The following is a 72,089-nucleotide window of genomic DNA, read 5'->3' as shown; positions in this document are numbered from 1 at the left end:
CACTTATCTAATCACCTCAGGTAGAGAACCCATGAGAGACCAAAGTTCGGGTATCACCAGTGAGTTTTATGGGGGTTACTTACAAGAACAGAAATGACTCAAAGACAATTGTATCACCAAGACCCACCAAACCTGGGGCACACGCACAGCCTACAGGCAGCTCCGTAGTTTATCTAAATCTCTTCTAGGCAGCGGGGCTGGTCTCTGGGTCTCCCAGGCAGCCCGTCAGGAGTCAATCTTCTTTGCAACTGTTCTTCCGAGAGTCTTGTGTGGTGCTCAGCTCTTCTTCCTCTGACGGGGACTCCGGGCTTTGTTTACTCTGGGGGAGAGGCCTGGTGAATCTGATCAGTTTCAGGGACTTCCTGAAGCTATTTTTTAATTGTTTACCTCCCTGCTCAAGGAGCTCCCATGCAGGATGGAATGTTTTAATCTCGGAGGAGGTTTATACAACAGTGAGCGGCCCCCAGAGCAAGGCACCAACGGTGTCCATCCTGCCATGTTCGATCCACAACTGTATCGATGGGTGTTGCAGTGTTTGCAGCAAGAACAGACCAAGGCGTTTTTCACACCAGAAGACTGAGGCTGACAGCAGTGACCGGATACTACATAGTGGCAGATCCTGGACTAGAGAGTTCCTCGTTCCCAGGTTGGAGTCCTTTCCATCTGTTCATCCAACTATGGAAACAGACCTAACACACTGAGGGACTGTGCTGGACTCTGGAAATGCAAACAAGAGAGTCAAGGACGAAGGAGGAACAAGTGGAGCGTTTGCTTTGGGCACAAAGTCTCCTTGGAGGGGACCAAAAAACCCTAGTCATCACAGTAGATATTACTTTGTTATTTTTAAAATGTATTATCACTGTGCGTTTGTATGATGCATTGGCATGGGGCATGTGTGTGACAGCACACCTGTGAAGGTCAGGGGACATTCTCTCCTTCTGCCTTTCTGTTGGTTCTAGAGGTCAAACTTCGTTGGTCACCAGGCCTGAGTGGCAAGTTCCTTTACCAGCTGCTGAGCCATCTTGCTGGCCCAAGGTAAAGGATGTCTTCAAGCAAAATATTATAAAGATAAATAAATGAATAACAAACACACCTACAACTTGGTTTTGATTTTTGTTGCTGAGACAGGGTCTTGCTATGTAGCCCAGGCTAGCCTCAAACTCCTAATCCTGTCATGAAAGCTTGTGAGAAAACTCCAGGTAAACAAGACCAGAGTCTTGTGACCTCTGTTCCTCCAGAACGTGGATTTGTTCCTGGAATGTGCTTCCCCGCCCCGCCCAGGTAGATTAGTATGTAGGAGTGGGTTTGCTTCAGATTAGCCATCGTCTTACTTTTGTTCAAAAACGTCTCTAAGCACAGGTTGCCCTGTGACTGTATACAGCCTAAACTCAGGTGACCTTTGCTCATGACCTTGATTAACCCTCAGAGTATAAACTGTCTGATGCTCTGAGTAAAGTTGGCTATTACGTGAGACTTTAGTCCGACTCATGTTTAGGCTCTGCTCTCCCTGGTTCATGCTGCCAGCTGGATGGTAGCACTAATCCTCCTAACTCAGTCTCCTAGATGCTGGGGTTACAGGCATGTGGCACACAACCAGCTTGTAGCCTGTTTTGTTGTTATTGTTCTGGTTTTTTTTATAAAGTTATATTGGTTATTTTCAATGTTAAAAATATTTTTTAAAAAAGTTTATTAAATGTTTATGGGAGTTTTGTCTGTCTGTATGTTTGTGCACAGCCTGTGGAAGCCAGAACATGGCATCAGAACCCCTGGAACTAGAGTTACAGATGATTGTGAGCCACCCTGTGAGTGTTGGGAATCAAACAAACCCTGGTCCTCTGGAAGAGCAACCAGTTCTCTGAAAATTTGCGCCGCCGCCGCCTCTTCAGCCCTGTTTTTGTTTTTTGAGATGGGGGTCTTGGCTTGCTAGTTTTTTGTCAGCTTGATACAAACTAGAGGTATTAGGGAGGATTGAGAGAATACGCCCCTCAGACTGGCCCAAAGGCAAGTCTGTTGTGCATTTTCTTGTTAGTGATTGACGTGGGCAGGCCCAGCCCACTGTGGCTAGTGCCACACCTGGGTATACAAGAGCAGGCTGAGCAAGCCATGGAGAGCAAGCCAGTAAGCAGCACCCCTCATGGCCTCTTGACAGTTCCTGCCTCCAGGTGCCCTGCTTGAGCTTCTGTCCTGGCTTCCCTTCAGGCTGGACCGGAAGCTCTAAGAGGAAACAATCCTTCCCTCTCGGAGCTACTTTTGGTGTTTATCACAGTAACAGAAAGCAGGCTAGGGTCGGGTCTCATGTAACCCAGGCTGCCCTTAAATTTTCTATGCAGCTGGAGATAGCTTTGAACTTCTGATCCTCCACTTCCCAAGTAACTTGCAGGCATGCCTTACAAGGCCTAACTTGAAAATAAAGTTGTGTGTGTGCGTTCATGTGTGTATGCATTTGTATGCAGGCACTTGTGAGTGTGTGTTTATGTGTATACATGTGGAGGCTAGAGCAACACCATTGGGTGTCTTCTTCAATTAGTTTCCACATTATTATTATTTTTTAAAGATTTATTTATTTATTATACATATTGTGTTCTTTCTGCATGTACTCCTGCATGCCGGAAGAGGGCACCAAATCTCATTACAGATGGTTGTGAGCCACCAGATGGGTGCTGGGAATTGAACTCAGGACCTCTGGAAGAGCAGCCAGTGCTCTTAACCTCTGAGCCATCTCTCCAAACACCTCCACATTATTTTTTGAGACAGTCTCTTACTGTGCCTGGAACTCACTGATTCTGCTGGACTGGCTGGCCAGGAAGCCCCCAAGGATTCTCCCTTCCCCAACTTCTCCAGCACTGAGATGACAGGTGCCAGGGACAGAACACAGATCCTCAGCCTGTGTCCAAGCACTGTATCAACTGAGCCATCTCGCCAGCTCACTAAATAGAATTTAATTAAGACTAATCCATGGGAGGGCTCAGGAGATGGCCCAGCAGTTAAGAGCACTGGTTTCTCTTCCAGAGGACCAGGATTCAGTTCCCGGCACCCATGTGGTGGCTCACAATCATCTATAACTTCAGTTCCAGGGGCTCTGACACCCTGCCTCTCTGGGGACTGCATGTATGTGCTGCACAGACATACATGTAGGCAAGGTACTTATACACATAAATAAAAATTTAAGTTAAAAAAAAAAACAACTAAATCCTGAGAGGTGACTCATCAGTTAAGAGCACTTGCTGCTCTTGCAGAGGACCCCAATTTGGTTCCTAGCACCCACATGGTTACAGGCAATTGTCTGTAACTCCATTTCCAAGGGATCCAATGTCCTCTTCGGGCCTCTGTGGCACTGGGCACACATGTATCACACACATATGCAAGCAAAACAGTCACACACATCAAACGAAAATAAACAAATCTTAGAACAAAAGGTGATTAAATTCCAGACTGGGTTTGGTGGCCCAGGCCTGTAGTCCCAGCTGCCTGAGAGCTGAAGTTCAAAGACTGAAAGTTCAAGGCCCGTCTGGGCTGAGAGTTAGTTCAACGTTGCCCCGGGCAACTTAAGGAGACCTTGTCTCAAATAGAAAGTAAAAAAGAGGGCTAGAAGCCCCATGTGGTGATGCATAGCTTAAATCCCAGCACCGGGGAGGCAGAGGCAGGTAGATCTGTCTGAATTTGAGGACAGCCTGGTCTACATAGCAAGTTCAAGGACAGCCAGGGCTACACAGTGAGAACCTGTCTCAAAACAGCAAAAGCTGGCTGGAGAACAGCATAGTGGGAAAGAGCTTGCGTAGATCCAGCAAGGCCCTGGGTCCAATCCACATTACCATTCTCTGCTGTAAGAGTTTGAATCTGGGGAGCCAGCACTGCAGGGGATAGAAGAGAGCTGTGCAGAAGCCCAGTCATGTGACACACCAGTTCACCAGGCAGGGGCAGCTGTCCGGAGGCTGCTGATGTTGGAGTCAGGAGCCGAGAGAGGAGGTTGTGAGTGTTGATGACAGAGGCCACAGGGCATGGAGGGGCAGTGACGAGCCCACCAGGTCAAGAACAGCCTCTAAGGGTTTAGACTGTCAGGGTGATGTAGCTAACTCCTAGCAGGCTGACCCTGAAACTGAGGGAACCAGATCCTAACCAGGTGGCAGATCCCTCCTTAAAATTATGTTTACAGGTACAACGACTGTGTTTGAGAAGTCCAGACCTTTAACCTATGCCTGGGATCCTGTCCCAAGCCGCAAATACCATGGCTGAGCTGCTAGAAGTCAGGGGAAATCCAGGGGGAATGGTAGCTGAGGAGATATTCTCCTTGCTTCCCGAGAAAAAGATAAAGATGTTTCACGGACAGCACTTAGAAGGGGGCCTGATGTAAAACAAAGAGGAAAGGATGGCTGCTTAGAATTAAATTCCTTTTTATAATTTTTGCGAGGGCCATGATATGAAGGATCCTCCTACAAGCTAGGACACTGTCCTCTTCCACAAGTGTGTATTGGCTGTTGGTTGTTGAACTTCCTAGAGAAGGTTGTGTGCAATGTGTTGAGCCGGCATGGTGTTTGGGTGGTAGATCAGTGTCCTGGGAGGAGACAGCATCTCAGAGGACTGCCCCAGAGGTAGGCTGGAGACAAGGGGTTGGGAGGGTCTTGCTGTCTTGGAGATGAGGTCTTTCCATGTTGTCCAGGCTGACCTCCTTACCTCAGCCTCCTGAGCAGCTGGGACCACAGGCATGAGCTGCCATGCCCAACTGGAGACAGCTCTCAGCAGGATTGCTGAGAGGAGCGATGGAAGCATTTTGAGTGGCATGGAAGCCTAGAGATGGAGCCACTCTGCAAACCTTGTATGGGAATTAGCTGAAGAGGAGGGCGGGGGTAGGAAAGAAAGACAGAAAGGGCCAGAGTTGCTCTTGGGTACAGCTGTGCCTCTGTTTCACTACCTGGAGACATCATAGGCCTTTTATATTTCATATTGTTTTTCACCTGATGATTTAGACTAAGGCTTCCACTTCCGGGAGTCTCTGACTATAATAACACAGTAACTGCCGTTATGTACAACTTCCACCTACCTTAAATCTTTGTCTTGGGGTGTGCGAGTGAGTGCGCTTGTGTCTGAGTGTTCCTTGATTTTCACAACAACTCTACTAGTAGCTATAGATTTGGTATCCTTTTAAAAAATAAAACAAACAAAAAATAGAAGCCTAGAGAAGTAAAGTGACCTGTGCAAACAGTAACTCTCTGTCAATAAGGTCTGCGATTCAGGAAAGCAGTGACAACCTGCCTGCCTTTTAGGGACCATCCTTCTCTTTAGAGAAGGATTTTCTCCGTGACTGAGGCTGAGGCTGGCCCCAAGGTCCCGGAAGATGCCCACCCACATAGCAGGAGGCTGTACTCCTTCCTGGTTTCACTGCCAAGTTTCCCTCATCCACCCACTCTCTGGTTTCTGCACAGTGACTTTCTCCAAAGCCTGTGTCACTCTTGACAGTGACATTGCAAGAAAAGCTTGTGGTTGAATCACAGTGACCACTTCCTGTCCCACTCAGGGTCCCCTGTTCTTCAACACTCTTACTTTGTCACTTAGGAGTGAGTACCACAATGATCGTGGCCTCCGGCTGGCTCTGAAGAACTGGACAGCCCTTCTGTAATGTCCTGCGTATGCTGAGAAACGTACTTTCAGCTCAGTGCCGTTCCACAGCCATGTCTACAGGGGGCCTGGTGGGACAGCCTCAGCCGTGAAGTAAAGGAGGTCATCACTGGCTGTGGGTTCCCCGTGGGGTGCCTACTCACCCACCTCCCTTGTCTCTAACGCACGTGTCAGGACACAGTGGGAAGAAACATGCCAAAGGAGTGTGTGCATTTTGGGGAAACCCCAGTTCTCTCCTATTTGCTCAGAAAGGGCTTCCCAGAGGCTGAGAGCCACCCCGACAGTGGTGCCTGAGAGGCAAGGGAGCCATGAGCTCCTTGAGGGTCAGATGGGAAGAAGGCTTCCCCTGGGTAGATAGGCCCAGAGAGAACCTAAGACCATCGGGCTGCGCTGAAGCCTCTACAAGTCTTTTGTTGTTTCAAAACAGGGTCTTCTGTAGCCCAGGCTAACCTTAAACGCACTCTGAAAGTGTAGATGACGTTAAACTCCTCCTGATTCTCCTGCCTGCACCTCCTAAGTGCTGGGGTTACAGGTCTGCGGCACCGCATCCAGCTTAGAACTCCTAAAATTCTAAAAGTTAAGGTATTTCTTGCCTCAGAACCACCCTCACAGACAAAGTGAAACTATCTAAGTCCTAAAAAAATGGCTGGGAATGGTCACACACATGCACCCCACATACACAGCCTACACATGCACTCCCCCACCACACACATGCATGCACCACCACACACATGCATGCACCACACACACATACATGCACCATACACACACATACATGCACTCCCCACTACACAGGCACCCACACACACTACACATGCACCACACACACACACACACTACACATGCACCACACACACACACACACACTACACAAGCACACTCCACCACACACATGTACCATATACACACATACTACACAAGCACCCACACACACCACATACACACACATGCATTATACACACATGCACCCCCCACAATGCACTACACACACACCACACTCACAGACACAATCTCTCTCTCTTACACATATACTCACATACTCTCAGACACACACATACAAATTCATGCACACACACACACACACACACACACACACACACACACGAACAATTTTCCCAAAAAGAATCAGAAAAAAGATGATTTTGTTTTGGGGGCATCAGTTGACAGTCTCAAAAATGACCCTGAGTTATTAGGGAAGGACACTGCCTTATCCTCCGTGGTCCAGGCTGTTCTGGAGCTCTCTATGAAACCGAGGTCCAGGGATTGCGGGACTTGAGCCACTGCTCCTTGCTCCTAGCCTTCCCAGCATCTCCAGAGTGGTCAGCACTGGTGCTGAGAGCCTTAGCATCCATGATGAAAAGGAGTGCTCCACTTCAAGGCCTGGTGCTGGGAGTCAGGAGACAGTTCAGCGGTTAAAAGTGATTGCCACACTGGCCCAGCGGCTTGAGTCCCATCCCTGGAGCTCCAGTTCTGTTCTCCATACATCTGCTGCATCATGTGTGCACCCTCACACACACACACACACACACACACACACACACACACACACATGCACACACACTCACAATCCCTCTGTCACCTGGGTCAACATGAGCCTGCTGACCCTGGATCATTACTCAAACTCTCTCCTCCTAAGTTTCCTTAGTATCTGTCTTAGTTAGGGTTTTCTCCGTGTAGCTTTGCGCCTTTCCTGGAACTCACTCTGTAGACCAGGCTGGCCTCAAACTCACAGAGATCCACCTGCCTCCCGAGTGCTGGGATTAAAGGCGTGCACCACCACCGCCCGGCTTTAGTTAGGGTTTCTATTGCTGTGAAGAGACACCATGACTACAGCAACTCTTATAAAGAAAACGTTTAATCGGGGCGGCTTACAGTTCAGAGGTTCAGTCCATTAACATCATGTCTGGGAGCATGGAAGTGTGCAGGCAGACATGGCACTGGCTACATCTTGATCAGAAGGCAAAAGAAAGTGGTCTCACTGGGCGTGGCTTGAGCATATATAAACCCTCAAAGCCCACCTCCACAGTGACACACTTCCTTCAACAAGACCACATCTTCTAATACTGCCACTCCCTGTGAGCTTATGGGGGCTGATTACATTCAAACCACCACAGTATCTAACTAGAAATTAAAAGTCCAATGGTTAGCTGGAGAGATGGCTCAGAGGTTAAGAGCACCATCAGCTCTTCCAGAGGTCCTGAGTTCAATTCCCAGCACCCACATGGTGGCTTGCAACCATCTATAATGAGATCAGGTGCCCTCTTCTGGCATACAGAAATACATGCAGACAGAGCACTGTATACATAACAAATAAATAAATCTTAAAAGTCTGACAGCTGTTCTATATCCTGGTTGGAGTTTATCTGTGTGTGTGTCTAAGTGCATAGGAATACAGGAAGGAAAAAAGCCCATTTTACTGTATGGTAAGTTTTCTTTAAAGATTATTTTTTAAGCTGGGGAGGTAGTGGCATATGCCTTTAATCCCAGCTCTTGGAAGGCAGATGCAGTGGATCTCTGTGAGTTTGATTTCAAAAGAGATTCTTCTTTAAGCTGGGTATGGTGGTATACACCTATAATTCCACAGCATTCAGGAGGCAGAAAACCAACCTGGTCTGTATATGGTTTCCAAGTCAGACAGGGTTACACTGGGAGACCCTGTCTCAGAAACACACACATACATGCACACATACACACACACACACACACACACACACACACACACACACACACACTCACACATACACACACACACACACACACACACACACACACACACACACACACACCGAAAAATTGTCTTCTGTTTATGTGGCATCAAAGATGTGGCCTGAATCACAGTAGACATTCAACAAGATGAATATCCCACTGAATGGACGTTGGAAGGCGAGAGTTGGACTCATGTAGGCAGCCTACAGCCTTTCCTTTCTGCCACCTTTTCCTTCAGTTATTCCAGATAGGAGAACATAGTTTGGGGCTTCAGGAAATACTGACAGTTTGTCCAATTCTCTGACCACTCGGGCGAGTTCTGACCTAAAGAAAGCCTACTCTTTCTTTTGTTTTCTTTCTTTCCTTTTTTTTGTTTTTGTTTTTGTTTTGTTTTTTGTTTTTTCTGAGACAGGATCTCACTATGTGGCCCTGGCTGTCTTAGAACTCACTTTGTAGACCAAGCTCAAGCTCAGACTCACAGACATCCACCTGCCTCTGCTTCCTGGTGTACTGGAATTAAAGGTGCGCATCACCACGTCAGGCCAGTACTTTAATTTGATCCTTGCAACAACGTGACAAGCTAGGCATTGTACCTCTTTCTGCTTTATGAATTAGCTAAATCCTTTCTGCTTTATGAATTAGGAAAGTGAGTCCTGGGGGTGTGGGGGCAGGGCTTAAGCCCCTTTCTTTTCATTTTTTTTCAGTGATTAATAGAAGATTTATTTATGCAAGAAATAAATAAGAGTCTTTGTAGTAGGACAGGCCCATAGGGTTGAGGAAATTGGCTCAGAGCAGTTGCCAAGGCATGCACATAGCGTACTTCCTTATGAGCCAACCTGGAGTCTGCCTGAGGACCTAGCTACAGTCAATGTTGGAGCTCCTGATCATGCCCAGCCAATGAGGGATGACCATACAGACTGGGTGCTGGGAGGAGGGTATATAAGAGCTTCCTTGTTGTGGAATAAATGAGTTCGTTATTTGCCTTCAACAGACTCCCAGTGTCTGTGTCGTTGACGCGGTACCTTCTCACCCCCTCCCTCAAGGGAGCCAAGCAACAATACTTCCTTGCTGAACTTAATAGGAGAGGTTAAATGTTCAGTCTATTTTCCTTCCTGAGTAAGTCTTCCCTTTCTGTCCCTGTCTGTTTTGAAAACACAATATCAGAAGATGAGAGGCACAAATGCCAACACAGCTCTTAAAAGTGAGTTCTCGGAAGTGGCTCTGAAATTAGGATAAGTATTTTCTGATCTTGCCTAAGTCCAATGAATCAAGGCAGGATCTTCCATGTGTGTTTGGCATTTGGGGTCGTTGTACTGAAGCAGATGCTCCTGTTTAAGCCTGGCCCTTATGCTCAAGCGCTCGACCTGTGCCTTTCGGTCCCTGGAGCTACCACATCATACTCTGTTGGGTCAAGGGTTCTAGAGAGAGTGGCCAGGGGCTCAGGCTTATACTTGGAACCTGACATCTTGGCTCCCGGCACACATTTGTACCTTTAAGCCCCTTCTTAAATCCTTCAGTTACTTGTTGCTAGAGCCAAGAATCCAATTTAAAGTGCAGAGGATACATGTACACCCATGCATGTATATACATAATATATATTTATATATTGTGAATTAATATATATTATTCCTAAGTATCCACATAATAATCCATGTGTATGTATTGTATAGGCATGTGTACATATGTAATACATGCATGCCCATGTGTTCTGACAGATTTGCACACATAGGCAAAGGTGAGTGACAACAGAAGCAGTCTCTCCCAGGTCCCAAGGTTAAGGGACTTACTACCCGTGGTTTCTGTGGCCTGGGATGAATCTATTCCACCTTGGATGGTTCTATGTCAAACACTGTACAGAGTAGTACGGTGCCAACTCTAGGCTGGCATGTCTCTCTTTTTGGTTACTTCACAATGGAAACAATGTTTATCCCAGGGTCCTAGGTTAGTATACGCTGGATAATGGGGGAGGGTCACCTAGGTACTGGTATTTGCAGAAGAGAAAGCTTTGTTTCCAATGACCTGCCTTCTAGGCGTCAGGGTGAAGGAGCTCATATGAAAGCAGCCAGGAAACCAGCCAGAGCCTGTAAGTTTGGCCCCCAGGCCTAGTCCTTGTTGAGAGTACCAGCTCCCCACAGCTCCCCTCTCCCTAATCAAGTTTCAAGAGACCAGTTTATTCTGATTTATCAACAAGAATGGGAACAAGGAGACAGGAATAGATGTGCTGATTTCCAAGACCAATCCTCAAGTTCCAGGGGCAGCACGACTTCTGTCCTGATAGGAAGGCAAGTCAGGGATACTGAATACACAAGAAGGCTGCCGATTCACACCTGTAATCCTACACTGGGGAGCTGAGGCAGGAGGATTGCTGTGCGTTCTAGGCCAGCCTGGATTACATATTTAGTTCAAAGACATTCAGGGTTATAAAGCAAGACTGCCTCAACCTCTCTCTCCCCTACCCCATAAAAAGTTGCGTAGAACAAATCCCAGAGACACCGGGGAATTCTTCAGAAGGAGGCAAGTGGTTGAAGACAGCTGGGAATGATGGTTCTGGCCCTTAGGAACCGTGCGATTGTAGGTGAGTTAGTTACTTGGTGTCTGGTGTCCATTTCCACATTGTAAAGTGAGCCTGGTAACACCTCCCTACCTCCCGACAGGACTCTTCTGTGAATATTGCCAAGCAAGATGGCAAATAGAAACATCTAGGTGCAAAGCGGGTATCACTTGTGTTTGCTTCCTTTTAATTATTTTTACAGATGATTTGCATGTATCATGTTAATTATTAAACTAGAAAACGTTTGGTAAGCCAAAGGAAAAACACTGGACTCCCTCCAACCCCATCAGCTAGAGATAATTATCAGAGGCATTTTATTATATGTCTTTTTGGATTTTTTTAATGTATTGTTCTTCTTAAAAATGGGGGTCTCAGGACTGAAGAGATGGCTTAGTGGTTATGAGTGCATATTGCTCTTGCAGAGGACCTGAGGTAGGCTCCCAGCACTCACATCAAATATCTCACAACCACCTGTAACTCCAGGACCAGGGGATCTAACGCCCTCTTCTGGCTTCTGCAGGCACCTGCACGCACATGTACATAGACACATAAAATACATAGTTAAATAATTAAAAATAAACTAAAATCTCTAAAAGTGTGATCTCTCTCTCGTGCCGCTTCATGCTGCCTGCTCTTTCCTCCAGCGTAGGCATTAGCATCGGCTCGCTTCTCTCAATCTCCTTCCATAGCCTCAGTTTTTAAAGCAGTGTGGGGTGCAGTGACCCACCCAGTCACACACCGTGGATTTAACTCACCTGCGCTGTCGAGCAGGTCCCCTTGTAAACAATGCTACAATGAGTATCTTGGCAGCCGCTACGCTATGATAAACGTCCAGAAGAATTGGTGCTCCCTACTGACAAACAGCCTTCCAGAAACTTCAGGTAAGTTTATATTTCCATCCATCCCAGCATCATCCATCACCCTGACTCCAGGCCGATCCTGGATTTTGTTGTTGTTGTTGATTTTTCCAATAGCAGTACCCTGATTACTTTCTCTTTTCTGCTACACAGATGTTCCTGTCCAAATATAATTGGTCCTCCATTGCTGAAGTTTCTACATTCCAGGGTTTAACTAACCCCAGGTTTTATGGCAAATGCCTGTTATCCCAGCACACAGGAGGCAGAGGCAGGAGGTCCAGCCTGGTCTACATAGTGAGTTTCTGGTTACCCGGAGCTACATAGTGAGGTCCTGTCTCAAAGAAAGCTAGGCATATTGGTTAATGTCTGTATTCCTAGAACTTAGGAGGGAGAGGCAGAACAATCAGGAGTTCAAGGCCACCATCCTCTGCTTACATGGGGAGTTGGAGGCCAGTATGGGCTGAGACCTTGTCTCAAAAAAACAAATATATATATTTAAATATATATATTTAAAATTTGTGTCTGAAGCAGGGTGTGGTGGCACATACCTTTAAGCCCAGCACTCAGGAGACAGAGACAGGTGAATATCTATGAGTTCAAGGTCATCCTGGTCTACAGAGTGAATTCCAGGACAGCAGGACTGCATAGAGACCCTGTCTCAAACAACAACTGTTTCTGAGATGGGCATGGTGACATACTCCTGTAAGTCCAGCCCTTAGAAGGTGAGGCAGGAGAACCACCTTTAGTTAGAGGCCAGCCTAGTCTGCATAGCAAGTTCCAGGCCAACAAAAGCTACACAGCAAGACCCTGACTCCACAACCAAAACGTAAACAAACAAAGAACCACGTGTGTCTGTCCTGAACAGTCCCTAAACAACACAGAAGAGCTGTATTGTATCTCCATTGTCATAACTATCTAGAGATGATTTAAAGTATGTAAGAGGAGGAGCATAGTTCTAAAGCAAACACTATTCCATTTTACGTAAGAGACTCAAGCTTTCTAGTTTTGGAGTGTTCAAAAGAGAAGACTGAAACCAATCCCTTCAAAATCCAGCCTTAATAGGCCTCTTTACGGGGCTGCAGAGACGGCTCAGTGGTTAGTGGTGCTGGCAGCTCTTCCAGAGGTCCTGAGTTCAATTCCCAGTAACCACATGGTGGCTCACAACCATTTGTAATGAAATCTGGTGCCCTCTTCTGGCATGCAGACATACACGCAGGTAGAACACTGTATACATAATAAATAAATTTTTAAAAAATTAGAAAAAAAATAGGCCTCTTTGCCCAGGCTAGTTCTGCACACAGCTCTGGAGGAGTGGTATCCTGCCAGTTTCCCAGCTCACTCACCAGGTCTTATCTCCCAGGAGACCCCCACTGTACTTCTCCACTGTACCAGATCTTATCAGCCTTGTTTGTGAACCTTGCTCAAAGGTGACTTCTTGCCAGAGGTTCCCATTGGCTTTCTGATTACACTTGGCTTCTGCTGCTGAGGCAAGGCCCTCTGACCTGTCACTAAAGGCAGGAGGGGAAGGCGGGCATTTTACCAAAGCTGAAAGTAGCAAACTTGTGCCTGGGACAAAGAGCAGAAAAATAAGGGTTCAGATCAGAAGGGCGCCGTTGGGGGAAGGGGTGTAGAGAGAGCAGAGGTCCTAGTCACACACACATGCCTTGGTTCCTTGGTGCACACCACCCCAACATCCAACACTTTGTCTCCTTTTCTCTTATAAAGAACTTGTGATGACCTTGGACCCATCCTGATAAGCCAAGATAGTCTCCCTACTTCAAAATCTTTAACTGTCACACCAGCAAAGTCCCTCTGACATAAAATGTCAGATATTCATAGATTCTAGAGCTTGGGAAATAGGTGTGTTTGGATATTATTTTATTATTATTGTTGTTGTTATTTTATGTGCATTGGTGTTTTGTCTGTGTGAGGATGTCAGATCCCCTGGAACTGGAGTTACAGACAGTTATGAGCTGCTATGTGGGTGCTGGGAATTGAACCTGGGTCCTCTGGAAGAGCAGTCAGTGCTCTTAACCACTGAGCCACCGCTCCAGCCCTGTGTTTGGGTATTATTATTCTACCCTCCTAGCTTGGCAAACTACTTTTCCTCTCTGACTTGAGTTTCTTTACCTGCAAACTAAGAGTCATCAGCAGAAAGTTCTCCACAGTCCGTCCCAGGTGTGGCTGTTGGGGACATTTCCAGTGAAGTATGGGTGAGCCAAGTATAGGGACCACACTCGATTTCTCATGGTCTCTATTTCCTCTGCTTGAAAGTCACTTTCCCGTCTGAATGCTACCATGTTTTTATTAATTAAACAAGCATGCACAGAGAACTTCCCATGTGCCTGGCCCCATTCTGAGGCCTTTACCCAAACAAAATCATTTAGTATTCAGGGTAGCCCAGAGGTGAAGTATTATGGCCACGACTGTGTGGGGACCCAGGACGGGTCAGGAATACATGAGGTGACAAAGCAGCAAGGCCTGCAGCGATTTCAGCTGTCTGGCTCCATGTCTACACAGATGTGTGCGTGATGCAAGCTCGTGCATGCATATTTTTGTGGGTGGGTGTGCACCTGTTTGGGGGAGTGTGTGTGTGTGTGTGTGTGTGTGTGTGTGTGTGTGTGTGTGTACCAGAGGTCAGCTCTGGATGTTGTCTGCTATACACCTTGTTTTGTGAGACAGGGTCTCTTATTGGTTTAGAGCTGGTTAGTAGACGGGGTTGGCTGACCAGTGAACCCAGGGGTCTTCCTTTTTCTTTCTCTAACTCTGAGATTATAAATGCACACCACAATGTCCATCTTTGTGCGTGCGTGCATGCTTGTGTTGTGTTCTGGGGGACCAAACTCAGGTCCTCATGTTTGCATGGCAAGTACTTTGTTGATTCTCTCCCCAGTTCCAGAGTCTAGACTTTCAAGAGCTGAGTAGCTAGGTTGTCCTTAAAGCCCACAGTCCTGTGGCCATGGCCTAGCTCTTGTTTTTGTTGAACTGAGGTCTCTTGCAGTGCAGGGTGACATCCTATTCAACACACAGCAGAGGATGGCCTTGAACTTATGATCCTCCTGCCTCTACCTCCCAAATACTGAGGTTGCAGGCAGGTGCCACCGTAGCCCATTGTTTGGCCATGCTGGGAACAGGACCCTGGTTAAGCTAGCACTTAAACAAATTGATCCATGGCCTCAGCTACTGTATCTCTTCTGGACTGTAAGGGATGAGAGAGCAAAAGTCTTGTTGAACCTGTGAACTCCAGCTGTGATAACAGCCTAGCACACGAGTAAAAACATGAAGCAATTGATAATGAATATCAGCATTGCTGCTTATCTACTGGAGAGTCTCGTTGATCAAAGCCGTGGTTGCAAGACAAAACAACGAACATTTAGGCCAGGCATAGTGGTGTGTGCCTATCATCCCAGCATTTCAGAGGATGAGGCCGGAAGATTCGCTGAGTTCCAGGACAGTCAGAGCTACATCGCAAGACCCTGTCTCAAAAATTCAAGGGGAAGAGACACTTACCAGATATTTCCAAAAAGAGCACAGGTTTCACACTAGCACTTGGAGGTGCTCACTATTATCCCACCTTTTACAGACCAGCAAACTGCAGGAAGGCCTGCCCGTTGGGAGGGACTCCGTGTGGGTTGGGATCTGCCTGGGTCCCTAGCCTGCATCCACTCAGGTCAGCTGCTAATCACTGGGGCCTGTGCTTTCAAGTTAGGACTTAGTTTGACTCTGGAAGGATGGAGGGAGAAGGAATGAACCAAAGAAACATTTTAAGGAGTTGAACATATCTTCTTTAGTCCTGGCAACAACCTGGTTACATTTCACAGATTAGAAGAAATTCCTGAAGACCATGATGGGTAGAGCCAAGATTTAAAACTAGGTCTGTCTAACTTGATGTTTATTGACTTTCAAGTCTTGCCAGGCTGCTGGGCCTCAGATATCTCAGTTAAAGAATGAAGGAGTTAGGTGATCTCTGGGCTCCAGCTCAGCTTATGGTTTCAAGTGAGTGTTAATTGTCTGCCACTTACTGTGAATTTACATCCTCATAATAAATACCCTCTGAAGTGCTACTACTATTCCACTTTACAAATGGGGAAACTGAGGTTCAACCACATTTGTAGTATCCAAATCCACACAGCTACTTTTTGGCTTTTTGTTAGATTCTTTTTATTTTTATTTTTTTAAAAAGATTTATTAAAGGCAGGTGGATCTCTGTGAGTTTTAGGCCAGCCTGGGCTACAAATGAGTTCCAGGAAAAGGCGCAAAGCTACACAGAGAAACCCTGTCTTGAAAAACCAAAAAAAAAAAAAAAAAAAAAAAAAAAAAAAAAAAAAAATTATTTATTTATTATGTATACAGTGTTCTGCCTGCATGTGTCCCTGAAGGCCAGAAGAGGGCACCAGATCTCAATACAGGTGGTTGTAAGCCACCATGTGGGTGCTGGGAATTGAACCCAAGACTTCTGGAAGAATAGTCAGTGCTTTTAACCTCTGAGCCATCTCTCCAGCCCTTTTTATTAGGTTCTTAAACCAAATTCTTGCTCATGATCCCACGCAGCTTCCGTGGTATCCAGCAGCTTTGGAGGGAGCCCCTTCTGTACACCTGCGGAACTGGAGCAAGGCAAGGGTGGTTGCAGGATGAGCTGTCAGTGCGTGGGCCTCGCCTTTTGGATTTCAAAGGTTCACTCCAGTGAGGTTCTGTTAGAGTCAAAAGGTGACACTGAGTGGATGATTAGCTGAGGCTCAGAGCTGGCCCTGGCACCACTGACCTTGACCATTTTCTCTCATCTTGTTGTCAAGGCAACCTTAGGACTCTGGTTCTGAAGTGATTCTTCCACTTGCCATCTTGAGACAGCCATTCCCAGAGACCCACTGGTGAATGACTGAAGACAGTGAAATAAAGACAGTGACTAGGACCTTCAGGCTCTCAGCCAGAAGGAGGTGTTCTGTAAGCATTTGTCCACTCATTGCCACCCTGCAGGGACTTACAAAACACCTGGAACAGAGGGGCAGCTCGCCAAGTAGTGAATCCATGCATGCAAAAATGGCAAGTAATGGAACGGAGGCTGCCACATTTCCTAGGCAGAGTAATAGGCTAAGGCTTGTAGTGGTAGGTCCCTGAGATTGAGCTGCCGCCACCCTGACAACCTGGGACCTGCTGACAGAGGGAGAGAGCTGGGCTCATTCTGAAGGTGACCTCCACATGTGGGCTGTGACACACGTGGGCCCGAATACACACACACCACACACAAACACAGAGAGGGGGGGAGGGAGAGAGGGGAGAGAGAGAGGGGGGAGGGAGGGAGAGAGAGAGAGAGAGAGAGAGAGAGAGAGAGAGAGAGAGAGAGAGAGAGAGAGAGATCAGTATAACTTTTTGAGACAGGAGTCTCACTATGTAGCAAGGAACTCACTATGTAGAGGAGGCTAGCCTTGAACTCAGAGATCTGCTCATCTTATCTCTAGAGTACTTGTGATTAAAGGATCAGTAGTGGTGACCCCCAATGAAAGGAGGTGGGTGACATGGCTCAGCTGGTAAAGGTATTCTTGCTGCCAAACCTGAACTCAATCCTGAAATGACTTGGTGGAAAGAGAACAGTCTCTCTTTCATCCTCTACACGAGCTGTCTGTCTTCTGACCTCCACATGCGTGCCACGGCACATGCATGCTTACACGCCTTAATAAAATGAAATCAAAGTGTGCATGTGTGTGTGTGTGTGTGTGTGTGTGTGTGTGTGTGTGTGTGTGTTACACAAATTCATGCTGTATATAGAAAGTAACAGCGCAGATCACCCTTGAGAGGCTGACCTATGCCGCGCTGCCTCTGGTCTCCACACCTGTGAGCTATAGCTGCCCGTGGAAGAGTCCCTGCCTGCTCCAGGCTTTGGGAATGGGGCACCAAGTCTGTCACTCACCCATTCTCTCTCTCTCTTAAGTTATAAACTGGAAATAACACAAAACTTACCATGCTATTTTAAATGTACATTCAATGTTTACATGTTTACATTTCTATTGCTGTGCAACCAATACCCAGGACTTTCTCATTCTACAAGCTGTCTCTCTCACCTTGCATCCATATTTTCCACGGCCATCTTGGATTTTAGTCACAAGTACACAGTCACAGTCTCTGGGTTTAAAGTCTTCAATGAGTTTTTAGTATTCATTCGTTTGTTTATTTATTTGTGGGGAGGGGGAAGGCCCACGGGATGTGCATGTGGAGGTCAGCTGACTCTGGCTAGAATAGGCCCTTTTCTTCTACCAACTGTCCACATGGGTCCACGTGAGTCCTGGGGGTTGAACTCGGGTCATCAGGCTTGGTGGCAAGCGCTTTTTATTCACTGAGCCATCTTTCCAGCCACAAAGCCTTTATTGAGTCTTAGTACGGCACAAAATGGGATGAGTGTTCAGTAAATGGTCATTGATTTTTGTGTCCCCACCCCCACCCCCTTCTTGGTTTAAGGGCACGTTAGCTTTGAAATGCCTCACAGTTATGAGTGTAAGAGTGCCCTCTAGTGGAAATAATGAAAATCGATGCTTGAGAACAACCTATTTGCCTTTCTAGCAGGCGATGACAAATGTCCTTTTGTGTTCTTATTGTGTGGTTTTCTTACTGGACTCCACCAAGTCTCAAATTGTGATCATTTGAAAGTCAAGTCAAGTGTAGTGGCTCTGTAATCTTAGAACTTAGGATGTGTAGGCAAGAGGATTGCCATGAGCAACGTAGTAAGTTCCAGACTGGGCTGGGCTACCTAGGGAGAGCCTGTTTCAGAAAACATAAAAGTTGGGTTCACGCCTTTAATCCCAGCACAAGGCAGAGGCAAGTAGATCTCTGAGGTTGTACATAGTGAGTTCCAGACCAGCCGGAACTAAATAGTGAGCCCAGTGTCAAAAAAAAAAAAAAAAAAAAAAAAGAAAGAAAGAAAGAAAACCAACCCAAAACAAAAAAGGTAAATGTTCACATCCACTTTACAGATAATGGTATATGCAACAGTGTTTTTCAAATTGACTGGGAAGAGCCAGTTTTTTTTAAGGGTTGCAAAGCAATTTATTTATATAATCAAAATGAATTACTGCGTAAATCACATCAAAACACAAAAACATGCAAAATAAAAACCCAAAATTTAAGATAAGATTCAACAGATAATAGTACATTCCAACAAAAACAAATATAACCCTGGGAAAATAATCTCAAAATTGGTATGTATCTATTGAATGTGTGTATTTTTAATTGATACAGAGAATTGCATTTCATGGTGTTCTGCTTTCATAACTAAATGAAAAATCATGAGTAAAATAGCACTTCCCTGCTTTTCGTGAGCATTATACATATCAACAGTCAGTGGTTTTCAAGGGTAAAAACTCCTATGATTGCTTAAATGATCTGGTCCAGGAGGAGTGGACTCCAGTGATACATTGCAAGGCGTGATGTGTGTCAGAACTGTTTCCGTTCTGTTTGAGTAAGAGTTTAGCAGAGGCTACAGAGCTAGCTCAGCAGTTAAGAGCACTTGTTCCAGGTTTAATTTCTAGTGCCTATACGGTGGCTCACAACCTTCTGTAACCCAGTTCCAGGGGCTCCAACACCCTCCTCTGACCTCAGCAGGTACCAAGCATGTAAGTGTTACATACATGCATACATGCAAGCAAAGTACCCATACACATAAAACAAAATTTCAATTAAAAAAGTTTAAAAAAGAGCAAGTTGAGTGGAAAGCCAGTCATGGGGCACAGGCCTCTAATCCCAGCAGTCAGGAGGCTGAGGCAAAAGGATCTATGTCAGTTCGAGGCCAGCCTGGCTTACTCATAGAGTTCCAGGACAGCCAGGACTACATAGAGATACCTTGTCTGGCCACTGTGCTCCCTGCCATGATGATAATGGCCTAAGACCCTGAAACGGTAAACCAGCCCCAATGAAACACTTTTTTGTAAGAGTTGCCTTGGTCACGGTATCTCATCACAGCAATAGAAACACTAACTTGTTAGTGGGAATCTAGTAGAGTCATTGTATCCAGGACAAACATTAGAATGAAACAGTTGTTTCCTTATCTAGGGTAACACTAGAATGTGGTAGTTGTTTGCTGGAGGTACTTAGACCTTGGAGAAATCATAGTAGAGAACAGTGATTGTTTTCTGTGATTTATAGAGTTGTTTTTCTGAAGGGGTTCTCCATCCATTGCATTACTTTGGTCACAAGACTATGCTGGCACACTTGCATTATTGGGTACTGCAAACAGCACGTAATAAGGACTAATGGTTGCAGGGGTATAATGATTTCCTTCGGGGAACATGTAGAATATATCAAAGGGTCTTTGGTATGAGGAACATATTTTACCCAAAAAATAACTTGTGGAATAATCAATAAATATGATTCTAAATGGTTCATTCAAGCTTCAGTCCATCAGACGCTGGACCTCCCTGCTGCTAGAGCCTACGTTACATTCTGGAGCCTAAATTACATTCTTTGATCATCCACACGACAGAGAACAACACCAGTAACTAAGGCAGCTGGTGAGATGCTCAGAGAGTAAATAAATGTGCTTACTGGGCAAACCTGGTGACCGGCGTTCAGTCTCGGGACCCACCCTGAGGAGAGAACCAGTTCCATAAACTCGTCTTGTGACCTCCATGTGTGCACATACAAGCACACACACACAATAAATACATATATTTGAAAAGATTTGTTCGTTTTTATTTGATGTTTATGGGTGGTTTGGCTGTACAAATGTCTGTGGACCACATTGGTGCAGTGAGTTCAGAAGAGGGTATGAGGTCCCTTGGAGCTAGAGTTACAGATGGTTGTAAGCCTCCATGTGGGTGCTGGGAAGAGAACCGCAGTCCTCTACAAGAACAAGTGCTCTTAATGGCTAAGCCATCTCTCCACGCTCTTCCAACAATTTTTAGATCCTATGTCCTTTCTTTTGAAGTGTTTCTTCAGGGTTTGAACTTGCTTCTTTCCTCTCCTATGTAATAGTTAGGACAATACTAGCCAGTACAACTCTACAAAAAGCATTTAGCTCTCGGAATCAATTCCTGCCTGCTTCCTGCAGTGGTCATTGTGGACTAAACCTCTACAACTGTAAGCAAGCCCCCATTTAAATGCTTTCTTTTACAAGAGTTCCTTTGGTCATGGTGTCTCCTCACAGCAATACAACAGTGACTAAGACAGAAACCAAGAGCATCTGCATTCATTAGTGCTCTCTCTTCCCGATGCTTTCATATTTGCGGATTTTTTTATTCAAAATCCTTATCTTCAGGTCTTCACATTGCACTACTACGGGGATGGCATTCAGAAACTATGCAGAGCACTCCACCCAGCTGTATGTGGAGGCACTGTTTTGGCTGCCTAGTTGTATGTGGTAGCTGTACAAGTGAGGGTCCTGTGTAGGATCAGGATCAGAGCATACAGAGCGAGCGTAAAATGAAAGAGGACTTCCGATTGGCTTACACAGAGTAGTCCAACAATAGCTGTTCCACACTAGAGAGACTGAGGACCTGGTAATTGCTCAGCCTGTGAGGCTGGGTGTCTCAGCAGTCCCAATCTGGTGCCAAAGGCCTTGAGGAGTCCTAGAGAGTTACCTGGTCTTCAGGCCACATTGGAAGCCCAAAAACACTGGTTTTAATATTAGAGTAGGACTCATCATCATCATCATCATCATCGTCATCATCAGCAGCAGCAGCAGGAGAGATGAACTCACCAGTGACAGTGAAACCAAAAGCAAAAAAGCAGAGGTGATCCTGCTTCCATGCCCCTTTAACTGGCCACTACTAGAAGGTGGCATCCACATTTATTGGGTGGGTCTTCCCATACAAATGACAGTGACTGATCCTCTGCAGGCATGCCATTAGGCTAACCTGATGTAGATAATCATTCACTGAGGCTCTCTGCCCAGGTGATTCAGGTTGTGTCAAGTTGACAATTTAGCCATCACAGTGGCATTGTCCTGGAATCTAGTCATACAGGGGACATTGTCCTGGCTGTATGCTTGTATATGATGGCATTGTGTTACTTATTTAGGACAGAGGTTGGGCAGGAAGACACAGTCTTCCTCTCCAGATACCAGAATCACTAGCTTTCCTCTCCAGAAGCCATTATGGTGACTGTAAAACCATCTCAGATGACATAATATGACCAGGACTCCCAATGACTGTTTATTTTTCTTTCAATAAAACAATCCCAAAGATAACTGTGACCTCAGGCATGATCTGCAGACAGTAGGGATTTAATTTCGTAACTTCTAGTTCTTTAGCTCAGTGTGTCTCTATAGCTGATGTTCACTTCAACATCTGGTCCAGAGATAATGCTGCCTCTCTAGTTTCCTTCTCAGGGATGCACAAAATCAGAGGTGAGGGAAGGCCAGGTCAGCAGAGTGTACATTTCAAAGTGTCTAAGTGTGTCTTTTTTTTTTTTTTTTTTTTTTTTTTTTTTTTTTTTGCACAGCCATGATGGTCACATTTCTTGGTTAAAGATAAACTAGACAGCAAGAGATTATATGATACATTTTAGGTTACCCAACAGTCTGCCTGTATAGAAGGTGACATCTGGGTTAGGAGACAAGACAAAGGTGTGTAAACATTCACAATCAATGGAAGATTAAAGAGATACAGCATAGTGGCACTCTGTCTGTAATCCCAGTGCCCTAGAGGCAAGAGGATCAAGAGTTTCAGGCCACCTGGGCTGCATAGCAAATTTCAGGCTAACTTGGTTGTAGCTGGAGTTTTCTCTCTCTGGGTCCCGCCAATCCCCGGGAGTCCCTTAGCCCACTTATAAAATAAACACACCGACTCTTATATTATTTAAACTGCTTGGCCATTAGCTCAGGCCTATCCTTGTCTAGCTCTTACTCTTATATTCAGCCCATTTCTATTAATCTATACTTTGTCACGTGGCTCATGGCTTACTGGTACCTTACATCTTCCTTCAGGCAGTCTCTCCCTTCCCTTCCTGTTCCCTCAATTCTCCTCTCTGTTAGTCCTGCCTATACTTCCTGCCTGGCTACTGGCCAATCAGTGTTTTATTTATTAACACATTTGTCATACAGAACATCCCACAGCACTTGGTTGCATATGTAAAAAAAAAAAAAAATCCCACCCAAACACAGGTCCTTAGAACAGCAGGGTGCAGATGGCTCCTTGCGTGTAGACTCCATCTGTAAGTGCTGTACCAATACAGCTCAATTCTCTGCTTCTCTCTTTCTCTGAGGCTGAAGGGGCGGCTGCACAGCCAAGTAGAGTTGAAATTCTGCGGGGAAGTCAAGCTTTCTGAAGGCAATTTTCAAGTTGCCCTGTGCTTTGCTATGACAATTTTAAGACACATTGTACTGATCTCCCCTGAGTTTCCCAGTAGTATTGACCCCAGAGGACCTACTGCTGGTGTTCTCTTTTCTCTGTCTCATCTCCCCTACCCCATTACTCTGCTGTCTGAGAGCACATTCTGTATGAACTACCTGTACCCTTACTTTTCAGCTACTGTGACTGAAGTGCTATAAATGTTCACGTACAATTTTGTTAAACTTTTTGCACCAAAAACCCTACAACCTTCTTATTCCATATACTTTGTAGACCTTGTGTTGTTTTCTTCTGTTAGCATTAAAAAAAAAAAGTAATTCATGGGCTGGAGAGATGGCTCAGAGGTTAAGAGTGCTGGCTGTTCTTCCAGAGGTCATGAGTTCAATTCCCAGCAACCACACCATGGCTCACAACCATCTGTAATGAGATCTGGTGCCCTCTTCTGGCCTGCAGGCATACATGCAGACAGAACACCATATACATAATAAATAAATAAATAAATTTAAAAACAAAACAAAAATCATTCATCTTTGTAGCGTGCCTCAGTATTCTTTTTTATTGCTTAATGGTGTTTTTTTGTGATGTCCATGTCACATCACTTGACATTAGGTGTTCTGTGTATTGTCAGAGCTGACAGACATGAGCAGGCACTGTGGCAAGGACTGCTGCTCTGCATTTTTCATTTATAAGTTTTGGTTACTTTGTGAAAACTAATTGCTAAAGGAAACAATAGGAACAAAATTAAATTCTCCATCTCTTGGATTGTATTGTCATGGAGACAGACAATAACTACATATAAACAAGGCAATAGATACATTTCTAAAATCACGATTTGGTATTTTAGGGTTAAAAAATCTTTTCTTTCTACTTTTACAATTACACAAGCTAACTGTATAAAATTCATAAAATGTGTAAAGGCCTAAGAAAGAAAGCAAAAATGGTATTGCCGTGGAAGCCATTACAAAAGTTCTCTTGGTTTTATTATTATTTTTAGATAGGGTCTCATTCGAATTTGCTATGTGGTAGAAGATGAACTTGAACTTTTGATCACACTTCCACCTCCTGAGAGTTCTGGGGTTGCAGATGTGTGCCACTAGGCTAGTTCACGCAGTGCTGGGGAAGGTGCTGAGGACCTCTAAAGTGGCAATCCACGGAAGTCTTGGATCAGGACTTATTTATTAAAGGATGAATGGATATAACACAGGGATACAGGATGAAGTGGTGCTGCTACCTCTTCATCCACGGGGGTGGGGGTGGGGGTGGGGATGGGGATGGGGAAAGGTCCAGACTAGGTCACCAAGCAGTGGGGGGGGGGGGGTGTCAGGAAGCCTTCCACCAACCAAGAGAGTGCGCAAGCCGCCTCCTCAGTTCTTATCTGGCCGCGTACCCAGAGAAGGCCATGCCCATAGGGCTAGTCGCCCCAATACCATTGGCTAAATGGGTAGAATTCCCACAATGCTTCCCCTTTTTTGTCTAATTAAGAAGGTTCTAATCTTAATATAAAACTATATATAATAAGAATAATTATCAAGTATTGTCCAGAAGAAAGAAAAGGTAATAAACAAAAATGGAACTATAACTGACAAGAACAACATCAAGCAAGAAATACATTCTAGATGTCCAGACCATAAGTAGTTGGCAAATTACAGAGATTACTCCAGTAGTTGTCCTATCCTGACGAGTCTAAGTCTTGTACCTAATGTGCATTTAGCTAAGATTCAAGAGGACTGTAACTGTAATTATCCAGTCTTCAACTCCATCAAAGACCTGAGAAGGAAAGTTATATTACCCGAGTGAGCAGAAAGTGCAAGCAAGAGACTTCTGAAAATGCAAGGAATGACAGAAACAGCTGGCTGCCTGCACAGTCAATGTTTTCCTGCAACGTTGGGGCATCCAACTTTGGCTATAGGCCTAGAATATCTGACAGACCATTTTCAGAAGCAAGAAAATCTGAAGGACTGTCCTATCCCATCTTGGCAAGGTTCAGCAGTAGCTTTTCCTTATGTCCTGCTTGTCTGGAATGGACAGCGTGCTTACTGTCAGCAGCCAAGGCAAGGGCAGTTTTTTGCCCAATAGGCCAGTTTTGCCAAGAAGAAAACAAACTCCATATGGAGTGTCTTCAGTGCCAACATCCTCTTGGGAGTAGATTGGTGCTACCAGAATTCTAAGTTATTAAAACATTTAAATGCCATATTCTCTAGGCTATGAAGTGTTTGGAGATTACCTATCTTTGTGGAAGATATCTCTGTACACCTAGAAAACCTAACTAACATAACTATAAGTATGACAAACATGGATGACTATTAACCTGTAGTTCTTAATAACCTATATAGCTTAAAGACTAAAGCTTCACATCATGAAAATAAACAATCTGTAAACAGATGTACAGTATAGGGACAATGACCTCAAAATTGTGACAATATATAAAAATATCTTAACCAGAGATAGAAATGTATAGTGCAATATGCCAAAAATAACCTTAATTTGCATCAATATACAAAATATTCTAAACAGAAGTAGAAACATATCTACAGTATGACAAAAATATTTTTACATTTGTATCAATATACAAAAAATATTTTAAACAGATGTAGAAACATATATACAATACAACAAAAATAATTTTGAATTTGTACAGCAGACTTCCTAAATCACCAGCCCTCATCCCGAGGAATTGAAGGCTTAGAACTCAGTTCACGAAATACCTAAAACTTCACATTAATCCCCAAGGGAAACTTTTAAATAGAACCGTTTCCTTTTTTAAAACATATTTTTTCTTTCTTTTTCTCAAACTTTGGGTCGAATTTGGCCAGTGTTTCAGATGAAGGATTCCCAGTGGAGCACAAGACGAGACTGGCAGTTCAGTCTAGAAATTAGAAGGGTGAGAACTGCCTTAGGCAGCAGGAACAGACCAGGACCAAACTAGGCAGTCCCAAAGTTTCTTTTCCAGCAGGAATTTTAAGAGTGGCCCAGAACTATACGTCCTACATTGATAAGATGGTGAACATTAGTTGGATGTGGTGGCGCACTCCTTTAATCCCAGCACTGGGGAGGCAGAGGCAGGTGGATCTCTGAGTTCAAGGCTAGTCTGCTCTACAGAGTAAGTTCCAGGAAAACCTAGGACTGAAAGATCCTATACATTTAAGGATACCTACCACATTTCAAGAAATTGCTTTGTGGCATTGTACAAGCCTTTCTAGACTTGGAGATGTTATGGCTCACGGGATATTACATTATTATTATTATTATTATTATTATTATTATTATTATTATTATTATTATTATTATTTTCGAGACAGGGTTTCTGTGTAATAGCCCCAGATGTCCTGAAACGCACTCTGTAGACCAGGCTGGCCTGGAACTCAGAGATCCGCCTGCCTCTGCCTCCCGAGCGCTGGGATTAAAGGCATTTTTGTGCCACCACGCCTGGCACATCATTAAATTTTAAGCCTGGCCGGGCGGTGGTGGCGCACGCCTTTAATCCCAGCACTCGGGAGGCAGAGCCAGGCGGATCTCTGTGAGTTCGAGGCCAGCCTGGGCTGGGCTACCAGGTGAGTTCCAGGAAAGGCACAAAGCTACACAGAGAAACCCTGTCTCGAAAAACCAAAAAAAAAAAAAAATTAAGCCTGATGTGGTGGTGCGGGCACATCTATTATCTCAGCACTTACAAGGGGAAGGATAAAGATAACGAGTTCAAGGCCATCCTCCACTACAAGGTGAATTCAAGGCCAGCCCTAGAGCTGGCCCCGAAAAACAAGACAAAAACAATCTCCCTGATCAAACACAAAACCTTCCAATTTTCTAGCATCCTCCAGTCCTCTCGGAGCCGCCCGGAGGCTCAGAACCAGCAGGAGGCGCTCTAAGGTAACGAAGAGAATAATGGAGCCGCGGAGATTCCGAGCACCGAATTCCAGCGGCATCAATGAGACCTACATTCAAGTCAGGCGCTAGCCCGATAGGCCACCCTTATTAAGCCGCCGGGCGCCCGCGTGACCCCTGGCGCGCTCGGCGATTGGCTCCGCTCGGCTCACTCTAGCCTTTGGCGCCGAGCAGGCCCCGCCCCCCGTGAGCGCGACCATAGTCCGCGCGTACGGAGGTGGTGCAGGCCAGCCTTCCCGGCAAGGCTCCTCCGAGCCGGGCCCCCAACTAGTTCTCAGCCAGCCGTACGACCGACGCCACGTTATCACATGAAGCCCGCCAGGGAGGGCCGCGGGAGAGGGGTCTTCCCGACGCGGCAGAGCGGGGCTGGCCCCGACTCCCCCTGCGATCTGTGGCGATTCCGGAGTGGTTCCGCCCGACCGCGGGCTCCGCCTCCGCGGCAGCCGCCATTTTGTTTGGCCTCAGGAGAGCGAGCGGGAGCGAGCGGAGCCCAGTGGGAGGGGGCTCGCCTGCGGCTCTCCGGTCTCCGCGGCCGCGCTGTGGCTGTTCTGAGGTGAAGCCTTCTCCCTGCCGGGGGTCGCGGAGCCATGTACATCAAGCAGGTAGGGGCTGGCGTCCTTCGTCCTCTCGGGCCGCGAGAGGCGGGGTGTCGCGGCGCGACCCGCGGGTGGGTCCGCGCCGGCCGGGCAGGGGGGAGGGTGGGGGGAGCGGGTCCCGGGCGGGCCGAGGGTGCCGCCGCAGCCGGAGCCTCCCCTCAGGGCCGGGGCTGCGGAGCGCCGGGAGCGGCGGCCGGCGTGCAGAGGCCCGGCCTTCTCGGGCGCCGCGGGCTGCGAGCTGGTGAGGGGCCGTGGCGGGCCGCGTCCTTCTGCAGGGACGGCGGGGCTCAGGCCGCCGCGTGGGAAGGCGGCCTCGGGGCCCGGGGGCGCCGAAGGCTGTCACCACCTCGCCTTTGCCGGCCTTCCCCGAGAAGGGCGGGCCCTCGTTGCAGAACACGTCGCGCCCGATCACTCAGTTGTTTACTTCTGTCAAAATGGTCTTCCCGCGCAGGAGTGCGCCGCAGGGATGAGCCCTGCGCACACGTCAGGCCATGTTCTTCTGCTGGACGTGTCAGACTCTGAGCACCCCCTCCCCCCCCCCCTTTTTTTTTTTTCCAACATTGACCCCTCGGGCTGGTCTGACTGAAAGACGCCCCCTCTGAGCTTGGAGTCAGGCAGGCTGGGACCCCCTCGCCCGCTTGCTACACCTTTAGATAGCGCTGCAGAGTTCGGTGTTGCAGGTTACTCTGTACACCTCTTAATTTTGAGGGCTTCTCCTCCCCCGTCAACACTGCACCAGCCGTGGTTGCAGATAATCGGAAGGGCTTTAGCAGATCACTAACGTGCATGCTCCAAAGCGAAATGGAATGTTTCTGTCTTGCGTTAAATAAGAAGCGAGAAATGGAAAGAATGTTGCCATGGAAGTTCTTCTGTGCGTGCTCTGAAGGCTGTCTCTTTTTACTAGGTGATTATCCAGGGTTTCCGAAGTTACCGAGATCAAACAATTGTAGATCCCTTCAGTTCAAAACATAATGTTATTGGTAAGTGTTCTTGGTTTTAATGTCAGATTTAGAATTGATAGACAAGTGTACTCTGTCTCCAGGCCTAAGACGGAAATGTTTAGGTCACTCAGTCAGAGGTAAATCATTTTGGGGGCTGGTGGTGTAGACTCAGTAGTAGAAGTTCTTGCCCAGCATGTGTGGGGATGTTGATTGAGAGCCTTTTATGTGTGAGAGGGTGTTTTTAAAGCTTTGAGTTGTGATGACTGGGAGTTAGACGTTTGACCTGCTTTGTTCTGTTCAAGTGCTCACTATTGCTTTCTTGGAAAGGTGGCTTGGGCTCAGGTTGTCCTCAGTCATTCCCTTGCCAATTTCTTTGTGAATATGAGTTTTCATGGTAGACCCAAGTAGACATCATTCCTGTCTTATAAGGCTTTGGAAAGATTAAGAGAAGGTATGTGGTTGTTGTCATTAACAGTGCTTAGCTATTAAGATTTTTGTTTCTTTAAAGTCTCTATTTTGCTGTTAGAGCTGTTAACACATTCTGCTGAATTTTTAAAGGATGGATGAAATGAGTGCTTTTAGACATCAGAAACAGATTGTAGTATTGACAGTTTGGCTATTACAGGATCCTCATTGCAGTTTGCTAGTTTGGTGACTTAGACAGTTCTGGAGGATAGAAGTCTGTGTGTGTGGAACGAGCATGATTGAGTTCTGATGAGGCCTCATTTCTGCCCAGTTGACAGCTAACATATACCTCAGGACCTCATCCAGCCTTAGTCACCTCCTAATTCAGTCCATGGGATAGGTGAGGTTTGCATGCAGAATCAGTTGAAGGGAAATGAATGCCAGTGTTCATAGAAGGTCTTTAGAGAGTCGGACATTGTGTAAAATAATAAAGGAAAGCCAGGTGTGGCCCAGATGTGGTTCCAGCTACTTAGGAGGCTGAAGTGAGAGGATTGCTTGAGTTCAGGGATTCAAGACCAACCCAGTTAGTATAGCAGGACCTTGATACTGAATAAGTAAAAACAAAAATTGGAGAGTAGGCTTTTTCTGCCCTCGGTACATGAGCTGCAACCCTTTGTGGGAATAGAGGAAACTGTTTTGTGTTCTAGCTACAGAAGAGTATTAATTGAATCAATATGCTGTGGAAGTAGCAAGATTGTACTAACATTTTGTTGCATTTTGATTACAGGAGCTTTCAGATGTTTACCAGTCTGAAAATATTTAGAAATGGGGAAAAAGAAACATTACTAGATTTTACATTATTTCTTTTACTTCTAAGGTGAAAAACACCTTAATGTTTCAGTTATATGGTTTTGTAGGTGATCTGTGAGATAGTGGTCCTTATCTAGAATTATGTGTCTTACGGTCTGTTAAATATCTTTGTTTTAGTTGCTATCAGCTTTGCTCAAAACATTACAGTTTCTTTTGAGAGAAAAATAAGAATTCTTTAATGTTTTAACTGAGATGTACTTAAAGTGGTTTTATTGGTACTTTTTTTTTAAATTAAAAAGATACTTAAAAAAAGATACTTTAATGTGAGAAAAATGAAAAGTTGTTATTATGTGAATAAAGTAGAAAATAATTATGTAGTAAAATTGACTTTTAAAATAGTTAGGATCTAGAGAGATGACTCAGCAGTTAAGATCACTTGTGAAGGACCCATTTGGTTCCCAGCATCCAAGTGATGGTTTACAACCATCCATAACTCCAGTTTGAGGCACCAGGCACACACACACATGATGTACATTCATACATGCAGGTAAAATAAATGATGAAATAAGTAAATCTTTAAAAAAATAAAAGCTAATACTAGCATCCCACTTTTGTTTAATGATTTTGATCAAAAAAAAAAAGATTTGAAAGCAAATATCTCTTGTGCTGATGTTTGAATCTGTGATAGTCCAAATACCGTTTACCTTGCATCTCCTTGTCCCCAGTCTTCAGATATAACCAAGTACCCAGTGAAGGTTAATTAGAAGGAAAAAAGTTGCCCTTCTTAACCCGTGCAAACACTTTTTTCTTGTCATTGTTCCCTAAAGCAGTATAGTATGACGGTTATATAGCATTTCCTGGCAGATTACAACAAAAGGATCAGAGTTTTAATCTCTTATTTAACCATAGCATTGGATATATAAATAATCCAGAGAGGACCTGTGTGTTTGTATGTATATGTTATCACATTTTGTTGAAGGGATTTGAGTATACTCAGATTTTGGTATCTGTGGCTGGAGAGGAGAGCTCTCTTAGAATCAATCCCCTATGGATATTATGGATGATTTGTATATACTTTTTAGGGTCCCTTCTGCCAGCCTTTTAATAAGAAGTATCTGTCACTAAATTTTTCTTTCTTTCTTTCTTTCTTTCTTTCTTTCTTTCTTTCTTTCTTTCTTTCTTTCTTTCTTTCTTTCTTTCATTTTGAGGCAGAGCTGAACTGTATAGCACAAGCTTGGCCTTAAATTTTTGATCCTCTTGCCTCAGCCTCCCATGTGCTGGGATTACAGGAATATACCATGTTCTGCTCCATAATCGTTAATAAGAAAAACTGGGGGCTGGCGTGATGGCTCAGTTGTTAGGAGTATTTGCTGCTATTCCAGAGAACCTGAATTGGGTTGCCAACACCCACATCAGGAGGCTGACAACCACCTGTAATCCAGCTTCAGGGGATCTTTTGGCTTCCTTGTGCATGCATGCACGCACGCACGCATACACATACCTAGTACATAGATACACATAAATAAATGTTAAATGAGAAAAACTTGTCTTAACCATGATTTTTCTAGAAGACAGAAAAGGCAAGCTTTAATGGAAGGTGCAATCTAAGGGCAACAGTGATGTGGAGAAGCTGATACCAACCTTTTCTTTGATTTATTTTGTCTTTTCTGTTGCTGTGATAATACTATGACCAAGGCAACTTCTAGAAAGAGTTTATTTGGGATGTACAGTTTCAGAGGGCTAGAGTCCATGACCATGGTGGTGAGAAGCATGGCTACAGCAGGCATGGGACAGGGACAGTAGCTGAGTCCTCACACCTTGATATACAAGCACAAGGCAGAGCTAAGTGGGAATGGCACTCTGTGGGCTTTTGAAACCTCAAAGCCTGTCCCCCTGTAACATACTTCCTCCAACAAGGCCTCACTTCCTAATCCTTCCCAAACAGTTCCACCAACTGGAGACCATTCTCATTCGAACTACCACAATGTGTATGATTGCTTTGCCTGCATTTGTGTCAGTCTACTATGTTCATGCTTTATGCCTACAAAGTCAGAAATCTGAAATTGGAGTTAAGACATGGTTGTGAACCACCATGTGGATGCTAAGAAGTGAACCCAGGTCCTCTAATAACAACAAGGGCTCTTAACAACTGAGCCATCTCTCCAGCCCATGGTCTCAATTTTTTAAAGAAGACACATTTGGTTTGTTGTCATGTTGAATAATTTCCAAACAGATTTTCTGGACCTGCTATGCCTTGGAAAGGTCAGAAGAGAGAAAGCTGGAGAGGGATTTGTCTACCAATGGCTGTCATTCATAGGTCATAGTTTACTGCATAAGGCATTTATTCCTTCAGGCTTTTGGAATGTTTTGCTCTGCATACAAAACTCTGAAGGAGTTGTGGAATTACAGCTTCCTTTAGTTATCCACAGGCCTGGCTTGAATGTATCTCTGGAATAGGCTGAAACAACCTATTGGTTGTTTCCCAGTTGGGAGCCTATAGAAACTGTCAACTTCAGGATTCCATAAGTGTGTAGACTTATTTAAGCTTTATTAAATGGAAACGGGTTCTTCTTTCAACATGTTGACAATCTGCTATTTTTTCACCCAGAATAAAAGTTTGTTTTTGTTACTTGAGGCAGGTTTTTTTTGTTTTTGTTTTACTTTGTATTCCTGGCTGGCCTGGAAGTCCCCTCTCTAGATCAGGTTGGCCTCAAACTTGGCTGTAATACTGCTTCTGCCTTTTAAGTGTTAGGATTATAGATGTGTGTCACCATACCCAGCTAGAATAATTTTATTTTTCATATACTCATGTGTAGCCCAGTCTGACATCAAACTCAAGGTCCTGCTGCCTCAGTGCTGGAGATTGAGCTGATCTGAAACTTGCTGCAATCCTCCTTTCTCTGCCTTCTGAGCACTAGAACTACAGGAATGTGCCACTGTGCCTAGCTCAGCATAGCTCTTGAATGTCTTTCCTTTATTAAATGTCTAGCATCCTTTAAGATTTTAGTGTTTTATTCTATGGATAGGAATAATTTTTATAGAGATACTTAATTTTTTTCCAGTTATTAATGAATTGTGACTTATTTTTAAGGTGTGTGTGTGTATTTTTTTTTTGTGTGTGTGTATGTGTATGTATGTATGTGTGTGTGCACGCATGCAGAAGGCATTAGAATTCCCTGTAGCTGGAGTTAGAGGTGGTTGTGAGCCACCTGATGTGGGTGCTAGGAAACGAACTTGGATCCTCTACAGGAGCACTGTGCTCTTAACCATCTCTCTAGCTTCAATTGTCATTTTAAGTACTTACACTTACTTGTTGATCTTTTCAGCTTTTATTTAGGAATAATTTTGACGTCACAGAAAAATTTCCCAATGGGAATGAATGCCTAGTTTCAATCATTGTACTTTTTTCTCCTTATACTTTTTAAACCCCGCACCAGGTATGTGCATTTTTTGCCTCTCACTTCAATGGGTACTTTGCAAGATAGGGATATTCTTGTAGTCATTATCTTAAATAAGCTTAATGATATCATTCTCCACAGGTTTTAGTTTTTTTTAATAGACCTAGAAGTGTTCTTTACAGGAACCTCCCCTCCCCCCAATACAAGATCCAGTTTATTATTAACTATTAGGTTTAATTGTCATGTTTCTTTAAGAGCCTTTAATCTGGAACACTTCAACAACCTTCATTTTTTTTCAAAATTTATTTGACAATTTCATACTTGTATATAATGAGTTTTCACAAAAGCCCCATTTCCCTTACCCTTGCTCCCACCACAAACTGAAGCCCTGCTTCCTGACAAGCCCTCTCCTACCTATTTTTCTTTTCTGATCCACTGAATTTAATTATGGTTGCTTACAGAAGTGTGAGTCTGGGGCTATTTAGTTATTTATTGGAGCCTGGCAACTTATCAGTGGCTGTACCACTGAAGAAAATGACACTTTCTCTTCAGTACACATTAATGACCTCAGTGAGTGATGGGGACTCATGAGCCTGTTAGCCAACTGTGATGAGGTGATGCTGGGTCTAATCTTGTGCGGGTGATCATAACTGCAGTGAATTGATGACTCGTGGCCATGTCATGTCTATAAGACATGCTTCCACAGCACTCCTTCCCATCCTCTCTGGCTTTTGCATTGTTTCTGCTTCCTCTTCTGTGATGTTCTCCGAGCCTTGAGGGATGATAGAGATGATCCATTTAGGGACAAGCGCTTCATAGTCTCTGCTCTTTAGCTAATTGTGAGTCACTGCATTAACCACTGCCCTTTACAGACGAAGCTTCTCTGAAGAAGTCTGAGAGCAGCACTAATCTATGGGCGCAAACAATGTTTAGTAGGCGGTTTTATACCATGCCCATTTAGGGGCTGAAGAAATGGCCCAGCAATTAAAGGCACTGACTGCTCCTTCAAATGACCCTGGTCCTAGCAACCACATGGCAGTTAACAACTGTCCATAACTCGAGTTCCAGAGAATCTGATGCCCTTTTCTGAACCCCACAGACACCAGGTATGCATGTAGTACCCAGATATACTTGCAGTCAAAATACCCATACACATAAAAACAAAACCAAAAAACTGTCATGTCCATTTAGCAGAACTATAGTAGCTTCTTCCCTGGGGCCTGAGACTACCTCAACCACAGGCTTTTGTCTTAAGTTTACAGTCCCAGACCTAAAGTTTCCACCTGTGGAGGGAGCCTCGAATCCAGCCAGAGAGCTGTTGGTTACCCTACAGTAGTCATGCCACTCTTACACCACTGGGCATATCTTACCAGACAGGTCATTATTGTAGTTTATGAGGCCCACAGCTGGGTTAGGACCGTTGATGACTTTTCTCCCCCAACATCTGCTGTAGTACTTGGCAGCACTATGAAACTTATCCAGTCGAAGGGAAACTTCCAGCTCAGATGCAACTTGATTTCTCATTGTCTTGCAACCTGAGTATGTGGTGTCTTCAGCAGTAGCATCTTACAATATGTTTGTAGTGGGCAACCAGTATATTGGCAGTAGCCTGTAATGTTAGGGAGACTTGGGACTTCCCTGAACAACAGCTTGTATTCTATATTTGGTACTAGAGTTTTCTTTTAATAACATTTGGCTACTGGGAGGTAGGAGCATTATCCACCCATGGAAGGTGTTTTCTATTTAATTTTACTTATTTACTTATAATTTATTTGGTTTTGAGATAGTGCCTTGCTGTGTTGCCCAGACTACTATTAACTGGAAATCCCCATCCTTTAGCCTTCCGAGTGTTTAGATTACAGGTGTGTACCACTGTGCTTGGTATTTTTTGTCTTTTATAATGTTATTTCTGAAAAGTACTATAGTGTCCTGTGTTCTCACAGTATCATTTTTGGAGACAGGAAGTCAGTTTACCACTTATTGGTGCTGTTGATACACTGTTAACTAGTCAGGGTCATAGCCAATGTTTTCACTACCTTGGTTTTTTTTTTTTTTTTCTTCTTTTTTCCCCCCTCTTGTAAATATGGGGAGATACTTTTGGACCATGAAACTACTCTATTTTTAAATTTATTTTATTTTATTCTATGTATATGGGTGTTTTGCCTGCATGTCTGTAACACGTGCATGCATGGTGACTGGAGATTAGAAGAAAGTATCAGATTCCATGGAACTGGAGTTACAGACAGATGTGGGTGTTTGGAACTGAATTCAGGACCTCTGGAAGAGGAGCCAGTGCTTTTAAAAATTGCCTTTATGCTTAGCATTTATAGATGAGTTTTGCCTTTAGTCTGATAGTTACAAAATGATTTTTCTATTTCTAGTATTCTTTGCTTTTTTATCACATGACAGTAGGTGCTTTCCTCTAAGCAAGAGCTCTCCTTATTTTTCTTACTATTACTGGTATAAACTAATGGATTATTCCTTCTACTAATCATCAAGGTGGCAGTTTGGTACTCATATTTCCTAGGATTTGGCCCGTGAAAGCCAAATGTGTGGAATTTCTGACATTCAAATTCAGGTAGTGAAAAAGTGCCTTACAGAGCTGGAGAGGTAACTCAATAGTTAAGAGCACATTCTGCTTTTGTAGAGAACCAGTCTTCAGTTCCTAGCACTCTTTGCTCAAACTTGTTGTCGAGAGTACACATACACAAGATTTCTGCTGGGTGTGGTGGCACACTCTCAGGGGAGGCAGAGACAGGTGGATCTCTGTGAGTTATGAGGACAGCCTGGTCTACAAAGCAAGGCCCAGGACAGCCAGGGCTACACAGAGAAACCCTGTCTGGAAGAAAAAAAAAAGTGAAATATCTTTTAAAAACATGCCTTATAGCGGGCATGGTGATGCACAACTTTATTCCCTGAACTGAGAGACAGAGGCAGGAGGATCTCTTTGAGTTTGAGACCAGCCAAACAAAACAAAACACACACAAAAGAAGTGCCTTATAATTGTCTCCACTTTTTTGATTTCATTAGGCTGCATCAGTGTGTAGGGTTGATCATAAGTAGATAGCATGAGACGGTTAACAATATGTGAATCCAAATTGCTAAAAATATCGTGTATAATTTACATACAATTTTTCATGCATTTTTATGTTACCAATGTCAGGTAGCATTACTCCCATTTAAACTGTTAGGGGAGAGAGCAAAAGAATCAACTCTGAGGGGTGGCTTAGTGGGTAAAGTGCTGGCTCTGCAAGCATGAGACTGGAGTTCAGACTTCAGTACACATAGAAGTGGGCCTGTCAGTGTGGGTCTGTGACCTTAACACTGGGGCTAGAGTTCAGTGTGTGAGGCTGGTAGCCAGTCAGGCTAGCTGAAATGGTGAGTTCCAGGTTCAGTGAGAGGCCACCTCAGAAATTAGGATGAGCAAGTGAGGAAGACACCTGTGTTGACTTTTGTCTTCCATGTGTGTGCATGGGTGTACACAAACACAACACACACTGAAAACTAACAAAAAGAAAAACTTTACAGTCAGGTGTGGTAGTGCATGCCTATAATCTCAGCACTTGGAAAGCTGAGGCAGCAGGATTACAAAATTAAAAGCTAGCCTGTACTACATAGTGAGTACCAGACCAACCAGGGCTGTGTAGGAAGACCTGGTTTCAAAACAGAACAAGCAAAAACTACCTAAAAATTATATAAAGATTAAATTTAGTAGGTAATTACTGCTCTGTTTCTTTCTTTTCTTTCTTTTTGGTTTTTCGAGACAGGGTTTCTCCGTGTGGTTTTGGTGCCTGTCCTGGATCTTGCTCTGTAGATCAGACTGGCCTCAGACACACACAGATCCGCCTGCCTCTGCCTCCTGAGTGCTGGGATTAAAGGCACAGTGTGCCACTGCTTCCTGGCTCTGTTTCTTTTACCCACCACTTTTTAATGTCAATATTAAAATGTTAGGAAGTTGCATTTAAAATTTTAAAGTAGAGGGCGGGGCAGACCTGGGAGGACTGGAAGGTGAATATGCTTGGGGTTCATGATGTGAAATTCCCAAATTAAAAAAAAAAGTTATGGAAATTTTTTAAAATAGATTTAATAATTTTAAATTGACTTTTTTATATGAACTAATCTGTACTTTTTGAAATTTTATAGTGGGCAGAAATGGATCTGGAAAAAGCAACTTTTTTTATGGTAAGTGTAGATTTTTGGATTTTAATTATATGAAGACTCAAGTGTCTTTCCATTCATTCATATATATATATACATATATATATACATGTATATACATGTGTATGTGTGTGTGTGTATATATATATACACACACACACATACACATACTCATTAGTGTTTTGCCATGGGTGTTGGGTCCCTGGAACTGGAGTTACAGACAGTTGTGAGCTGCCATATGGGTGCTGGGAATCGAACTGGAGTCCTCTGGAAGAGCAGTCAGTGCTCTTAACTGCTGAGCCATCTCTCCAGCCCTCAAGTGTCTTTAATAGTTTATTAAAATGATTGATTTCTGAGATTATATCTGCACGAAACCTAAGAAGTCATACATAGTTGTGGTTTAGTGTAGCGGGTTAGCGTATGTGGGTCTGAATTGTCTGTCTTTGGTCTGGCTTTGTGAGAAAGCAGAAACTCTTGTTCAGTGTATATCTTGGATGGATTCTGAGAAGGATAGAGCAGTGTAGTAAAAATACTGATACCTGTTTGAAGCTGATAAAAATGTATTAAGAATACCATGCCTTTAACAAGTCCTTTGAGGAGGAAAAAAAATCAGTGGAGTTGGACTATATAAGGAGGGGTTAAAAATGTTAGCTTAGTTAATAGTGCTTGTGAAACAGGGTTTAGTAGGAGTAAAGGTTCTGTCCCTTTACACATGTCCCTTAAGGATACTGAAAGTCCTGTAATGGTTGTAATTTGGTGATGGTCAGAGAGCAGATTGAAGTAAAGCATGCATCTCAGATCCCAGGGAAAGGAGGACAGTGCGAATCCACCCATCCCAGGTGAGGGTGAGTTGCAGCCAGTCTGTCAAAGCGCATACCATCATACATGAGTGTTCCTCCCTCATGTTCTTACACTGATGGTATTTTAGAGATCTCTTGGGTAGATCTGGACCAGAATAGCTAAAATAACCGTATCTTGGACAGTGAGTGGTCCATCGGTTAGGTATTTTGTATGGAATGTAGGGCTAGTTCTCACAAAGGTGTGGTATAAGCAGTGCAGTAGGAGCTGGGAATTTCAAACAGTTCCCTGTATTTCTTAGTTCACAGAAATGGGTTCAGCTTTAGCAGTACATCATTGTACTGTTATTAGGCAAGAGGACTTTTTTTTAAGGTGATTAAAACCTTGTGTAGCCTGTTTATGTAGTTTGTTATTCTATAGTGCATGGCTTTATAGTGTTGACCTAATTAATTAGCATAGTATATACTTTTATTACGGAGTTGACCTACCTTCTGCTTCTCTCGTTTCTTTTTTTTTTTTTGATACTTGAATGTCTTTTTATATTTCAGTGAAAGCTTAGTTTTTTTGATAATATCATCCTCCCTACCAGATTAGTCTGATATACTGGAAAATTGTCTGCAGTCATTTTGTTTATATGTGAAACAGTTTATCTGCAATGTCTATTACCTGATACGTTACATTCTGTTAAGATACAGGGTTATGAATAAGCTGTAAATCCTCCTTTGGAATGTACTAATAGCCTTATTTTTGTGTTTTTAGCCATTCAGTTTGTTCTCAGTGATGAATTCAGTCATCTTCGCCCGGAGCAGCGATTGGCTTTGTTGCATGTGAGTGAGACTCTTTAAGACATTCATTGTTAAGTATTTTTAAGCATACATTGTCAATTCTTGCTTTGAAAAAAAATTGCTGGGCATGGCAGCTCACTTTGTAATTGCAGCTCTTGAAAGATACAGGATTGCCTTGAGTTTGAGGCCACCCAGGGCTTTCATAGTTCCAAGCCAGCTTGAGCTACAGTGTGAGATCGTGTTTTTAAAAAGGGAGTTGGGGGAGGAAGGACTGGAAAGATAGTTCAATAGTTACGAGCACTGGCTGCTCTTCCAGGGGTCTTGGCTCTATTTCTAACACCCACATGGTGGCTCACAAACGTCTGTATCTCCTTCTGGCCTCTGGGCACCAGGCATACACACTGTGTGTGATGCATATGCAGGCAAAACACCTGTACATGCAAAGTAAAGATAAATACATCTTTTTTAAAAAGTTCAAGTTACAAATCCTTTGTGAGCATGATGTAGTATTAATTCCTTAAGTGTGCTAGTCTCTTATAAAATTTATTGTACTACATCAGTGCCAGATAAAGGCCTAATAATTTCATAATAGTTAGAAGAAAGTTATATACATTCCTTCCATGTGAACTTTTTCAGATTATGTTTTTTAAAAATTATTGTGTGTGTGAATGTGGGTACATGTGCCAAGGTGTATGTATTATTAAGGTCAGAGGACTTTGGGGAGTTGGTTTCCCTTCTTGTGGGTTCCTAAGATAGAACTCAGGTCAGCAAGGTTGTATAGCAAGCACTCTTTTTTTTGGTGACCCATCTTGCCAGCCCTTCTTTGTTGCTTTTTGAGACTGTTTTCACTTGGTTGCTCAGGTTGGCTTCATACTTGTAATTCTCTTACCTTCGCCTCCCACGTGCTGGATTTAGAGGTGTGAACCGCCATTCCTGACTTTATAAGGTTTTTTTTAATTTTTATTTGTGTGTATGTGTGTACATACACATGTGCCTGCCTGCTTCTCTGTTACGTCTATCAAATGAGTGCAGGTTGCTTGAGAAACCAGAGAGGGCATTGGATTCGTTGAAACGGGAATTTCAGGTGATTATAAGCCACCCTGTGTGGGTGCTGGGAACTGAACCTAGGTCCTCTGCAAGAACAGTAGGTGTTCTTAACCACTGATCTATTTCTTCAGCCCATTTATGTTTCTGTAAGACTATTGGTTCTGTAGACAGGTTTGCTGAGGACAAAGAAGAATTGCAGATTGGGGAGCCTTAAGATACACAGCTGGAAGTTGAGGGCATAGAGAAATTACCATTGCAAACCTAATGAAGTTCGTATTTGGATTAGTACCTCTTCTTTTCAATGTGGAAAACAGTATATTTAGGGCTAATGATGTAGTTCAGTGGTAGAATGCTTGCCTAGCATGTTTGAGGTCATAGATTTGATTCCTGTAGTTGATTTTTTATTTTACTCTTTGCTCTTTGGGGACCCTCCACCCAGCTCCCAAATAAATAACACAGAGACTTATTTTTACTTATAAATGCCCAGCCTTATCTTGGCTTAATTCTAGCTAGTTTTTCTAGCTTAAATTAACCTGTTTGTCTTCTACATTTTGCCTCTAGGCTTTTTAACCTTTCTTATTCTATATGTCTTTCTTCCTTTCTTACTCCGTGGCTGGCTGTGTGGCTGGCCCCTGGCATCCTCTCTATTTCTCTTTTTTTTGTCCCCACCCCCCCCTCCAGCTGAGGACCGAACCCAGGGCCTTGTGCTTGCTAGGCAAGTGCTCTACCACTGAGCTAAAATCCCCCAATCCCCCCCCTTGCTCTTGTTTCCCTATTCTGCCCACCAGCCCTGCCTATCCTCTCTCTTCTCTAGCTATTGGCTGTTCAGATCTGTTAGACCAATCGGGTGTTTTAGACAGGCAAAGTAACACAGCTTTGCAGAGTTAAACAAATGCAACATAAAAGAATGCAACATATCTTTGCATCATTGAACAAATATTCTATAGCATAAACAGATGTAACACATTTTAAGCTAATATTCCTTATCAGATCCCCAGCACTACAAAACAAAACCTATAAGGAAAGTTGTTATAAATGTTACTAGGTTAAGAAATTATAAATGGCTATAATGAGACACCACAGTTTAGCTTGTTTACATATTGTATGTAATTAGTTTTAAGATCAGATAATAAGATTGCATGGTATAGCTAAATGATGTTTTTTACATATAGGAAGTCCTTTTTAACCAATGATTTTTTTTCCTTTTGTTTTGTGTTTGTAACCCAGTAATCAAAACTGATATAGTATAGGACGCTCGTTAGGCTTCTCAGATTGGCAGTAAAAGAACTAATCTTTTAGGTGGGGAGAGTGTGTTGGGGTAGGGTTAAAGGCCACATGTCAAGATGAGGTGTTTTCCTCAGTTGCTGACTGCATTATTTTTTTGAGGTGAGGTCTCAGTGAGCTCCTAGGCGTCTTTCTCTGCCTTTGTTTCCTGCCCTCCAAATTCTGGGGTTACAGACATGGCTATTGTGCCCAGCTTTTATGTAAGTGCTGTTTATCCAGACTCAGGTCCTCATGCTAGCTTTGCCTGCACTTCCCCATTTCCAGAAAATAAGTAGTGATTTGATACAATGAATAAGCTGAGCTGAGGAGATATGATGGTAAGTTATCTGGACTTGGTGTGTAGTTGTGTCATAGAGTGGTCTGAATGTGGCACCTTAAATGTGTGTATTTCTGTTAGCAGATTTAAAATCTCAAACTATGCCTCATCTGTTTAAAAAATAGATTTTCAGGCCGGGTGGTGGTGGCACACGCCTTTAATCCCAGCACTCGGGAGGCAGAGGCAGGCGGATCTCTGTGAGTTCGAGGCCAGCCTGGTCTACAGCGCGAGATCCAGGAAAGGCGCAAAGCTACACAGAGAAACCCTGTCTCGAAAAACCAAAAAAAAAAAAAAAAAAAAAAAAAAATAGATTTTCAGTAATCATCACACAATTTCTTAGGGTTCCTTTCCAGTATCAAGATGAGGCTACAAGAAAAGATCCTTAAGGTATATTATACATTAGCAAATTGGTAGAATTAAGTGACTGCAGGCTATTGTGCCCTAATAAAGTAGCCCCCAGAAAGTATGTCTGCAGTAGCGTTGTTTCCGTGATAAACTACCTAGCATAAACAACTTCAGGGCAGAAAGATTTATTTTGTTCATAGTTTCATAGTCCCTGGTCCTTGTTTCTATTGCTCAGCCGATTAATGAGTCAGAGCATCATTGGAGTGGGAATGTCTGACAGGTGCTACTCATCTCATGGTGGACAAGAAGCAGAGCTGGACATCGTGGCACACACCTTTAATCCCAGCACTTGGGAGGCAGAGACAACATGGATCTCTGAGTGGGAGGCCAGCCTGGGCCATAATACAGCCCTCAAAGATAGATCCCTACTACACTACTTCTAGTTTGGCCCTGCCTCAAAAATAGTGGTCCCATGAAGGCCCAAAACTTCAGTATGAGTCTTTTGATAGGAATATTTCAGATCCAAACCATAACAATATTTTGTTTTTATATTTTTCGTAGAGTTCTTATTCAGAATAAAAAATAGTAAGGAAGTTTTGTCATTCTGATTTAATGTCTTTAATATTTGGCACTCAGGATATGTACTAGTGTGGTAGAAATTTTTCCTCCATTGAGTCATGCTTAGTATGCACTAAGCTTTGTGTGTGTTGTGGGGGGTTGCTTGTCTTGAGAAAGGGTCTTACTGTGTAGCCTAGGCTGATGTTGAACTAAAAGTCAGTCTCCCACCTTAGTCTCTCTGGTGCTGAGATCACAGGTGTACACCAGCGTGCCTATCTGTGCAGACTTTAAGATGATATTAAGTAATATAAAAATACCACTTAAGTTAAAAATCCCCCATTTTTTTTCCCATGTTTTAGGAGGGTACAGGTCCTCGTGTTATTTCTGCTTTTGTGGAAATCATTTTTGACAATTCAGACAACCGGTTACCAGTAAGTGATAGTTAATTTCTTTTTAAAAATAATAATGTTGAGAATTTTATGCAATGGCTAATTCTTCAATGTTTAAAATTATAAGCACTGAAGATTTATAATTTAGTTCATGCTAAGGTAAATAAGTAGTTTGTCTATGGATTTTGTGTTTAAATTTTAATGACTACTCTAGTAAACAAAGTATGTAAAGCAATTGTAAGAAAAAATTTTCCTAAATATTCATAGTATCATCTTTAGAGAGATTGTTGTAATTCTAAAATAGTTGTGATCAAGGACTTTAAAATGAACTTATTTAAAAAGATGTCTACTTGACTATCTTTGGGCTTTTATTTTTTCTTAGATTGATAAAGAGGAAGTTTCACTTCGAAGAGTTATTGGTGCCAAAAAAGATCAATATTTCCTAGATAAGAAGATGGTCACGTAAGCATTTGTCTTGATGTTTACAGTTTGTTCACAAAAAACATGAGATAAACTACCTCATATTCAACAATCAGTTGTCAGTATGAATATGCAGTCCCTGGTTTCTCTGAGAGAGGGTTCAGTTTCTAACCTGTAGTTCCTAATGCTAAGTAACTCAGCAGCTAATTTGCTTATTGTTAGTTGCTTTAAAATTATTTATCTTGAAATCTTCATTGTTTATTAACAGGAAAAATGATGTGATGAATCTCCTTGAAAGTGCTGGGTTTTCTCGAAGTAATCCCTATTACATTGTTAAACAAGGAAAGGTAAAACAGTTGTACGTCCTTTTTTGTAGAAATTATTTTTCTTGATATCGATTCCCCCTGAATGATTGAGTTTGATTTGTTGGTTCTAGTTGTTAAGTTGGAACAAAAAAACTAGTCATTACTATTTTATATTCATTGATGTATTTTGTACTGAAGTTAATGTTTTTCAGGGCTATGAAGTACCAAATATATTTGGGTATTTTTGTTTATTTGTTTTTGTAGAAAGCCCTGGCTGTCCCAGAAGTCAATATATAGACCAGTTTCTCTGGTCTCAAACTAACAGAAATCTGACTGCCTCTCCCTCCCTAGTGCTGGAATTACCGGCTTGTGCTATCACTGGGCACTAGCTTTATATTGCAAGAAATATGTCAGTAGATTAAGTAGGTATTGGTGAAATTATTAAGGCCACTCCACGTAGTTAAAGGGAGATTTATTTAATGGCGTAACTTACAAATTAAGGAATAGGTAGGTCGCGGAGTCTGGGGAAGGTGTATCACAGTCCAGCGGTGTTCTCTGGAGCTCTGCTCGGTCCACCTCTCCAGTCCAGGGTCCCGCAACAGAGAGAGCGCCCGCCGACCCAGATCTCGGGTCCCCCGGCGCCTCCCTTGGCCCCCCGCCTTGTAGGCGTGACAGTTGCCGAAGTCTCAATGGGGGTTGGAACTTCCAGATCAAAGCTGGAATGGCTACCCACTACAAGTAGGTCTTGTTTATTAGTGACCTAGTGAGGTAGAATTTATTGGAAAACATTGACTTTTGGAAGTTACAGTGATCATATCTAAGACTATTACATAAATTCTATAAAAATTACATTTGAAGCTGGGCAGTGGTGGCACATGCCTTTAATCCTAGCACTTAGGAGGAGAAGCAGGCGGATCTCTGTGAATTCTGGGACAGGTAGTACTGTTACACAGAGAAACCCTGTCTCAAAAAATAAAACAAGACGCTGGAGAGATGGCTCAGTGGTTAAGAACACCGGCTGCTCTTCCAGAGGTCCTGAGTTCAATTCCCAGCAACCACATGGTGACTAACAACCACTTGAAATGAGATCTGGTGCCCTCTTCTGGCCTGCAGGGACACATGCAGGCAGAATACTGTATACAAAATAAATAAATAAATCCTTAAAAAAAATTAAAAAAAAAAAATAAATAAAACAAGACAAAAACAAGAAGTAAAATTAAGTTTGAAAAAATTACTTCCTAAAAGTAACGTTTCATTTAGTTTATTATGGAATTAAAATATTAAAAAGCTTACATTGCAAAAAAAAATACCATAATGCTAAATATCATTTTCCCTTGAAATTTTTTATCAGCTAGACTATAAACTCTGACTGATTATTCTACTGCTTCCTCATATAATTTTCATCTCAGAACTTATCCGTCAGTAGATTTGGGGGGGAGGGGCGAATCTTTTTTTAGAGTATTGTTTGATATGTGTACTTTTGATAAATCACAGTTTCTTAGCTCAGAACCAGTTTTTTTTTTTTATGTAAAAGTGTAAGAATAACAATTTCTTTAATACAGTGGTAGTATTTTGATATCTAATGATTTGTATTAAGTGACATGCCATTTAGATTCTACCAGTATCTTTGTCTATTGAAACATACCATTCTTGTTATTTTTTTGTAACTTGAAATTTTAAAATTATTATTACATGTGCATGGTGTGAGGATCCATGGTGCTATAACTTACATGTGGAGGTGAGAGTGTAGGGTCTAGAATCTAGCTCCTAGCCACTACCCAGAGTTCCTCAGAGAAATGTTTCCCAGGAGTGAGGGATGAAAGATTTCTATAATAATTTCACACACGGGCACAATGTTCTTCACTCCGTTGTGCTGTTTATTGTTCCATCAGTAACAAGCTTCCAAGTTTATATATAGCAACTTGTTGGCAATAAGAAGGGCTGCAAGGTTATTTCTCAGGATCACAAGTACTCTTTGTAGATATGATAAAAAGCACATGTAACAGAAAACTTGTCGGCTTAATTGGCAGCCGGTCTCAGCTGCAGTTGTAAAAGTTGTGGCTTTTCTCTTCAAGGGGCAGCTACAAGTTACAAAGGGAGAAACTAAACCATAGAGAGATCTAAGGAGGAGGCAAAGAATATGTCCAGATATAATAATAATATCTTGACATGGTTAGTTGGTTAACAACCTTTTCTCTTAATCACCTGAATCTCAGGACCTAAATATAAACAGTCTACTGAGCTCTACTGAGCCTAAACTCTTGCATAAAAAAACTGGTATAGAAGTATATACAAAGTGTTAATTGCTTTTTGAATCAGAGTGGGGAGGTGTTGGTAAGGTAGGGCTAGTGGAGGAAGCTTAGAGCAATATAGGTCGCTATTAATCTTTGAAGGACTTTGGTATAACAAGGCCAGCTACCTGCAAATCCACCTTAGTGAAATCTGTGAAACTTCTGTTTGTGATTTGTTGAGGACACTTTGTTTGGCCATATTGCCCTGTCAGTAAGCCAAGGAGAAAGAACAGGCTTCTAAATTTCTCACCGTAATGTGGAGAGCTTGTTTTATTTACCAGAAAAACATAGAAGAAGAGAGAAGTCATCTTCCTGACCATCCACAAATATATTTGCCCATAAGATTGAGATGTAATCATGAGGTTACATGTATACATTTCATGAAAATGCATGGTAATGGGGAGAGATGGCTCAGTGGTTAAGAGTTCTGACTATTCTTGCAGTGTTCTTTGACAGTGGTATTCATCTTTTATACAATTTATTATATTGCCTAAGGGGGAAAATGGTAGTATTTCTTTTATAAGATAGTGATACTAGTAAAAGAGACTGGTAAATAAAGGCGTTAGAGAGGTGTTGACTATGGGGGCTGGGAGAGAGCTCAGTTGGTGAGGTGCCTGCTGTGTAGGTAGGAACAGTGTCTGGTGATCCCCAGTACCCATGTGAAAAGCCCAGTGCAGTGGCTCACCTTTGTAATACCAGTGCTGGAGAGGTGGAGAGGATTTCCAGGGCTGTCTCAAACAAGGTGAACAGCTCTTAAAGAATAGACCTTTGACATCACAGGCGTGTGTGCATATGTGCAACTACATATACCTGAGTATGCACACAAAAGAGAAATGGTCTGTTTACTATATGTATGTTGGTTTAATCATAATCTGCTAAAAACTTAACACATGTAAATTTGTATTAAATGTTTCAGAGCCAAGCATAGTGGTGCATTTTAGTAATAGGGAACGGAGGCAGGAGGATTGAACGTTTGAGGCCAGCTCCTAAGCTACACAATGTAAGCAGTTCTTTAAAAAAAAAAAAGAGAGAGAGAGCCAGACGTGGTGTTGCATGCCTGTAATCCCAGCACTCAGAAAGCAGAGGCAGGTGATAAGTTGGAGGCTAGGCTGGTCTATGTGATGAGTTCCAAGACAGCCAGGGCTACATAGATGGAACCTGTCTCAAGAAGCTGAACAATAAAGGAAACCCTAAAAATAGTCGTCAGTTGTTAATAATCATTATTTTTTCCGAAATTATAGATCAACCAAATGGCAACAGCACCAGATTCTCAGAGATTAAAGCTATTGAGAGAAGTAGCTGGTACTAGAGTGTATGATGAACGTAAGGAAGAAAGCATCTCCCTAATGAAAGAAACAGGTAAAATAAACGTGTTCTACTTAATTTTTATTGTCAATTATTTTCTCGTTGTGTTAATAATAGTTAAAAAGTATTGTCTGGACTCAGAAATACAATATATGGTAATTTTCCTGCATTTTGAGTAGAGGGGAAATTAGTTTGAAGCAGTTTAAGGGTTGAGGTTTGTAGTACTTCATCTTTGAATGAAGAAGGACTATTGTTAGGTAATAGGGCCTTTGCAAGTCAACTAACTTTTGACTCTAGCTTCCTCAGAAGTGTTATCAATAAACTGCTATGTTTTTCCCTCCCTTGCAGATACTGGAAAAGTATCAGCTGTTACAAAGTTCTAAATTGTTCAGAAAAAAAGTAGATGTAGAATTTTTAACTTGAGGTCCTTACTAGTATATTTACTGTGGGAACCCTACTTTGTTTTTTCAAATGCTATATCATATATATTATATAATGGCTTAGAGACAGTTATAAGTTCAAAGTCAGTAAACTGACATGACTTTAGACTTGATTTCTCTGGTCCCAAGACTTCCTGTCTGTAAACTCCTGTTGTAGATTATGGCATTTATCTTGTAGATTAAGGTAATGTCGGGGCTGAAGAGATGGCTCAGCGGTTAAGAGCACTGGCTGCTCTTCCAGAGGTCCTGAGTTCAATTCCCAGCAACCACATGGTGGCTCACAACCATCTGTAATGGGATCTGGTGCCCTCTTCTGGCATGCAGGCAGAACATTGTATACATAATAAATAAATCTTAAAAAAAAAAAAGATAATGTCATGACTGGATTATAGTAAGTGTTGATTATATAGTAGCAGCATGCAGCACCCTTAATGATAAAAACTGTGGATTAGTAATGCTGGTGGTAATTTCTTTTTCTTTAATATTGTGTGACCAGCACACTAATGTGAAAAGAAAGTGGAAACTGGGATCCTTTGCCACATGTCAGAGTGACTGTTAGTGTGTTAATTTGTTCTCCAGTGCTTTTCGTTTAAAAAAAATCAATCTTAATTGCCATTTTTACATCTTAGATTTCATTACCACATGATACCAAAAAAATAATGCTATACTTCTAGAAGGTAATTTTGATTTATATTTGACAAGTGATATTTAGCACCATCTTCTTTCCATTGTTTTGTTTTTTATTTTGAAGAGGGCAAACGGGAAAAAATCAATGAGTTGTTAAAATACATTGAAGAGCGGTTACATACTCTAGAAGAGGAAAAGGAAGAACTCGCCCAGTATCAGAAGTGGGATAAAATGAGGCGTGCCCTGGAGTACACCATCTACAACCAGGAGCTCAATGAGACTCGGGCCAAGCTGGATGAGGTAAGATGCGACCTTTACGTCCAAGTTGTTGTGATTTATGATCATGATAACATCTCTGTATTTACCTTTTAGTGATTTTTAAATAGAAACTTTAAAATGAAAACCTTTTTATTTGTGTGTTTGAGACAATTTTACTTTAAGACCCAGGCTAGTTGTGACTACTGAGTGTTGGATTTACAGGAATTAGCCTCTCTACCAGGCCAAAAAGTAATAGATTCATTGGTTACTGATTTCCTTTAGGTTACTGAAAAGGATATGTTTAGAGCTCTCATTGTACCTAAAATACAGTGAATGATTATGTCAGACCAGATATTTTTTTTCACATTTTAGAATATATTTTATAAAATAATACTTATGATACTTTATACAAAAATTTATTTTAGATTATCCTTGTTTTCTATTTAAAGGAAAACATAAAAGAAATTTTCTTTGTAAAATTTTAAGTTAATTTTATGTTAGCTTTTTTTGGCAGTTGGAAAATAATTTTATAAAGTGTTAGACATACAAAATGAGTTAGAAATAGTAAGTTGTTTTGTTTTTCAGCTTTCTGCTAAGCGAGAAACGAGTGGAGAGAAATCTAGACAATTAAGAGATGCCCAACAGGATGCAAGAGATAAAATGGAGGTAAGATCATAAATAAGCTTCAGATCTATTATCTATCTATCGATCGATCTATCTATCACCTATCTATCTATGTCTTTTTTTCAAGACAGGGTTTCTCCGTGTAGTTTTGGTGCCTGTCCTGGATCTCGCTCTGTAGACCAGGCTGGCTCTGCCTTACAAGTGCTGGGATTAAAGATGTGCACCACCACTGCCCAGCTTATTTATATTTTCAACATTGCAAACTTTTTGTACCAGAGTTGTGGGATGGTGACCGTGAAGGGGAGGGACAGAGATTGGATATTGGAACTTAGTTGTTGGATTAAGTTTCAAGTGAAAGAACAAGATGGACCCAGCAAAGTGGTGTGTGTACGCTGCAAGCCAGCAGCCTGAGTTCCATCTCTGGAACTGATTCCAGAGCATTGTCCTCTGACCCTCACATGTGCTCTGTGGCATGTGCACCCTCACAGTGTGTGTGCATGCAGGTCCACGGATGTTTTGTAAAGAGATGTAGGTGGTTGGTGGTGTCGTGGTCCTTCCATTGTACTTGTGTTTCTGACCTATTTTCTCTTTCTGATTAGGATATTGAGCGCCAGGTTAGAGAACTGAAAACAAAAATTTCAGCTATGAAAGAAGAAAAAGAGCAGCTTAGTGCTGAGAGACAAGAGCAGATTAAGCAAAGGACCAAGTTGGAACTTAAAGCCAAGGATTTACAAGATGAGCTGGCAGGCAATAGTGAACAGCGGGTAAGTTAATGAATAAAAACTGTGTTGATAGAGACACACTATAGAAGATAACCTTTTCAGTGATGGTTGAGTTTTTACAAAAGAGTTGCCACATTTGATTTGTACTCATGTATCAACTTATAAGTGCTCTTTTTATTAATAGTTTAGTTGTAGAATTGAGTTATTTTCATGAGGAAACATTTTTTGCTGATGTTTAAATTAAGCAGATTGCATTTTACTTGCTTTATTTACAGAAACGTTTATTAAAAGAAAGGCAGAAGCTGCTTGAAAAAATAGAAGAAAAACAGAAAGAACTGGCAGAGACAGAACCTAAATTCAACAGCGTAAAAGAAAAAGAAGAGCGAGGAATTGCTAGGTCTGAGAATTTTCACCAACCATTAACCTTGCTGCGTAGTTGTTACCAGTGATCTCTGGGTGGTTCCAGGTTCTTGGTGCCTTGTTCGAAGAATTGGGAAAGATGCTCACACAAAAGAAAACAACCACTAGTTTTATTTAGAGCAAAGCAGAAATACCCATTTGAACACAAACAGGTAGTTATCAAGAGGTTGCTAAGAGGAGTAACTTCCATTGTTTGAAGTGAGGCATACATGCAGCTCAATGCAGGTAGGGGTCCCAGGTTGCCAACAGGTTGCTAGGTACACTGTTAGGAGAGGGCTGTGTGCATAGCCCAAGCCAAGTGGAGCCCATGTTGGTAAGCTCTTATATTTGCCTGCCTAGGTTCCTCTATAGAACCTACATATCTGTACGTTGAGAAAGTACTAGCATAATAAAGGCAAAAATCATAGACCCACTTTAATAAGCAATTTTAGTAATTACTGTGAGCCATGTGGTTTTTGTTTTTATTTTTGTTTTTGAGGTTGGATCTCACTTTATAAGGCTGGTTTCTATGTGCCATCATACCCATGGTGCTTTTTGTACCTATAAGGTCTAGAGTACTACTACTCAAAAGCCCTAGGAGGTTGGACGTGCCTTTTCTTTTTGGAAGACAGTCTCACTTTAGAGCTCTAGCTAGCCTTGAACTCAGGTCTATCTGCCTCTGCCTCCTCAGTGCTGGGATTAAAGGCATGCACCATCATGCCCAGCTTCACTCTTTATTGTGTGTGTGGTCTGCCGTGGAGCATGTGGCAGTCAGAAGACAATTTAAATTGGTTTTCTCTGTCATGTGAGTTGTAGGATGGAGCTGATGTTCAGGTTTGTCATTAAGAGTCTCTTCCCACTCAGCCATCTCTTGCTGGCTGCTAGCATCTACTTTAAACTAAAAAAAAAAAAACAAAAAAAAAAAACCCTGAGGTTCTAAGAGGTTTTGTTTTTGTTTTTGAATGACTGATCCTCCTAACCTGCTTAGAAAGGGCTGGAATTACAGGCATCTGCACTGTGTGTGCAACACCACACCCAGTATTTATACAGGTGCTAGGGATGAACCCAGGGTTTGCATGTTAGGCAAGCATCTCTACCAGAGGAGCTATATCCCCAGGAGAGGTTAGATAACTTAATTAAGATAACTGAATGTCAAAAAATCCAAGCAGCATCTTTTTGAGGGTTGGTGGTGAGGCCTGGGTCTCTTGTAGTCTGAGGCTGGCCTTGAATTCCTCTTGCCTCAGCCTCAAGTTCAGTTGGGAACCAAAGGTACATACTACCATACCAGATCTAAATAACATTCTTCGTTTTGAATATTTTCCCCATTCAGTACTGTTTTAACTTCCAAACATTTTAGTATTCATCTAGATTTCAGTGTTTGCTTATTCCTTGTGATTTAGTATATTTTGTGGGTTTTTTTTCCTGTTTTTCTTACATGCCTCGCAGGTGCTCTTCCACTCTCCTGTTGTATTAATCTCTCAGCTGTAGCCCCTTAACATTTTTACGTCACTTGTATTTATTTTAGTGGACAGCTATTTGTATTCTTTGGCCATCATTGTGTGAAGGTCTCGCCTTGTTTTATAGGGATGTTTTAGGTAATCAGAACATTTATGTTCTGTATGTTAAAAACATTATATTATTCTCTAGGGTGTTTTATTGTATAGTTGAAAATTCATGTATCAGTTAAATATTGTTAGAGCATGTTTGAAAGTTTCTGAAGTAGGACAGTGGCATTGTCTAGATTTAATGACCAAACCAGACCTTGGGTCTGTGTAAAATCCTTAGTGAAGGGATTATTCTGCTTGATTTTAATTATGATATCCAAGTTCATTTGGTGTTACATAAAGCAAAAACAAGTAGCACGAGGAGCTTTATTATTTAGCAGTTATTTTTAGCACTTAATCCCCCTCCCCATTTATTTCATTGTGGGGTGTAGATGTGCTTGCCACATGTGTAGAGGTCAGAGGACAACTTTTAAGAGTGTTTTCTTTTTCCACCATATGGGTCCTGAGCCATCTCACCAGCCCTTAATTCTCTTTTAATGTAATTTTTTAAAGGATAGTTTCTGCAGGATTGATAATGATTACAATTAATTTTATTTCTTGTTCTCTCCTATCTTCTATAGATTGGCTCAAGCTACCCAGGAAAGAACTGACCTTTATGCAAAGCAGGGTCGAGGAAGCCAGTTTACATCAAAGGAAGAAAGGGATAAGTGGATTAAAAAGGAGCTGAAGTCTTTAGATCAGGCTATTAATGACAAGAAAAGACAGATTGCTGCTATACATAAGGATCTGGAGGATACCGAGGCAAATAAAGAGAAAAATCTGGAGCAATACAATGTAAGAACAATTTTGCTTTTTTGGTTTTGGTTTGTTTGAGACATTGTTTTATCTGTAGCTCAGGCTGTTTCTGGAACTCATTGGGTTTTTAGTAGCTTCTCTTACGTATGATCAGTATATAATAAATTGGACATATTTAAGTTATGCCATTTGTTGAATTTCAATATGTATATGTTTATCTGCTTTTTGTCACTATGGATTAAATTGATAATAATTTTTTTCCCATAGAAACTGGATCAGGATCTCAATGAAGTCAAAGCTCGGGTTGAAGAACTGGACAGAAAATATTATGAAGTAAAAAATAAGAAAGATGAATTACAAAGTGAAAGAAAGTTAGTAGACTAAGATGCTGTGTTTTTACATGGTCTTTGTTTGGTTTCAGTATTTTTCTCTTAATTAAATACTGTGCACATCTCATTCTTACTGGTTAGTTACTTGTGGAGAGAGGAGAATGCAGAGCAACAAGCACTTGCTGCTAAAAGAGAAGACCTGGAAAAGAAGCAGCAACTTCTTAGAGCGGCAACAGGAAAGGTAGATGGGTCTCTTGTTTCCCCAGCCATCCGACAGTCAGTATGTACAGCCTGAGTTCCACGCAGGAAAGAGAACACTGAGAAGTATGAAGTAGTGGTGTTATATAGGCAGGTTTTCTTTTGTCTGCTTTATACTTTACTTCTATTTTGCTCTGCTTGAATTAAGGTCTCTCTGTATAGCTCAGGCTGACCCTGAACTCATAGTCCTGCTCAGCTTGCTGAGTGCTGGAATCACAGGTGTGTGCCTTCATACCTGGTTTACTACTTAACGTTACTAATGAAAGCAATTTTGGTTGTTAAAGATCCCATTTTAAAGTCTATCATCATAGAACAGAGCCCATAATAGTGTTAAATGTAGTTATCATATTTCAAGTAGGTGATATGCTGGATAGTGTTTAATTTTTAGGATTTTATATATAAGCAAATGGCATAATAGGCTCATTTCTTGCCAGCAAGAGTGTCATTGGTGATGCTAATATTTTTCACTAACCGGTTTACAGGCCATTTTGAATGGAATAGACAGCATAAACAAAGTGCTAGATCATTTTCGTCGAAAAGGAATAAACCAACATGTTCAAAATGGCTATCATGGCATCGTAATGAATAATTTTGAGTGTGAGCCAGCTTTCTATACTTGTGTGGAAGTCACTGCTGGTAACAGGTGAGGTATTGGGGGTTTTGTTGTTGTTGTTATTGTTGTTGTTTTCCAGTCTGACATTTAAGTGGGTTTTGCTGTTGTTGTTCTTTTAAAGATGAAGAAATGAGGACAATGTAAAAACAGTTTTGTGGTTTGTAGTACAATATGTCTTCTATTACCTGCTTAGTTTTATATTTAACTTTCGAATTAAAGAAGGTAGATGCTAGATACTTGTTTCTAGAACTTTACCCTTTTGGGGCTCACCAGTTCATTGGAATGTTCTCAGTCTTTTCTCCAGACAAATTGATTGGATTGCATAGAAAAATTTGAACTGTGTGATCCTTAAATGCTCATAAACACCTTACAGTCTAGCAGTAAAGATGTGTCTTATTCTGTTTTGTAGGTTATTTTATCACATTGTTGATTCAGATGAAGTCAGCACGAAGATTTTAATGGAGTTCAATAAAATGAATCTTCCTGGAGAAGTGACTTTTCTGCCTCTTAACAAGTTAGATGTGAGGGATACTGCCTATCCTGAAACCAATGTGAGTCCAAGTCTAGGTTGTTTTTTATTATAACATCTACTCAGTGTGTTTTGGTGCTTAGGTACTTTCCATTGCGATTCATTGATCTGTAAGGTAAACATGCTTTCTTTGCATGGGGTGTAGTTAGTGCTGGGTTGGGTTGAGGAGGGGAAAGGTCACAGCCAAGTCATGAAACAATCATTGTGTATGTGTTTATCATCCCAGTGACAGAGAGCAGGAGGCTTAGGAATTGGGGAAGAATTCCCCAAGAAACCTGTCATATAAAAGGAATATGTTGAGGGTTTTGAGATATGCTTTTAAAATAGTTTAAACTGAAAACATCTATTTTTGTTACAAGGTATATACACTTTAAATGGATTGTCAGCTTTGAAAATTTTAGTTGCTTTGAGGTATTTGATCTCAGAATGTTGATTGTTTTAGCAAACTTATGCTCTAGGATTAAGACTGAACCTATATGAGAATGATCTGTAATTTAAGTAGCATATACAGAGGCTTTCTTGCTTTTAAATAAACCAGTTTTACCTTTGAAGCTCTGAGGGGGAAAATTGAGGCTCACAGATATGACATATGAATGAAACAAAACACAAAAGAGGCTGGGAAGGTGACTCTGGGGTGAAGGCCTGTCCTGCCGAGTCTGAGTACCCAGGTGTGATCCCTGGGGCCACCTGGTGAGGAGAGACACTGAGTCTTTCCGATTGTCTTCTGACCTCTACATGTGTGCTGTGGCATGTCTCCACAGGTACATAGACATACCACATGCCCAGACAAGTACACACACACATACTGTACAGAGCGAGAGAGTTTGAGATGTGTGGCTCACTGGAAGAACACTTATGTAATGTGCAAGATGTTCTGGGTTCAGTCCTCAGCATGACAGGAAGACAGAAGAATGGATGCAGGGTGGATCTGTTTGTACTGTATAAAGAGCGACCTAATTAAGATAACAGGCCAGAGAGATAGACAGTAGCTAGTCTGAGTCGTGATCACCTTCATTGGGTAACCACAAAGTAGCTGCTGTGCAGTTAGAAATGGCTCCTGTGCTACAGTATATTCCTTCTTGTGCTGTATAGTGGTTACATTGTTCTTTAATTATTAAAAAGCTCTGTTCTGACTTTAGGAAAGAAAAAGGTGAAAATGATGTGTATGTGTGTTTATGAGCAAGTGGAGGCCAGAGAATATCCTCTTACCCTTTTCACCATAATTTTTGAGAAGGGGTTTCTTTACTAAGCCTGCCTCACTATTTGGCTAGGTTGACTTGTCCTGTTAGTTCCAGGGATCAGCCTATCTCCAACTTCCCCAACCCCCCACATTCTCCAGTGCTGAGGCTACAGGTGTGTTTTGCCCTGCCTGGCTTCTTGTATGGGTGCTGGGGTTCTGAATTCAGGTCCTCATGCTTGCACAGGAAGCCCTTTACCTGCTGAGCCATTCTCCTAGCCTGAAAATAAATATTATCTGAAAAAGTATTTTTCTGAATATCAATTTAGATGTCTGTTATAACTAATTAGAACACTGAGGAAATAACTAGTTTTATATTTTTACCTTTTATGTCATATATACTGTCTCATCTTTCCATATATTACCTCATTTAATCTTTACAACTACATAAGGAAGGGGCCAGTGTTACAGTCTCGAAGTCGGTCTTAACTGGGTAAGTTAAGCACACATCTCCTGGCAGCAGAGCTAGGAGTTAAGCTTTCATGGTCAGGTCAACTTAGAGCAGCTCTTCACAGTAACCAGCCGGTAAACCTTTGGTTACAGGGGAAGGATTTCCAGGTTAGTTCAGTACAATGATTTTTTCCCTACTGACTTCTGTATAAAAACCAGTAATTTGTAATATTAGGCTATTTGTTTTCATTTTTACTTCATAAAGAAATAGTTATAGTAATAATTCCGCAAACAGTTTTTGATCAACTGTTTCACAGTATTTTTCCTAACATATTTTTGTTCTAGGATGCTATTCCTATGATCAGTAAACTGAGGTACAATCCCAGGTTTGACAAAGCTTTCAAACATGTGTTTGGGAAGACACTCATCTGTCGGAGCATGGAAGTTTCCACTCAGCTGGCTCGTGCTTTCACTATGGATTGTATTACTTTGGAAGGTTTGTAATAGTAATTAGCTTTAAACACACTCTAATGAAACATGTAATATGCGATGCATAATGTGTCACTCAGGCAGTAAGCATATTGGGGAGTACTTCGTAGAATTTAGTCATATTTTAAAAGCATTTGAAAATTCATGTCAGTTTCATCAATTTTTAAAATGGTTTAAATAAAAGTACGGATTCTACTTGTAAGTGTAAACATTTGGTCTCTGGCATCATATGCTCCTTTGGCTGTTGAACAACGAAGCCTATGGACCTTTTCTCAAAAATGAAAACAGTGGCTGGGCGGTGGTGGCGCATGCCTTTGATCCCAGTAGAGGCAGGCGGATCTCTGAGTTCAATGCCAGCCTGGTCTTATAGAGTGAGTTTCAGGACAGTCAGGCCTACACAAAAACCCTCTCTTAAAAAACAAACAACAACAACAAAACAAAAAAAAGAAAGAAAGAAAGAAAGAAAAAAGAAAAGGAAACTTTTTAAGAAGCACCTGTTTATTAGGATAATTACCAAAATAATTTTAACATGATTCTTTAAAATAATAGCAGTGGGTCTAAAACTTAAAAAAAAACAAAACAAAAAAACAGAATCTCAACTGTGCATCTATGGCTAGCCTGGAACTCATAATGTAGACCAGGCTGGCCTCGATCTCAGAGAGATCTACCCGCCTCTGCCTCCCAAGTGCTGGGACTAAAGGCGTACACCACTACACCCAGCTAACTACCAAATTTCAAAAATTTCAAACTTCATGTAAATAATATTTTGATATTTGTAACAAGTGTAATCTAACATAAAAATAACTTTTCTTTATAAGGAAGTCATGGGTGCTAATAATGCTACATTTTCTCCCAAGGGTAATAACAAACTTTCCCCTACTCAGATGTAATTGAATTTATCTGTATAATTCAGGATAAGAATTTTTAATAATGTAGGTTTTAGTGTCCTCATTTTTGTTTAATTTTTCAAAGTAACATGCCCACATTGTTGTCAAACCATCTGAATGATGAAAATAAGCTGTAAACATTATTTCATCCTAGAACTTACTGAGTGTCTCTGAAGGACATTCTCCAGTCAGTACATTGTCACACCTAAAACTTTGAACATTAAAAGACACTGCCTCGGGCGGTGGTGGCGCTCGCCTTTAATCCCAGCACTGGGGAGGCAGAGCCAGGCGGATCTCTGTGAGTTCGAGGCCAGCCTGGGCTACCAAGTGAGTTCCAGGAGAGGCGCAAAGCTACACAGAGAAACCCTGTCTCGAAAAAAAAAAAAAAAAAATTTGCCGGGCGGTGGTGGCGCACGCCTTTAATCCCAGCACTCGGGAGGCAGAGCCAGGCGGATCTCTGTGAGTTCGAGGCCAGCCTGGGCTACCAAGTGAGTTCCAGGAGAGGCGCAAAGCTACACAGAGAAACCCTGTCTCGAAAAAAAAAAAAAAAAATTTGCCGGGCGGTGGTGGCGCACGCCTTTAATCCCAGCACTCGGGAGGCAGAGCCAGGCGGATCTCTGTGAGTTCGAGGCCAGCCTGGGCTACCAAGTGAGTTCCAGGAAAGGCACAAAGCTACACAGAGAAACCCTGTCTCGAAAAAAAAAAAAAAGACACTGCCTCTTGTCTCTCTCCCGTTTTGGTGGGGAGGGGGTGGGGGAATGATGATGACACACACATAGGGTCTCACTGTGTAGCTCTGGCTGTCCCAGAACTCATGATGTAGACCAGCCTGGCCCTGAACTCACAGATCCTCCTGCCTCTGCCTCCCAAGATTGGGATTAAAGGCATGTGCCACCATACCTGGCTTTTTCTCCCTTTTTCCTCCTTAGAAACTGACTTTGAGAAAAATGTCCCATTCTTTGGATTTATCATATTTATTCCTTCTCATTAGATTCTAGTTCAACATTCTTGATATGACTACTATGTAAGTGATGTTTGTTTCTTAAGGTATCAGATAATGTGTCCCAAATTAATGATGCTAAAGTTGATCATTAGCATGTCTTTCAGGTAAAGATACTTTACTTCTTTGTATCTAATAATATGTGAGGTTATTTATAGGACTACATGAGCTGGTCACAATGGTACACACTTTTAATCCCAGCACTCAGGAGACAGGCAGGTGGATCTCTGAATTTCAGGCCTGCATGGTCTACATAACTAGTCCCAGGCGAGCCAGGACTGCATAGTGAGACCCTATCACTGAAAGATAGGTAGGGTGGGTGGGTAGGTAGATAAGTAGATTGATAGATAAACAGATTAATTGGATAGTCTACAAGAATATCAGGTTCCCTGACAATTGCTTAAACATACTTTGTTAGTAAACATTCTTTGTTATTAATAACTCAGTGTTTCAAAGTGGTGTTTCTTTTCTCATTTACTCTACCTGTTACTTTGGCAAAGAACCCTCCTCTCAGTTTTTTAAGTATTTATAGATTCTTGTTTTAAATTTACCACCGTGGTTCTACATTTGCTCAAATTATTGATGCTCAAATCTTCCCAAATTAAAGACTACCAATTTTAATATTGGAAAGTAGGGTTTTTTAAGAGTAGCTGGAATTCTTAAGTTACCCTTTTCAATCTCATGTTGTTAGAGCCCTTAGGTTAGTATTTCATGATAAGTTAGTTACTAGTAGAAAGCTATGTATAGCAGTCCTATATTTTGTTTACAGGTGATCAAGTCAGCCATCGAGGCGCTCTGACTGGAGGCTATTACGACACAAGAAAGTCTCGACTTGAGTTACAGAAAGATGTCAGAAAAGCAGAAGAGGAGCTGGGTGAGCTTGAAGCAAAGCTCAATGAAAACCTGCGCAGAAACATTGAAAATATCTTTTTGTTTTGTGCTTAACGCCATACTGTGGAGAAAGAACTGTGTTTTAATTGCAGATACAGTCTTGTGTGTTAGGTGTTTTGTTTTTTCATATTGCATAGGGGAGCTTATACATTCCACTTTAGTTTTTATTTCCACATCAGAGCTCGTTTAGCTTCTGAAGACTAAGAGAAAACATTTGAAAAGTAATGCTGATTTTTGTTTCACTGTTACGTAGTTCTTACTAGTGAGTGCTTTGAAGAGATAAAACTTGAGGAGCAACAAAATTGAAGGTTTTCAGGCAGAGAGGAAATGGAAGGAAGCGCTGGCTGATGTTTCAGGGGGGAGGAGTGTCAGTAATGCTGTTGTAAACAGATGTTACATATGTCCACACTGGAAAATGTCCTTTAGTGTTTACTGTCTTGGCAAAACTGTGTGCAGATTTAATTTTAGTGGAGGTAATGACAACAGGTATCCAAATCTGAGTAACTAGTTCTTCCAGATAAGTGTAGTGCTACATGAAGGGTGGCTGGTTCAGCTACCAGAACACTTGTGCATATGTGTTTCTTAAAACAGCCATGGTGCTTTTGGTGTGTGTGTCCTGTTTTGTCACCTAAGAGTGTGGATACCTGAATACTGCTTCAGGACATCCGTAACTGAAAGGTATTTTTTTAACTGCAAGTTTGTAGTTCAAACAACATACAGAAAGAGACAAATGCTTTAGCTTTGATCCTGCAGGGATCTGTGTATGATACTTTTAACTGCTTAAATGCGGCAAGATATTAGGAGAGAGAATATGAGGAAGTATTAGAAAAAGGATGCTGTGTGTTGGGTTCTGGCTCAGTGGGTCAGGTACTTGGAGCACAGCATGAAGACATGAGTTCGGTTCTCCAGCACTCGTGAGAAAAGCTGAGTGTGGCAGAGCTCTTTCTTACCCGAGCACGTGGAGAAGGATGGAGACAGGTGGATCCTAGGACTTTGTTGGCCAGCAAGTTTAACATACTGGTGCTTTCCAGACTCATGAAGAAATACTCTCTCAAAAAGTAATGGAGAAAGTAAAAGAAGACAACAGATGTTAACCTCTGGCCTTCACCCACATTTGTGCTGTACACCCCACCCTCATGCACACAAATACAAAGAGAAAGGATGTTGACAGCTGAAGCTGCTGTCTGTATTTGCCAGTCTATTTAGATTTAATTATTTTACATTAGGCAAGGCTACTCTTCATACCTGACCCCTCAAAGCAGTGCCTTCAGCATAATAAATATATATATTTTTGAAAGAAAATATATTTAAGTGTGTGTGTGTATGCCCGTGTATACACACATATATGCTATTACTTGATTTTGCTTAACATATTTTAATCCTACTTTTTTGTTTTATTCAAGTAGAAGTAAAATAAATATGCTTATTTAGAGTAGAAAGTGTAATGAAATGTTTCAAACTTATGACTGAACATTTTTAGTGATAGTATTTAGTTCAACATTATTGTGGTCCATAAATTTGGGGAAATTACTTAGGGGTAAAGGAGAGGAGGATGCATGATGATGTATTGTAAGAACTGAAGGGAATCTAGAGTATGTGATGTGTTTACAACCTTAAGAGAGTTTTCCTTAGCCTTGTATATGGATTAATAATGAAATTGATCAGTTGATGAACCAAATGCAGCAGATAGAGACCCAACAAAGGAAATTTAAAGCATCCAGAGATAGCATATTGTCAGAGATGAAGATGCTAAAAGAGAAGAGGCAGCAGTCAGAGAAGACCTTTATGCCAAAGGTCCGTGAGTATGTCTTGTTACAGCTTTGCGTTAGTGTAGACTTGCAGTGGATCGTAGGTTGTACAGGTATCATTGATTTCATGCTTTGTATATCAGTAGCAATAAGACAGCACAGTGGAAGACAAAAGATGGTTCCTTAGTTACATTATTCAGAACATTATGTCAACTTCTGTTCTTACGAATATGCCTGAAGATTTTTATATAGTTTAACCATGTAATAATTTGTCCCTCCTCTCAGTTTTGCATTATAAATACCTACATAGCTCTAATTACCAAACATAGTATAGTGCCTGGAGTATACTTGGTGATGGAGTCTTGCCCAGCAGGGGTGATGTTGAGGCCCTGGATCCAACTCCCAGCACCAACAAGAGGGAAAAATTTTAATTAGTACATGTTTCTGTTGATTTTGGTTTTATTCCAGTAAACCTATCATAAGTTATAAATATCATAAGCACAAAACACATTCAGTAAACCTAACAGAAGCCTATATAGTACTTTAATAATTGCGTTATATAGTTTAGCTCACTTAATATATACATAGTTTGCAGTGTTTTGCTGTTTATATGTACTGTAATGACTAATATTAATAAATGATAATCTTATATAGCAACGTAGCTTACAGAGCTTGGAGGCAAGTCTGCATGCTATGGAGTCTACCAGAGAATCACTGAAAGCAGAACTAGGAACTGATTTGCTTTCTCAACTCAGTCTAGAAGATCAGAAAAGAGTAGATGCACTGAACGATGAAATCCGTCAACTTCAGCAGGCAAGTACACCTAACAGTGAAAAAAACCTGTTGAAAATGGGTTGTCCAGAAGTACAGGAAGACCCTGTCTCAAAGTATTTGATGCTGGGGGTGTGGCCCACGTCTTTAATCCCAGCGCTTGGAAGACAAAGGCAGGCAGAGCTCTGTGAGTTTGAGGCCAGCCTGGTTTACAAAGCGAGTTCCAGGACAGCAGGGCTACACAGAGAAATCCTGTCTTGGGGGAAAACAAAAATTGAAAGAGAAGAATGTTAAGAAAACAGAAAAAAACAGACATGGCATTTGAATACCCATGAGAGTAAATAAGGTTTTGTTATGTTTGTCTAAGCTCTTCTGGGTATCTTCCATTTACATTCGTCTTATTCAATGCATGTTTATCATTAGTAACTGCAGTGGTCACTTTTGATAAAATGCACCAGCAAACATGGCATTAGAGAGAAAGGGTTTCTTTTGGCGCACAGCATAGCATCCATCATTGATGCCACAGTCCATCATGGCATCAGGAGCTTGAGGCAGCTGTCACTACAGTGTAGCAGAGGGAAACAACTGTGTTCAGCTCGCTTGCTTTTTATGTAGTTCAGATCCCCAGGCCATGGAGTGGTACCTCTCACATTCAGAGTAGATCTTCATATAACCTAAGAGATAATCCCTGTCTTGCAGGCGTGACAAGAGCCTGTCAGATGGAGGGTGTGTAGTCATTAGTAATGCTGCTAGCTTTCTATGCACTTACATGTATATGTGTGCACATGTGCACACGCCAATAATCAGCTTTGTGTATGACATTTTAATTACATTTGGTGTTGGTTTTTTCTTACAGGACTGTCCACATGTAGCCTAGTCTGGCCACTCATTGTGTGTGGGGGGGTAGGGGGTGGGGGTGTTGAGACAGCCCTTGGCTTGGGAGTTGGTTCTCTCTACCATGTGGATTCTGGGGTAGAACTCAGGTTTGGTAGTCTTGGCAGTAAATCCACTTATCCACTGAGCCATTTTGCTAGCCCAGGACTTTGGGTTTATTTATTTATTTATTTATTTATTTATTTATTTTGGTTTTTCGAGACAGGGTTTCTCTGTGTAGCTTTGCGCCTCTCCTGGAACTCACTTGGTAGTCCAGGCTGGCCTCGAACTCACAGAAATCCGCCTGGCTCTGCCTCCCGAGTGCTGGGATTAAAGGCGTGCGCCACCACCGCCCGGCTGGATTTTTATTTTAATACATAGTTGTAAACAATCAATAGTCATCCCAAAAGATAAGAGAGATAAGAAAGTTGGTTTTGGTAGCATGTCTTTTATTCTTATTTAATGTATATGAGTGTTTTGCCTGTGTGTATGTATGTGCACTACTTAAATGCCTGGTGCTGGAGGCCAGAAGAGGATGTCAGATCCCCTGGACCTAGAGATATAGATAGTTGTGAACCCCTGTGTTGGTGTTCTTCAGCCCTCTTGGTAGCATGTCTTATAAAAAGCAAACTAGGAACAGAAACAATAACTTTAACTTTTTTTTTTATTTCATGGCTGGACATGGAGATTATAGAAAACAGCTTGTGAGAATCGGGTCTCTCCTTGCATTGCGGGGGTTCCAGGGATTGGAACACTCCCATGTCAGCTCATTTGAGTACAAGCAATAGGACAAAGATTTTTTTTTTCTTTCTTTCTTAAGCATTACTTTATTATTCTTTGTATGTGTGATATTGGGGTGGGGCACATGTATATACCACAGTGTATATGTGGAGGGCAGAGGACAACTTTGTGGAGTTGATTGTCTGCTTCTACCTTTATGTGGGTTCCAGGATTGAAATCAAGTCATCAGGCTGTGTGCAAGTGCCTTTACCTACCTGTTGAGCCATCTCTCTGGCCCTTAACATTTTTTGACAATTTCATAATTCTGTGTTTTTTTTAAAATTCTATTATTCTAGGAAAACAGACAGCTGCTAAATGAAAGAATTAAACTAGAAGGTATTATTACTCGAGTAGAGACTTACCTGAATGAGAATCTGAGGAAACGCTTGGATCAAGTAGAACAGGTACATTCTTTTCTGAGCTTCTTGCTAATCATAAGCTAGAGAAAGTGTGTCAGTGAGCACTGATTGGAAGCATCAGTTAGGGACCAAAAGACCCACTGAGGATAGTCCTTAGGTTGGAATTCTAGCACTGCCACCTAGTGTGTGACTTGGGCAAGTCATTATTTAATATTTCTGTTCCCAGTTTTCTTTAGTGTAATGTCAGTATAATAGTGGCACCTGCTTTATTTGATTGTAATCTTGTTGTGTTCTAGATACTTACATGCTCAGTGTCACTTTACAGTTACTTAGTAGTTAGGCACTCAGATTTACATCATTAAGTTTTTCCTCTGTAATGGCTGCTTCAGTTATTTTCAAGTATAAATACAAAAACATATGAGACATGTGCTTCCTTAAATGTTCATTTAAACAGCTAATTATAATATTTTTAAACTCAAAATTTCTGTTTTAAGGTTTAATCTCATTAAACTTCGTTCTTTGTGTTACAGGAACTTAATGAACTGAGAGAGACAGAAGGTGGTACTGTTCTTACTGCCACAACCTCAGAACTTGAAGCTATCAATAAAAGAGTAAAAGATACTATGGCAAGATCAGAAGGTAAGTACTTAAATTTTTTTCAGTGTTTTGTTGAATTTAGTTTGTTTTGCAAAATTGTTTGCTGCAAAATGAAATACCGAACTGACTTGTTAAAATGGCTCTGGTAGTTTTATGAGACTAGTAACATGTTCTGCATTTTATTTATTGGAGGAAAGTGTCAGAGGGAGAAGAGATGGTCCTCATCGGGCCATGCTCCAAAGTCATGGCCAGGTCCTAACTGTGTGTGATGGTCTAAAGGAGGGAATGTCATTACCTCTTTAAGTCATTCATGATAGAATGTAGATATGCAAATGATTCTACAAATTTTCCTGTGGTAGTGCTCTGGAATTGGGTAATTTGTGAATTTCATAGTAAAATATAAACAGAGAAAACTTAAAGCCTACCTGCTTTAGACAGTCTGACCATTAGTCTTTACTCAGATAACATTCTGATTATGAAATGAGTCTTAATATCCTTTCTTTTCTTTTTCCCCATCTTAGATTTGGATAATTCCATTGACAAAACAGAAGCTGGAATTAAAGAGCTCCAGAAAAGTATGGAGCGCTGGAAAAATATGGAGAAAGAACACATGGATGCCATAAATCATGACACTAAAGAGCTGGAGAAGATGACCAACCGGCAAGGCATGCTGCTGAAGAAGAAAGAGGAGTGCATGAAGAAGATCCGAGAGCTGGGCTCCCTTCCCCAGGAAGCCTTTGAAAAGTATCAGACACTGAGCCTTAAGCAGGTAAAGCTTTCTCCCTGCACTTCAGAGTTGTCCTTGCTAAATCCCCTCCAGTGTGTGAGTATATTAATCCAGTTTGTTTCTCTTTCAGTTGTTTCGAAAACTTGAGCAGTGCAACACAGAGTTGAAGAAGTACAGCCATGTTAACAAAAAAGCTTTAGATCAGTTTGTGAATTTCTCCGAGCAGAAAGAAAAGTTGATAAAGCGACAAGAAGAATTGGATAGAGGATACAAATCAATCATGGAATTAATGAATGTACTTGAACTTCGAAAATATGAAGCTATTCAGTTAACTTTCAAACAGGTATGTTCTGGTGGTAATGAAAACCCCAAATAGGCAAAAGCTTCAGTTCTTCTTTTGTTTGAAGGTAGATTTAACATACAGGAACTAATGCAGCTTACTGGCCACTAACGTAGTGACTGAGTGTTTCACACAGCTCTGGAAAGGATCTGTTGTTTTGGCTAACATTTAAAAATACCTCTTACTGCTTTTAAATATTGGTTTCAGACAGAATTATCCCTGGGCCACATTTGTATTTCAGTTGACATTTTTTTTTCTTCAAGGTGTCCAAGAATTTCAGTGAAGTATTCCAGAAGTTAGTACCTGGTGGCAAAGCGACTCTGGTGATGAAGAAAGGCGATGTGGAGGGCAGTCAGTCTCAGGATGAAGGCGAGGGGAGTGGTGAAAGTGAGAGGGGCTCGGGGTCACAAAGCAGTGTTCCGTCGGTTGACCAGTTCACAGGAGTCGGAATTAGGGTAAAAATCCCTTTGTATTCAGTTTTCCTTGTAGCTTTACCAGAGTCGAATTTGTATTTTATCTGAATTGTTTATGTGCCGCTTAATTTTGAAGGGTGATGGTACCATCGCCTTTAGGATAGTAACACTCTGTGTTCTCTTAGGTATCATTTACGGGAAAGCAAGGTGAAATGAGAGAAATGCAGCAGCTCTCGGGCGGACAGAAATCTCTGGTGGCCCTTGCTCTGATTTTTGCCATTCAGAAATGTGACCCTGCTCCTTTTTACTTGTTTGATGAGATTGACCAAGCTTTGGATGCTCAGCACAGAAAAGCTGTCTCAGGTAGAGTTCTGATTTTCTGTTCGATAAGAACTTGCTCTGCCTGGGGAGATGGGGAGTACAGTCCTACCATGCAAGCATGAGGGCCCAAGTTTGGACCTCTAGCACCCACCTAAAAGTTGGCCAGGGAACAAATGGAGTTTGGTCGAGAGTCCTGGGAGATCAAAGACCACCCAGTATAGCCAAACCATGAGCTCCAGGTTCAGTGAGACCTTACCTCAAAAAAAAAAAAAAAAAAAAAAAAGATAAGGTGGAAGGCCAGGGAGAGTGGCAGGAAGATATTAGTATCGGACTAAACATAGGCACACTGAAGAACTGGCTGGGCTAGGGATAGAGCTGGGGGTGGAGTGCTTAGCCAGCAAGCCCAGAGTCTTGGGCTTGATGTCCAGTACTTCATAAACCGGGCAAGGTGGCCCTTGTCTGTGTTCCTAGCATTTAGAAAGTGAGGCAGGAGGATCGGAAGTTCAAGACCAGTGGAAAGTGCACATCAAGTTCGTGGCCGGCCTGGGATGCATTCAACCCTGTCTCCAGAAATGTCTTAAAGATAATAGTAATGGTGGCTTAGCTCTTTCTTAGTGGCTTGTTGCCTGAAGTATATTTTCTCTGAACAGTTTTAATAGTTTGGTAATAGACTGCTTTCAGAGTTTACTTTAGAGAAATAGATGTAATTAATTCTTCCACTTAATTGAAAATCTTTCAATTAAATTTTTATCCAAAAGCCTTAAAACTTGTGTTTTTTTGGCATTAAGGGTAGTACTTGTGTGTCTGGAGATGGCTTAGCAATTAGAGCATTGGCTGCTCTTGCAGGATCTGAGTTTGATTTCAAGCACCCTCATGGCTTCTCATGGCATTCATAATTCCAGTTCCAGAGGATCCAACACCCTCTTCTGACTTCCGAGGAAGGGTACTGGGTACACACATGGTATACATGTATACATGTAGACAAAATGTTCACACACACACACACACACACACGATGTTCAGAAAGTAGTGCTTGCCATAAACTTAATTTTTTATTTGAGATGCTAAATCTGATCTTACATGTTAAAAGCTTTCGAATGGAGTAATGGGTGTAGTTAGCATACGATTTTGTGTGTACATGAGAAAATGTTTGGCTCTGACATTTCTTTTTTTTTTTTAAAGATTTATTAATTTTTTATGTGTACAGCATGTATGACTAGAAGAGGGCACCAGATCTCATTACAGATGGTTGTGAGCCACCATGTGGTTGCTGGGAATTGAACTCAGGACCTCTGGAAGAACAGTCAGTGCTCTTAACCTCTAAGCCGTTTCTCCAGCCCAGGCTCTGACATTTCTAATGTTAAAAGTCTTCTGTTTTGGATTTATTTTTGGTTTTTCATTTTGAGACAATGTCATACAGGAACCTTGGACAACTAATCCTCTAGCCTCCTTCCATGTGCTATGATTATAATATCACCATACTGGGTTAGAAGTTTCTTTATGGTAAATAAAAACATTATATTCTGTAACTCTAGGACATACTAGGATGAATTGTGGGTTTCGTTTTTTTTTTTTTTTTTTTTTTTTTATTGTTTTTGTTGTTTTGAGACAAGGATCTCTGTGTAGTCCTGGCTGTCCTGGAACTCAATCTGTAGACCACACTGCCTCTGCCAGAGATTTTATTAGTACTTTTGAACAGTTAAGTTGATAATTTTTGCAGACCAAAAAAAAAAAAAAAAAAAAAAAACACACACAGTCTGCTTTAGCAGGTTTGAATTTTAGGCAGGAATAAAAATAGTTGCTTTTAAAATTTTCAGGTGTGAGAAAGGAGATTTGTTAACTCACTTTTGTTTTCACAGATATGATCATGGAACTAGCTGTGCATGCCCAGTTTATTACTACTACTTTTAGGCCTGAACTGCTCGAGTCAGCCGACAAATTCTATGGTGTAAAGTTCAGAAATAAGGTAATTTTATTTTGTATTACGTTGGTATTTTATGTTAGGTTGTATTATTTTGTATTAGGTTTCATTGTATTTTTTATTTTGGTTTTATGTTACATTAGTGAAAGACTTAGAAAGTCATTGTTTAAATGATGACGTCTTCCTAGAAAAAGGAAAAACTTTAACTTTCATGCCATTTGTTACCTCGATTTTCATTAAGAGAAAGAGTTGTGGGTGTGGGTGGCCAAGTGCTTGTCTAGCATTTATAAGGCTTTAGGGTTTGATCCTTGGCAGCCCCCAAACTGAAATGTAGCCCAGGCTGCCCTCAACTGGCAGTCCTGCCTCTGCCTCCCAGGTGCTGAGATCATGGGTGTTGACACCATGCCAAGCTGTAGAATTTTTTTTTTTTTTTTTTAACCTTCCACGTTGAACAGACAGGGTTGTTCATAAAGACTTCCAACAGCCAGTGCTTCAGAATCACTTGACATGGTAGGTAAAATTAAAAATTTTGTGGGTGGTTGCTGTATATATTAGATACTACCCTATGCAGTACTAATAGTAACTGATATATTCCTTTAAGATCTAACAGACTTCAACATTTACTGTTCTTCAGGTCAGTCACATTGATGTGATCACAGCAGAGATGGCCAAAGATTTTGTAGAAGATGATACCACCCATGGTTAATTGAAAGATACTGCCTGTTGTCTTGGAAGATGTGTATAATAATGTCTTCATACCTAGGAACTGTAAATTTTAAAACTAAATAATTGGTTATTATTGAGTTTTTGGATTTAGAATATACAGTCCTTTTATACTTGTCTTTGTATTTTATAAACTCCCCTGTAATGTTACATTTCTACGTATAGTTGAGGAATTTTATTTCCTACACAGCTTTTTGTAAAGTGTTCTCCTATTTTAAATCTTTTGAGATATTCTAAATATTCTTCTGAATTATTTTACCAGTTACACTTTTTATAGCTTCTATTAAATAATTGGTTTGTGACTAATTTAGTGTAAATGTGGCTTTTTGTCATTGTAATGGTTAGAAACATTAAATATTTTGCATAAGAAAGTGTTGGTTTTCAGTTAATAGAGGATTGAAAAATGCAGTTCCATATTCTGTTAATTGCACCAGTGGGTGTTCAGTTCTGGCTGCAGGTTTTCATCTGTTGTGAACTTTTCAAAGGGTCTTTCCTTGGGCAGTCCAGTCACAATCTTAAGGGAGTGCTGTCCCAAGCACCTTGCTTGAAAATTCATCGGATGATGCTGAGTTTGACGGTTGCTAAACACCCTGCTTTCACTCAGTATAGTAGTCCTTTGAACATTTTTGTCTGAGTGTATGTCCATATACCCAGAAGAGGGTATCGGATCTCCTGGGGCTAGTTATAGACATGTCTGAGCTCCTGCTCAGACATGAACTTCGGATCACTGGAAGAACAGCCAGTGCTCTTAGCCACTGAGCATCTCTCTAGCCACTCCCTTTGGACATAGTAAATTTAATATGACAGTGTATTTTAACAGAAGTTGTTCTGGGTTTGGGAAAGCAATTTTAAGTGGAATTTAAAATGCTGACTCCAAAAATGAGCCATGCAGTTTCCTGGATAAGTCAGGACAGTTTAAATAAGATGTTTTTAACTAGCCAGGGGAAGTAGCTCAGTACGAGAATCCTTGTCTCCAATGTGCAAAGCCCATTCCCTGGTACCACAAAAAGTAAGATTCTGTTACTGAAGCCACATTCCCCATGAGGTTTTTGGGGCATTTGGTTTGTTTAAAAGGTCTTGTCATTCATGTGTCATAAAATTTACCCATGTATGCCTGTGTGCAATTCAGCATGTTTAGTATATTCACAGAATTGTGCAGTCATTTCTATAATGTTAGAACTGTGGATGTGAGCTGACCCCTCAGCCTCTGGCAACCACAAATTGGCTCTTAGTCTTGTGCTATAGATTTGTTTGTTTCGGGGATTTCATGTGGATTCATACAATACAGTAGCCCTTGTCACTGGCAGCTTTTAACTTAGCCTAGTGTTGTCGAGGTTCCTCTGTGACGTAATGTGGACTATTCCTGCTGTGTGGATATGCACTAAGGTTTGCTTATCCCTCATCGGGGCTTGGAGGGTTGTTTTGTTTTTTAACTTTTACTTCTATAAATAATGCTGCTTGTAATGTCAGGTATCTGTGAACTTTTGTTTCTCAGGACTATGTCTAAGAATGGAGTTGTTTGGTCCTAGAGTAACTAATTTCAGCATTTTGAGGAACTGTCAAGCTTTTCCAAAGGAGCTGACCATTGTTTCTAACTACTGTAGTTACTATTTTTCCATCTTCACTGACACTTGTTACTCCTTTTTCTTTTTAAAATAGTCATTCTTATGGATGTGAAGCAATGTCTCAGTAAAGGTTTTAATTTGCATTTTTCTGATTACCAATGATGTCAAGAACTTTCTGTGAGTTTGTCATTTGTGTATCTTCTCTGGTGAAACTTTTATTCATATCTTTTGTCTATCTTTAAATTCTGTTATTTGAATTCTTGAAGAATTCTTCTAAATTTTATTATTTATGTGTGTGCATATATTCTTGCCATGATGTGCATGGAGAGATGGGAGTTGGGTCTCTCCTTCCCCCATGTGGGTCTCAGGGGTGGAACTCACTCAGGTCGTCAGGCTTGGCAGCAAGAGCCTTTACCACTTAACCATCTGGCCAGCCTATTCTTGTCGAATTTTAAGAGGGCTTTTTAAAAATGTTTCAAAAATTAGATTTACTTCAGTGTGTGTGTGTGTGTGTGTGTGTGTAAGGAGGACAACTTGCTAGAGTCAGTTCTCCCCACCATATGGGACCTAAGGATTGACCTGAGGCCCTCAGATTTGGTAGCAAGCACCTTTACCTGCTGAGCTATCTTACCAGCCCTAAGAGTTCTTTATTATTTTGGATACAAATCCTTTAAAAAGTATGTGCTGGTACATTTTTGTCCTACCTTGGGGGTGTGTGTGTGTGTGTATGTGTGTATTATTAATATAGTGTCTTTTGAAGTGGGACATTAAAAACAAAAACATCAGCCGGGCAGTGGTGGCATACACCCTTAATCCCAGAGGCAGGCAAATCTCTGTGGGTTCAAGGCCAGTCTGGTTTACAAAGTGAGTTCCAGGACGGCCAAGGCTACACAGAGAGACCCTGTCTTGAAAAAACAACAACAGCAAAAAAATATCTGTGTGTCTGAATTTCCTTTTTGAGTAAGAATACCAGTCATGGGATTTAAGGCCTCATACTAACTTAGGGACCTCTTTAAGAACCTGCCTTTTTTTGGTTACAGGTTCAACATGTGAATTTGGGGACAGGGGCACAGTTCAGCCCCCAGTGGTTCCTATGGTGTATTACTGTATGACCATCAATTAAAACTGCACATTTTGCGCAGATTTCACCAGTATGACTCAGTACTGCCCTGTGTGTTGCCTCAGATTCTGCAGAGTACATGACAGTTGTCTGTGTCCTCTTTTGTGTGGTTTTCTCCATCTTTGTTTCTTACAACTTGACAAGTAGGTAGATAGGTATTTGGAAGTTGGTTGGTTTGAGAGAGGGTCTCACTATGTAGCGAACTCGCTCTGTAGACCAGGCTGGTCTTAAAACTCAGAGATCCAACTGCCTCTGCCTCCCAAGGGCAGCCTTCACAGTTCTGAAGAGTACCTTTCAGATACTGAATGTTCCTCAATTTGGGTTTATCTGATAGTTTTCTAGGGTGAATAGTAATACTACAGATGTGAAGTACCACCATATAAGCAGTGTACATTCTTAATATGGTTTATCACCAGTCATAAATTACTTTAATCTGCCCAGGATTGCTGAGTTTCTCCATTGTAACTTGAACTTTACTCCTTCGTGCTGTGACCCTTCAGAGTGTGCCGCTCCACAGCTACACTGCTGGTCTCCTGTGACCTTGGACAACTTGCAGTGTAACTTTCTCGGTAGAATATATGAGATTTTCTTTATTAGTAAGGTTATTTGCAAGGGCACGGTTTTGTTTATTCTTTCCGCCATATTTAACTTTGTTTTGCTTGCTTGTATTTCCAGTGACTTGAAGTCATTATCTATGGAAGAATTTGTTTTAATAGGCACTCGTCCATTAATAGAACCTAGAAACACCAAAAGAGCCACTCTAAAGATATTAATGAGACTTTACATTGAATTTAAGGTGTCCATTAAC

The 72,089-nt window shown here is 41.8% G+C and overlaps 1 protein-coding gene and 1 pseudogene across 1 annotated transcript; one reads left to right on the top strand and one right to left on the bottom strand.

Annotated features, from left to right (window-relative positions):
* Positions 1 to 9,393: 9,393 nt before the first annotated feature.
* On the bottom strand, positions 9,394 to 9,784 carry LOC128124876 (NADH dehydrogenase [ubiquinone] 1 beta subcomplex subunit 4-like; annotated as a pseudogene).
* A 17,546-nt stretch (positions 9,785 to 27,330) lies between these two features.
* Positions 27,331 to 70,316, top strand: Smc3 (structural maintenance of chromosomes 3). The gene is made up of 29 exons (XM_052763228.1): positions 27,331 to 27,481; positions 28,380 to 28,455; positions 37,173 to 37,211; positions 38,745 to 38,812; positions 42,680 to 42,751; positions 43,092 to 43,171; positions 43,398 to 43,476; positions 46,967 to 47,084; positions 48,222 to 48,397; positions 48,941 to 49,021; positions 49,579 to 49,743; positions 49,977 to 50,098; positions 52,226 to 52,439; positions 52,668 to 52,771; positions 52,871 to 52,970; positions 53,470 to 53,630; positions 54,010 to 54,151; positions 56,102 to 56,252; positions 58,902 to 59,054; positions 60,666 to 60,817; positions 61,426 to 61,584; positions 63,492 to 63,599; positions 64,085 to 64,193; positions 64,673 to 64,920; positions 65,009 to 65,221; positions 65,482 to 65,673; positions 65,817 to 65,994; positions 67,812 to 67,918; positions 68,508 to 70,316. Exons 1-29 carry the CDS (start codon positions 27,467 to 27,469, stop codon positions 68,577 to 68,579), a joined length of 3,654 nt encoding a protein of 1,217 aa, XP_052619188.1. The 5' UTR covers positions 27,331 to 27,466; the 3' UTR covers positions 68,580 to 70,316.
* The last annotated feature ends 1,773 nt before the right edge of the window (positions 70,317 to 72,089 follow it).

Source organism: Peromyscus californicus, unplaced genomic scaffold (assembly GCF_007827085.1).
Source record: "Peromyscus californicus insignis strain IS unplaced genomic scaffold, ASM782708v3 Scaffold_4__1_contigs__length_199733344, whole genome shotgun sequence".
Classification (NCBI taxonomy): Eukaryota; Metazoa; Chordata; class Mammalia; order Rodentia; family Cricetidae; genus Peromyscus; species Peromyscus californicus.
This window is presented reverse-complemented; position numbering and strand designations above follow the sequence as displayed.

Excerpts from the sequence above, each read along its gene's own strand:
- Smc3 (XM_052763228.1), top strand. Across the intron at positions 49,022-49,578 it reads ATGCAAGAGATAAAATGGAG|GATATTGAGCGCCAGGTTAG; the intron begins GTAAGATCATAA and ends CTTTCTGATTAG. Across the intron at positions 54,152-56,101 it reads CTGCCTATCCTGAAACCAAT|GATGCTATTCCTATGATCAG; the intron begins GTGAGTCCAAGT and ends TTTTTGTTCTAG.